Consider the following 72,089-nt stretch of genomic DNA (forward strand, 5'->3'; position numbering starts at 1 on the left):
TTCAAATCTACCAGGTGCTCCTTGGAAACCATATGGGGCAGTTCTACTCTGTCCTATAGGATCTCTATGAGTTGGAATAGACTCGACAGCAATGGGTTTGGTTTGTGTGTGTGTGTGTGTGTGTGTGTGTGGCGTAGTGGTTAACAAGTACTTGGCTACTAACTGAAAAGTTGGCCTAACTGGAAGGTTGCCAGTTCGAACCCACCGGCTGCTCCATGATGTGGCAGTCTGCTTCTATACAGATTTACAACCTTGAGGCTGTTCTCTGTCCTATAGGGTCGCTGAGTCGGAATCGATTTGACAGCACTGGGCTTGTTTGGTTTATATGGGATCAGTTTGACAACAGCAACTCGAAAGATTAGAGAGGAAATGTAGGGGCAGCAAGTTTGTTAATGAGGGACGAACAACTCAGAAAAGGAGGGCAAGAATGGTTGCAAAACTCAAAGAATGTAATCAGTGTCACTGAATTGCACCTGTAGAAATTGTTGAATTGGTGAATGTTTTGCTGCGCATATTCTTGACGACAACAACAACAACAACAAAATAAAATTATTTAGAAAAGAGAAAGGCGGGAAGAAAACCCAATGGATTATAACAGTAAGAGATCACGGGGATAGCACAGAGCTAGGCAGCGTCTCATTCTGTTGTACATGGGGGTCGCTATGAGTCGGGGACCAACTCACAGGCAGCTAACACCAACCGCCACCACAGACACACAGGAAGAAACGAGGAAGGATGAAGAAAAGAGAATGACTTTGTTTTATCAGAAAAACAGGGAAAAGTGAGCAGAAGTGAGACTTTCTTGTGAGTTGAATAGCTCCTATGGTTTCCTAATCATCCCCAACTTCCTCCTCTTCAGAGGGAACGCCCCTTGGTAAGTGGGGCAGGAGGCAACTGGAGGGTGAGAAAGCACTATTTCAGCAGAAAGACTTGCCTCTCTCATTCTTACAACCTCAGGCAGCAGGGAGCAAGCCCCAGCCTCTTCTCCTTTCTGCCTGCAAATGATCAGATGGTGGGTATGTTGGGATCCCCACTAGTTCTACGTATAACCAACCTCCTAGTCCCCCGATCTTCTCCTTCAGGGCCCATGCTCTGAACCCTGGTCAGGGATGGCAGAATGTGTCCTCCACCGCCTGGTCACCTACTTAGAGGAACTTGAGGCTGTGGACCTGAAGAAGTTCAAGTTACACCTGGGGACCGCGGCACAGCTGGGGGAGGACAAGATACCCTGGGGACGGATGGAGACCGCTGGCCCCCTGGAAATGGCCCAGCTGCTTGTGGCCCATCACGGGTCAGGGGAGGCCTGGCTGCTGGCTCTTAGCGTCTTTGAGCGGATCAACAGGAAGGACCTATGGGAGCGAGGGCAGAAAGAGGACCTGGTGAGGGGTAAGGACGGAGGAGGGATGGTCGAGGCTGGAGCCCGTTTCCCTTCTTTCTTGATAATCCCTGCACCCAGGAGACCTGGGATTCTAATATCATGCTTTTGGTCTTTGTTTATGCTGTGTCTTCTGCTTGAAATACCCTTCTACCAACTTTCATTTCTCCTCCTCTTGACTCCATTCTTAGAGAATATTTGGAGGTGGCTGGGGCTAAATAGGAGTATGTAAAATTGGGTCACATTTTTTAAATATTTTATTTTGCTGATGTTCAGAATATACACAGCAGAATATACACCAATTCAACAGTTTCTATGTCTATGTGATGGTTAAGGTTATGTGTCAACTCGGCTAGATCATGATTCTCGGTGGTTTGGCAGATACTATGTAATCATCCTCCATTTTGTGATCTGATGTGAGCAATCAGTTGAAAGAGAATTTTCCTTGGTGGTGTGGACTGCATCCAATATATATGGATGTTCTGGCAAAACTCTCTGTCTTGATTCTGCATCCAACTCATCATCCTCTGATCTCTGGTTCTTGGGATCTGAGCCAGGAGCCTCACCTGCAGGTTTTTGATTTGTCAGCTCCCACAGTCCCATGAACTAGCAGCCTACCATCTGACCAGCTGATTTAGGTTTCGTCAGCCTCTGCAACCAGATGAGTCAGGAGAAGCCTCCAGCCTGGTACCTGCTCCATGAATTTGGAACTTGCCAACAACTGCGTGAACCATTTCTTTGAAATAAATCTCTCTATATTTATTTATATGTATAAGCTTTACTGGTTTTGCACCTCTAGAGAACCCAGTCTAAGACAATGGATAATTTGGTGACATTGATTACATTCTTCAAGTGGTGCAATCATTCTCACCCTCCTTTTCTGAATTGTTTCTCCTGCATGAACATAAATTCACTGCCCCTCGGTGCGAGGGATCACTTTTATATGGCCTTTCTCATCATGGTCTTGTAACTTTCACCAGTTGATTGGGTGGAATATGCAAATAAGGTGTTTTTGGCCCACCAAGGAAATTGGACAGCTTGCTAACAAAGCAAATAAGATGCATAGAAAACTTTCAGGGGTGGGACCATGCAAATAAGGTGTATGGAACCCGAATGAGTGGATTGGTCAGTTCTGCCATCCCGATAGGCTCTTAAAATGAGCCATCCCAGAGGTGGAAAGGGTGGGAGGGCCACACTACCACCAAGAAAGAAGAACCGGGAGTGGTTCATGTCCTTTGGGGTCCCTGCACTGAGAACCTCCCAGACTCAGGAGATAGAGAGAGAGCTGTAACATGAGAGATGATGCAAGACTATGAGAGGCAGCAGCACAGAAATGGTGGCAACAGAACCAGGAGACTGCCACAGCTCAGTGGGCTTCCCAGTGGTTACAGTGGGCATGCTGACCCACAAAGGGAGAGGGCTGAGCTCCTTTAGGCAAGGGGCTTCCTGGCAGAGTGGGTGCCTCCAGGCACTTACTGGTGGAGCTAAAGAGCTTTGGAACACTTGCCCAGGCAGGGCAGAGGCCAGGCTGAGGGGCTGAGGCGCCAAGGGCCAGAGAGAGGCCTGCTTGCAGGCAAAGCTGAGAAATAGTGGTCCAGACCAAAGAACTGTGTCCTGAGTCATTCCTGATCCCAAGTTGTACCCTGTTACTTCCCTAATAACCAAAAAGAAAAAAACCAAACCCAGTGCCGTCGAGTCGATTCAGACTCATAGCGACCCTACAGGACAGAGTAGAACTGCCCCATAGAGTTTCCAAGGAGTGCCTGGCAGATTTGAACTGCTGTCCCTTTGGTTAGCAGCCATAGCACTTGATCAGTATGCCACCAGGGTTTCCTACTTCCTTAATAAGCCCCATAATCATGAGTATTGTCTGGGAGTTCTATGTGGCCATTGCAGAGAAGTACAGAGTGCCATGGAAGGGATGGCTGGTGTCAGAATTGATTTAAAAAGTTGGAGAGAGGAGGTATGTCTGAATTCCTGCTTCATAAGAATCATCCTTGGGCTGTTGATTTTGATTCCCCTTCCCTCTTGTGAACTTAGAGGAGGTCAGATGCCCATGCCATGGCATTTTTAGATTCCTCTAAGGTTCCTGTCTAATCTTTTGAGTTCTTCAGACTTTCTGGAGCCACTGAGGTTGGATGAACGCCCAAAACTATTGCCCTGGGATAATCTTTAAACCTGAAACTAAAAATATTCCCTGGAGTCTTCTTAAAACCAAACAATAGTTTAGCTTAATTAATAAAGAAAGACTGCCTTGAGCACTGTGCTCTTTTAAGATCTATCTATATGGGATCAAATTGACAACAGCAACTGGAATGATTAGATAGGAACCTTAGGGGGCAATGAGTTTATGTTAATGGGGAGGAACAACTCTGAGAAGGAGGGTGAGAACGGATGCATAACTCGAAGAATGTGATTGATGTCATTGAATTATACATATAGAAACCATTGAATTAGTGTATGTTCTGGTGTGTATATTCTCAACAACAAAATTTTTATTTAATTTTAAAAAAGGAAAAAAAAAATGCTTCTGCTCACATAGCTGGTTCCTGCCATTCAGCCCTCAGATTAAATGTCTCATCCTCAAAAAAGCCTTTCCCAGCTGCCCCCAAAAAATATTCCTTCCAGTCACTCTCTGTCATATAATCTTGTTTAATGTTAGGCACTACATCCATCATTATCTGAACTTATATTAAGTGTTTATTTCTTTATCATTATAAATATAAGCTCCTTAGAGCAGGGACCCATTTTTTTTTATTGCTATGTATTCAGTCCTACAGGGTCGCTATGAGTCGGAATCAACTCAAAGGCACTGGGTTTGGTGGGTTATTCAGTGCCTAGAACAATGCCTGGGTAAAATTGGTGCCCAGTATATGTATATTTGTTGGATGGTTGGATGGATAAGACGGTTGAGGGAATGAAGGCAAGAGGGAGGGATCAAAGCTAACTCAGAACTTCCTAGTTGAGGGGTTTCAGTGGATGGATGGAGGTGCCAATTACCATGATAATCAAGCCAAATCCTTTGCTGTCAAGTCGATTTCAACTCATAGCAACCCTGTAGTACAGAGTAGAACTGCCCCATAGGGTTTTCTAGGTTGTACTTGTAGTGGCCCTATATGACAGAGGAAAACTTCCCCATAGGATTCCCAAGGCTAAATCTTTATGGAAGCTGACTACCACATCTTTCTCCTGTGGAGCGACTGGTAGGTTTGAACCACTAACCTTTCGGTTAGCAGCTGAGCAATTAACCACTGTACCACCAGGGTTCCTAGTTACCATGACAGGAAGCCAGGAACCGAAGGAGGGCAGGTTATGGGGAACAGGTAATGAACTCCATTTTTAACATAGCAAATGTGAGGTAAATACAGAACAACCTGGAGTGGGGGTGGGCAGGGAGTTATCACGTAGCCATTTGGATGAAATATTAGATGGTATTATTGGGTTTCTGCCAGATATGAAAAGAAGCCCTGGTGGCGCAGCGGGGAAGTACTCAGCTGCTAACCGAAAGGTTGGCGGTTTGAACCTACCAGTCGTTCCACAGGAGAAAGATGTGGCAGTCAGCTTCCATAAAGACTACAGCCTTGGGAACCTTACAGGGAAGTTCTACTCTGTTATATAGGGCCACTATGAGTAGGAATCGACTCCAAGGCAAAGGGTCTTAACAGGTATGTGGTAGCTGATTTCTCAAAACTTCTGTTCCAGATGCTCCGCCTGGCGCTCCGCCTGGCGCCCCGCCCTCACTAGAGAGACAGTCAGGACGTCCTGTGGAAGCCTTTCTTAGTACAAGAAAAGGTGAGTCATGAGGCGTGTATCCATTAGAGTGCATTAGACTGCAAGTAACAGAATATCCAACTGTTGGTAGATTAAGCACAAAGGACACTTGTTTAATGTCCATAACAAGAAGTCTTGGGGTGGGTGGTTGAAGAATTAATGTAGTAACAATACCATCAAATCCCCAAGTTCGTCCTGTGCTTCAACTCTGCCAACCTCCACATGTTAGCATTTTGTCCTAAGATTTATGACCTCATGATTGCAAGATGGCTGCTAAGCCGTCTCACGCAAATGAATTACAAGCAGGGACAAAAAGTAGAGGAAGGGACTTTCTTCCGCAAGAGTCTGTGTCATTTTATCCAGGAATAAAATCCTTCCAATAAGCTTCTTTTCCCTTAGCAGTCACATTGCTTTTATTAGGTGCCGTTGAGTCGGTTCCGATTGTGTCCAACAGAATGAAATACTGCCCTGTCCTGCGCTACCCTCACAATCTTCGTTATGTTTGAACCCACTGTTGCAGCCACTGTGTTAATCAATCTTGTCAAGGGTCTCCCTCTTCTTCACTGACCCTCTCCTTTACCATGCACGATGTCTTTCTTCAGGGACTGGTCCCTCCTGATGACATGTGCAAAGTATGTGAGACATCTCACCATCCTCGCTTCCAAGGAGCACTTTCTTCCAAGACAGACTTGTTCATTCTTCTGGCAGTCCATGGTATATTCAATATTCTTCATCAACACCATATTTCAAAGGCATCACTTCTTCTTTCGTCTTCCTTATCCATTGTCCAGCTTTCACATGCATATGAGGAGATTGAAAATACCATGGCTTGGATTCAAGTGCACCTTAGTCTTCAAAGTGACATCTTTGCTTTTTAAGACTTGAATGAGGTCTTTTACAGATTTGCCCAATGCAACGCATCATTTGATTTCTTGACAGCTGCTTCATGAGTGTTGATTGTGGATCCATGTAAAATGAAATCCTTGGCAACATCAATCTTATCTCCATTTATCATGATGTTGCTTATTGATCCAGTTGTGAGGATTTTTGTTTTCTTGATGTTGAGGTGTAATCCATACTGAAGGCTGTAATGTTTGATCTTCATCAGTAAGCGCTTCAAGTCCTCTTCACTTTTAGCAAGGAAGGTTGTGTCATCTGCATATCACTGGTTGTTAATGAGTCTTCCTCCAATCCTGATGCCACATTCTTCTTCACGTAGTCCAGCTTTTCCAATTATTTGCTCAGCATACAGACTGAGTAAGTATGGTGAAAGGATGCAACCCTGACGCACACCTTTCTTGATTTTAAACCGTTCAAATGACTGCCTCTTGGTCTATACACAGGTTCCTCACGAGCACAATTAAGTATTCTAGAATTCCCATCTTTTGCATTGTTATCCATAATTTGTTATGATCCACACAGTTGAATGACTTTGCATAGTCAATAAAACACAGGTAAACATCTTTCTGTATTCTCTGCTTTCAGTCAAGATCCATCTGACATCAGCAATGATAACCCTGGTTCCACGTCCTCTTAATTCAGCTTGAATTTCTGGCAGTTCCCTGTCAATGTAGTGCTGCAACCCCTTTTGAATGATCTTCAGCAAAATTTTACTTGGTGTGATATTAATGATGTTGTTCAATCATTTTCACATTCTGTTTGATCACCTTTCTTTAGAATGGGCACAAATACGAATCTCTTCCCGTTGGTTGGCCAGGTAGTTGTCTTCCAAATTTCTTGGCATAAACGAGTGAGCACTGCCAGTGCTGCATCTGTTTGTTGAAACATCTCAATTGGTAGACCGTCAGTTCCTGGAGTCTTGTTTTTTGCCAATGCCTCCTGGCATAGTAGGCCATATGATTGACTGATTCAAAATGGCCAATACCAATCCATTTCAGCTCGCTAATGCCTAGGATATCGATCTTTATACCTCCCATTTCATTTTTGAACAACTCCTAATTTTCCTAGATTCATATTTCGTACATTCCAAGTCCCGATTATTAATGGATGTTTGCAGCTGTTTCTTCTCATTTTGAGTTGAGCCACATCAGCAAATGAAGGTCCCGAAAGCTTGACTCCATCCACATCATTAAGGTTGACTCCACTTTGAGGAGTCAGCTCTTCCCCAGTCGTATTTTCAGTGCCTTCCAACCTGAGGGGCTCATCTTCTGGCACTATATCAGACAATGTTCCACTGTTATTCATAAGGTTGTCACTGGCCAATTTTTTCAGAAGTAGACCACCGGCTCCTTCTTCGTAGTCTGTCTTAGTCTGGAAACTTCGCTGAAACCTGTCCACCATGGGTGACTATGCTGGTGTTTGAAGTACCAGTGGCAAGGCTTCCAGCATCACAGCAACACGCAAGCCACCACAGTATGACAAACTCACAGAAGTGTGGTGGGTGAGAATGGTTGCACCCTATAGCAAACATTTATACAGCAGAATGAAATGCTGCCTGGTCCTGTGCCATCCTCATAATCGTTGCTATGTTTGAGTCCATTGTCGCAGCCACTGTGTCCATCTTGTTGAGGGTCTTCCTCTTTTTCATTGACCCTCTACTTTACCAAGCATGTTGTCCTTCGTCCAGGGACTGGTCCCTCCAGACAACATGTCCAAAGTAAGTAAGACCAAGTCTCTCCATTCTCACTTCTAAGGAGCATTCTGGCTGTACTTCTTCTGAAACAGATTTGTTCATTCTTCTGGAATTCCATGGTTTATATTCAAATTTTTTCACCAACTCTATAATTCAAATGCATCAGTTTTTCCTTGGTCCAGCTTTTGCATGCATATGAGGTGTTTGAAAATACCATGGCCTGGATATTAGCAGTCATACCCACTGGCAAAGGGTAATAAGATTACCCATGACTGGTTTTAAAAAGCCATAATTTATCCACTGGGGATTTTGAGGAGGCAATATTCCCTGGAATTGAGGGATAAACACCCTGGGGCAGATATTGTGGGTCTCTGATGACATCCAATACAAAGGGTTAGGTCCCTGTGTGGTACAAATGGTTTGTGCTATCTGCTAACCTGAAGGTTGGCAGGTAAACCCACCCAGTGGAAACATGGAAGTAAGGCCTGGCGATCAAGATAATTACCTCCATGAACAACTGCCGCCTTTTCCATGAGACCGGAAGAACTGGATGGTGCCCGGTTACCATTACTGAACATTTTGATCAAAGATCTCTTGAATAATCCTGATTGGGGGGGGGGGGGGAATGCAGAACAGAATTTTAAATTCCCATGAACTCCAGACTTTCCAGAGCCATGTAGTCTGGATGAACCCCCGAAGCTATTGCCCTGGGATAATCTTTAATCCTTAAACCAAAAATATCCCCTGAAGTCTTCTTCAAACCAAACAATAATTTAGCTTAATTAGTAAAGAATGTCTGCCTTGAGCATTATACTCTTTTAAGATCTATCTGTCTGGGATCAAATGGACAAGAGCAACTGAAAAGATTAGGTAGAAAACTTAGGCGGCAGTGAATTTATATTAACAGAGGACAAACAACTCAGAGAAGGAGGGTGAGAACGGTTGCACAACTGGAAGGATGTAATCAATGTCACTGAATTGCACATGCAGAAACCATTGAATTGGTGCATGTTTTGCTGTGTATAGTCTCAAAAAAAAAAAAAAAAAGAGAGCAATTACAGCCAATGAGGTGGCGGGGGGGAAGGATACAATTTGCTTTAGTTCAGGGTTTCTCATCCTCAGCACCGTTGATATTTTGGGCCACCTCATTCTTTGTTGCAGGGGCTGTCCCGTGCATTATAAAATGTTTAGCAGCATCCACCTCTACCCACTAGATGCCAGTACCACCCTCCAGTTGAGACAACTAAACATATCTCCAAGCATTGCCAAATGTTCCCTAGGGGGCACAATTGCCTCCTTTTGAGAACCACTACACTAGTTGACATTGACCGGATTCCAACTCGGGGTCACCCCATGTTTTGTCAGAGTAGAACTGTGCTCCATAGGGTTTTCAAGGCTGTGACCTTTTGGAAGCAGGTCACCAGGCCTTTCTTCTGAGGCTCCTCTGGGTGGGTTCTATCTGCCAACCTTTTGGGTAGTAGCCAAGGACTTAATGGTTTGCCCAATCCAGAGGTTCCTTGAGAGCCAGTACTCTAGATTCTTTGTAGACATCGATAGCAAGCAGGCTTTTCCAAACAGACTTTAACAAAGGGCCTATAACCCACGTAGGTTTCTCCTTCAGGGCCTATATGCATCTACCTTTTTTCAAAAAACTTTTTTCAGATAACTTTAGACCATTGCTTCTCAGACTTTAATGTGTCTGCAAATCACACAGGAACACAGCAGGTCTGGAGTGGGGTCAAGATTTCCCATTCGTAACCGCCTCCCTGACGATTCTGACCACACTCTGAGTAGTCAGAACGGAGAACTAAACCAGCTGCTGTCCAGTTGACTCCAAGTGGTGGTGCCCCACGTGTATCACAGTAGAACTGTGCTCCATAGGGTTTTCTCTCTCTCTCTTTTAAATATAATTGATTTATTTTTGTTGTTGTTTTTGAGAAATTCACAGCAGAACATACACAAATTCAACAGTTTCTACATGTACAATTCAGTGACATCGATTACATTCTTCAAGTCGTGCAACCTTTTTTACCCTCCTTTTTCAAATTTTTCCTCTCACATTAACATACTCATTGCCCCATAAGGTTCCCTTGTAATCTTTTGAGTTGTTCTTGTCAATTTGATCCCATATAGATAGATCTTAAAAGAGCACAATGCTCAAGGAAGACATTCTTTACCTGTTAAGCTAAATTATTGTTTGGTTTTAAGAAGACTTCAGGGAATATTTTTGGTTTAAGTTTTAAAGATTATCTCAGGGCAATAGTTTTGGAGGTTCATCCAGCCTCCATGGCTCTAGAAAGTCTAGATTCCATCCATAGGGTTTTCAATGGCTGATTTTTCTGAAGTAAATAGCCAGGCCTTTCTTCCAAGGTGCCTCTGGTAGACTTGAATCTCCAGCTTTTTGGTCAGCAGCTGACTGTGTTAACCGTTTGCACCACCCAGGGATTCTATGCATGAGAACAGTTCCATATTAAGGCCTCTGCTTCCCGTGAGGAGGAAACATCTTTACACGGAAGTCCGTGGGTAATGCAAATGGTTTGCACACACCCACCCAGCAGCTCCATAGAAGAAAGACCTGACGATGCTCTGCTTACAGCCAAGAAACCCTATGGGGCAGTTCTACTCTGCCACATGAGGTCACCATGAGTCGGAATCAACTTTACAGCACTCAACAACAACAAGAACACCAATAACTAACTTAAAGGCTCACTTGCTAACCTAAAGTTTGGTAGTTCAAACCCACCCAGTGGTATAGTGGAAGAAAGGCCTGGCGACCTGCTTTCATAAAGGTTACAGCCAAGAAAACCCTACGGAGCACAGTTCTACCCTGTAACACACGGGGTCTCCATGAGTTGGAATTGACTAGATGGCAACAGCTTTCTCATTTTTTGTTTTTTACCAAGGCTTTTGGGTTCCATCTAGAAAATTGTTCCAAGGGTATTGCAGAACAAGTAAACACTAGACTATGATTTCCTTTCACTAGTGAATTCGTTAAAGCTTCCTGATAAATCTTCCATGGATCCTTCATTCCTCTTCATTAGATCCCTGGGAAACCTACCGCAACTATGTCCGGAGGAAATTCCTGCTGATGGAAGACCGCAATGCACGCCTGAGAGAATGTGTCAGCCTCAGCCACAGATACACCCGGCTTCTCCTGGTGAAGGAACACTCAAATCCCATGCGGACCCAGGAGAAGCTTCTGGCCACGGGTCGAAGACACTCAAGAACCGTGGACCACCAGGCCAGCCCCATCTGGGTAGGGAACCTCTTCGAGCCTGACGAGAAGCGGCCTGAGCCACCCCAGACTGTGGTCCTGCAAGGGGCAGCAGGGATGGGCAAGTCCATGCTCGCTCACAAGATGATGCTTGACTGGGCTGAAGGGAGTCTCTTCCAGGGCAGATTTGATTTCCTCTTCTACATCAACTGCAGGGAGATGAACCAGAAGGCTGAGTGGAGCCTGCAAGACCTTATCTCCAGCTGTTGGCCAGAGCAGAACGTGCCTCTCCTGGAGCTTGCCCCGATTCCCGAACGCCTCCTTTTCATCATTGATGGCTTTGACGAGCTCAAGCCTTCTTTCCACAACCCCCAGAGCCCCAGGTGCTTCTGCTGGCAGGAGAAACAGCCCACAGAACTCCTTCTTAGCAGCCTGATTCGGAAGAAACTGCTCCCTGAGTTGTCTCTGCTCATCACCACCCGACCCATGGCTTTGGAGAAGCTCCACCGCTTGCTGGAGCATCCCCGGCATGTGGAGATCCTGGGTTTCTCTGAGGCTGAGAGGAAGGAGTATGTCTACAAGTATTTCCACAGCGTGGAGCAGGCTGGCCAAGTCTTCAACTTCGTGAGAGACAACGAGCCCCTCTTCACCATGTGCTTTGTTCCCATGGTGTGTTGGGTGGTTTGCACCTGTCTCAAGCAGCAGCTAGAGGGTGGAGGGCTTGTAAGACAGATGTCCAGGACCACCACAGCAGTGTACGTGCTCTACCTTCTGAGTCTGATGCAACCCAAGCCAGGGACCCCAACCCACCAGACCCCACCCAACCAGAAAGGCCTGTGCTCCTTGGCAGCTGATGGCCTCTGGAACCAGAAGGTCCTATTCGAGGAGCAGGACCTCCGGAAACATGGGCTGGATGGGGCAGATGTCTCAGCCTTCCTCAACATGAACATCTTCCAGAAGGACATCAACTGTGAGAAGTTCTACAGCTTCATCCACTTGAGTTTCCAGGAATTCTTTGCCGCCATGTACTATATCCTGGGTGGTGGAGAGACTGGGTTGGGTCCAGACAACAACTTGAGCAGATTGTTGGCTGAGTATGGGTCATCGGACAGGAGCTTTTTGGCACCCACTGTCCGCTTTGTGTTTGGACTCCTGAATAAAGAGATGAGAAGCTACCTGGAGAAGAATCTTTGCTGGAAGGTCTCACCTCACATCAGGATGGAACTGCTGAAGCGGATTCAGAGTAAAGCTCAGAGTGAGGGGTCTACACTGCAGCAGGGCTCCTTGGAGTTCTTAAGCTGTTTGTATGAGATACAGGAGGAGGAATTTATCCAACAGGCCTTGAGCCACTTCCAGGTGGTCACGGTCAGCCACATGGCCACCAAGATGGAGCACATGATCTCCTCATTTTGTGTAAAGAACTGCAGGAGTGTCCTCGTGGTGCATTTGTATGGGGCGGCCTTCAGTGCAGATGAAGACGATGGAGCAAAATGGGCTTTGGGGTCCCAGGCGCCACTGGCACAGTCGTAAGTACTTGCTGGGGTTCAAGTTCACACTCTTAAGTGGTGGTTCTCAATCGTGGCTGATTTTGCCCTGCCGAGGATGTTGACAATGTCTGGAGATATTTTTGGTTGTCACAACTTGGGGAGAGAGCGCTACTGGCATTTAGTGGACAGTAGCCAGGGATGCCACTCAGCGTCCTACAGGGCACAGGACAGTTCTCCGTAACAAAGAGGATCTGGCCCCCAAATGTCAATACTGCTGCCATTGAAAGTTGAGAGCCCTGCTCTTGACAATACTCCTTGGGAATAAATATGTACCCGTTTCAGGGGGAATTTATTCAATTTATATGTATGGTGAATCCCTGATGGTGCGGTTGATGCACTGGTGTGCTAACTAAAAGGTAGGAAATTGGAGTCCACTCAGAGGTGACTCAAAAGAAAGTCCCGGCAATCCCCCTCTGAAAAATCAGCCACTGAAGACCCTGTGGAACACAGCTCTACTCCGACACATGTGGGGCTGCCATGTGTCGCATTCGACTTTACAGCAATGGGCGTGGTTTTCTGGGTTTTTTTTTAAGTATGGATGGACCAGAGTCCCTGGGTAGAGCAAACAGTGAACCCACTTGGCTGCTAACAGAAAGACTGGAAGCTGGAGTCCACCTACAGACACCTTGGAAAAGCCTGGTGATCTACTTCCAAAAAATCAGCCATTGAAAACCCTACGGGGCACAATTCTACTCTGACACACATGGGGTGCCATGAGTCACAGCTGACTTGAGAGCAAATTTTGGGGGTTTTTTTGTTTGTTTTTGGTTTTTGTGTACGGATCAGGTTCTCTCCTGTGGGCTTAAGACAGTAGGAATAAACCAGCCAATGTCCTTGCTAGAACAAACATCCGAATGAGAAGGGGGTTAGATAATAAAGAAATGAATAAGCAAGCAAGAAAGTGAACAAACAAATCAATGAATAAGGTAATTTCAGATAAATATAGATGAGGTAGCTAAAACAGATTAAAGTCATAGACAGTGACTTGGAGAGATAAGGGCAACGTTAAATGGGGTGGTCAAGGAAGAAAGCTCTGAGCAAGTGACATTTGACCTAAGGCTTTGTTTTGGTTTAGGTTCCCCAAAAAGTAATCTTAGAAACAAGGATTTGAATGTTAGTAGTTGATCTGGGAGATGTCCCCAGGAAATGTGAGTAAGAAAGTGGAGAAGACAAGTTTCTTAGTTATCTAGTGCTGCTATAACGGAAATACCAAAAGTGGATGGCTTTAACAAACAGAAATTTATTCTTTCACAGTCTAGGAGACTAGAAGCCCAAATTCAGGGCGCCAGCTCCAGGGGAAGGCTTTCTTTCTCTGTCTGCTCTGGAGGAACGTTCTTGTCACCAATCTTCCCCTGATTGAGGAGCTTCTCGGGGCAGGGACCCCGGGTCCAAAGGACACACTATGCTTCCAGTGCTTCTTCCTTGGTGGAAGGAGGTCCCCATGTCTCTCTGCTCACTTCTCTCTTTATATCTTAACAGAGTTTGATTTAAGACACAACCTAACCTTGTAGATTGAGTCCTGCCTCATTAACATAACTGCCGCTAATCCCACCTCATTAACATCACAGAGGTAGGATTTATAACACTTAGGAAAATCATATCAAATAACAAAATGGTGGGAACACAATACTGGGAATCATGGATTAGTCAAGTTTACAGATATTTTGGGGGGGACACAATTAAATCCATAACAACAGGGAAGAGAAGACAGCTAACAAAGGGAGCAAAAAAGCCAATTACTAATGGGCAACCAGAGCGTAGGCCCACCAGGAACTCAGTGGTGTCCCTCCGTCCCTAACCCGGGGCAAGGGGGCTGGAGTATTTATGCACCAACCCCACATCAGTCATTGAACAAATCTTTGCTGAGACTGGAACACTTAATTCTCAGCTCTGGTGCAAATAGTTAACACGCTCAGCGGCTATCTGAAAGGTTGGAGTTTCGAGTCCACCCAGAGGCACCTCAGAAGAAGGCCTGGAGATCTACTTCCAAAGAAAAAAAATTATCCTTTGAAAGCCTCGTGGAGCACAGTTCTACTTTGACACATGTGGGGTCACCATAAATTGGAGTTGACTCCATGTCATTTGGTTTTCTAGTCAGCTAGGTGACTGCTTTAGATTTCAGTGATGAGATGGAGGCAACTGTATATATGAAAATGGTTTATTTTATAAATAGGTATGTGTAATATATATTATGTATGTAGAATGGTTTGTATCATGGTTATGGTTTATTACTGTGAAGGGATACATGTTAAATCAGCACAGGGAAAAGCGGCTGTATAACATTATGGAAAGGGCACTGGCGCGGGGTAGGAGAGTGTCCTCTAGCTCCGTGCTACCTGATCCAGGTCCATGAAGCAGCAACATCAGCATCACCTGCAGAAGCCTGGGTTCCACCCCACACCTACTGAATCAGAATCTGCATTTTTAAGAAGGTTCCCAAGTGATTACACCATGCAAAAGCGGAGAAGTACTGGCCTACCAAGGATGGCAAGTCCCCAGGGCACATGCTGACATTTCTTCCTCCTGAGCCTGTGGCGGATATCGCTAATTGGGTCCAACCTTTGTTCCTGATGAGCCCAGATGTGGCCTCCATCGAACCCATTGGAGTGCATCTGTGAGATGAAATCAATTTTCCATCCCTCAACCAAGGGTTTAAGTCTAGTTTCTACTACTTACTAGCTGTGTGACCTTGGGCGAGTGTATCCATTTCCTAGGGTAACAAAGAACCACAAACTAGGTGGCTTAAAACAACAGAATCTTGTCATCTCACAGTTCTAGAGGCTGGAAGTCTGAGGTTAGGTTGTCCGCCATGTTGATTCCTTCTGAGGCCCTGAAGGAGAATCTGTCCCATGCCTCTCTTAGCTACTGGTGACGGCCAGCGATCCTTGGCATTCTTTGGCTTGTAGATGCCTGCATCCAATCTCCACCTCTGTCTTCATGTGGCCATCTTCCCTCTGTTTCTCTGTCTCTTCTCGTCTTTCACAAGGACACCACTCATATTGAATTAGGACCCACCCTACTCCAGTATGACCTCATGTTAACTGCTAACATCTTCGAAGACCTTATTTCCAAACCAGGTCACATTTCAACATATCCTTTTTGGGGACACTGTTTAATCCATAATAGCAAGTCATTCTGAAGATAAATTAAAGATGATAAAATGCTTCATAGATGATGAAGTGACATGTTGTAGGTATTGTTAGTCGCCAATGGGTCACTTCCGACTCATGGCGATCCCACGTATGCAGAGTAAAACTACTCCATAGGATTTTTAAGGCTGTTACCTTTATGAAGCAGATTGCCAGGACATTTGCTCTACCCAGGGACTTCATGAAGTGACATACAAGTGTTAAACATAATAATTGTAAAACCAAATACCAAAACCAAACCTGTTACATCGTGTCAATTCCGACTCATGGTGACCCCCTGTGTTACATTGTAGAACTGCTCCACAGGGTTTGCTTGATTGTAATAATAACAAAAGCAGATCAAGAGACCATTTTTCCGAAGCGCCAGTGGGTGGGTTTGAACTGCCAACCTTTACATGAGTAATTTAAAGCAAAAACCATTTGTGCCACCTAGCTACCAGTAAAACTAGACTTTGGCCTGTTTTTGTTTCATGCAGACCCGAGAGGAACATCCTACCCAATGCCTACAGTGACGATCTTGCTGCTGCTCTATGTACCAACCCTAATCTGATAGAGCTGGTTTTGTACCGAAATGCCCTGGGAAGCCAGGGAGTGAAGCTGTTGTGCCAAGGACTCAGACACCCCAACTGCAAACTCCAGAACCTGCGGTGAGTCCAGGTGGTCTCTTTTGGGGCCCCCTACCACCACCTCTCATGGGACTCAGACAGAAAGGACACAGCATGGGATCTATAGGAGAAATCCAGACATCATTATCTCTCGCTCTTATTATTTTTATCTGCTCCTTAGCAGTCTTCCTGTCTCCTGTCTCCTGTCTCCGGTCTCCAGTCTAGTCTCCTCCAAACTGACCATAAAATGCCAAAAACCTGTTTTGCTGTTGAGTCAATTCTGACTCACAGTGACCCTGTAGGACAGAATAGAACGGTCCCATTGTGTTTCCAAGGCTGTAAATCTTTATAGAGACAGACTGCCATATGTTTCTCCTGCAGAGTCGCTGGTGGGTTCAAACCACTGAAGTTTTGGTTAGCGGCCAAGGGCTTTAACCACCGCTCCACCAGAGCTTAAAAATATTAAAGTTCATTCAGGATCTTCTCTGTCCTTTCTTTAAACCCTTGCTAAAGTGTCATTTTCAGAAAGTTAAAACATGATTCAAGTCCTGATCAAAAGGGGGAAAATGCAGAATGGAATTTAAAATTCTCATAGACTCCAGACTTTCTGGAGCCATGGAGGCTGGATGAACTCCTGAAAGTATTTCCCTGAGATACTCTTTAATCCTTAAACCAAAAATATCCCCCTGAAGCCTTCTTCCAACCATAGTTTAGCTTAACTAGTAAAGAATGTCTGCCTTGAGCATTATGCTGTTCTAAGATCTATCTATCTGGGATCAAATTGACAAGAGCAACTCAAAAGATTAGAAAGGAAACTTATAGGCAATGAGCTTATATTAACAGGGGAGGAACAACTCAGAGAAGGAGGGTGAGAATGGTTGCACAACTCGAAGAATGTAATCAATGTCACTGAATTGTACACATAGAAACTCCTGAGTTGGTGTATGCTCTGTGGTGTATATCCTCAACAACAACAACAAACATGATTCAAGTCAAGGGAGCCACCCCAAAACAGGCAGCATCTCTGAATACCCAGAAACCAGCAAATACTAGACATACTCTGGATGTTCACAAGCTGACAATTTCTGAGCGACTGCTATGTACCTTTGTTGTTAGGTGCCATTGAGTCAGCTCTGACTCATGACATCCCAGTGCACAGCAGGACAAGACGTTGCCTGGTCTTGTACCATCTTCACAATTGTTGGTATGCTTGAGTCCATTGTTGTGGCCACTGTGTATTCTGAGTGACTTCCAACTTAGGGAGCTCATCTTCTTGCACTGCATCAGACAATATTCTGTTGTGATTCATAGGGTTTTCATTGGCTCATTGCCAGAAGTAGATCACCAGGCCTGTTTTCCTAGTCTGTCTCAGTCTGTAAGCTTCACTAAAACCTGTCCACCATGGGTGACCATGCTGGTATTTGAAACACTGGAGCATAGCTTCCAGCATCATAGCAACAAGCAAGCCACCAGAGTACAACAAGCAGACAGACAGATGGTGGGTAATATACTGTTGTTGTTGTTATTGTTAGTTACCATCAAGTCCACTCTGACTGATGGCGACCCCATGTGTGCAACAGTAGAACTGCTCAATAGGGTTTTCAAGGCTGTGATCTTTCAGAAGCAAATCTCCAGGCCTGTCTTTCAAGGTGGGTCCGAACCATCAACCTTTTGGCTAGTAGTCAAGCACTTAAATCTTCTGTAGTGTATTATACCAGATCTTCTTCACCACACCTCAGTGGGGAAAAATCCAACTCCATGAAAGAATAAAGTGGATGAACACCTGTGAGTATGCTTACTGGGAATCGGTAACTCTAAACCAGGGTTTCTCAACCTCAGCACAATTGACATTCTTGGCTGGGTGATTCTTTGTTATGGGCGTGTTCTATGCACTGTGGAAACCCTGGTGGTGTAGTGGTTAAGTGCTATGGCTGCTGACCAAAAGGTCAGCAGTTGGAATCCACCAGGTGCTCCTTGGAAACCCTATGGGGCAGTTCTACTCTGTCCTAAACTGAAACTGTCTCTTATGAGTGGGAATTGACTCAACAGGCAACGGGGTCTATGCGTTGTGGGATGTGTAGCAGCATCTCTGATTTCTGTCCACTAGAGAACAGTAGCTCCTCCCAGTTGTGATCACTGAAAATGTCTCCAATACCAGGTTGCCTTGGAGTGGACAACACTCATGGCAGCCCGTGTATCAGAGTAGAACTGAGCTCCACAGGGTTTTCTTCTATTAAAAAAAAAATATATGTATATATAATTGTGATAAAAGGTATACATGAAAACATTCACCAATATAACAACTTCCTCAATTACAATTCAATAACATTGATTACATTTTTCATGTTGTGCCACCGTTATCACTACCCTTTTCCAAAATATTCCATCAGCATTAACGTAAACTCGATGCCCCCCCAAAAAAACTCCCTCCACAGAGTTTTCAATAGCTAAGTTTTCAGAAGTACATTGCCAGGTCTTTCTTCCTAAGGCACTTCTAGGTGGACTCGAACCAACAACTATTTGGATAACAGGCAAGGGTGGTAAGTTTGAGACTTACCACCACCACCCAGAGACTCCCAAATAAGTCTTCAGATACTACTATATGTCTCCTGGGAGGCAACCCCTACCTCTCTCTCCTTCCCACCCACCATGAGAACGACTGCTCTAAACCCAGTCACCCCAGCACAATAATGTTACTGGGCAGACAACATTAAGACCAGATATTGTAGGACCACCCTGGGGCTACTGCCCCTCCATACCCCAGTCCCAGCCCCACGAGGCCATGACCAGCAGCTAGATGATCTTCCTTTCTGATACTTCCTGCCCAATGATTCTCAAACTTTAGCATACATCAGAATCCCCTGGAGAGTTTTTTGTGTGTTGTGTGTGTGTGTATGTGTGTGTGTTTAATCATTTTACTTTGGTAAAAGCTCTGGAGGGTTTTTAAAACAGGTTGTTCGGATCTGAGGTGAGGCCTAAAAATTTGCATTTCTAACTGGCTCTCTGGTGTTGTGAGGGACCACACTTTGAGAACCATTTCTCTAGCCCATTTTAATTTCACCAGCCCCTACATGTAGGAAGACCCCAGAATTCCTTCCTGTCTCTACATCTCAGTTTCTTCAATATGTTGTAGGGTGCCTTCAGCTCAGTCCCAACTCATAAGGACCCCCTGTGACAGAGTAGAACAGCTCCATAGGCTTTTTTAGGCTATAATCTTTATGACAGCCAATCACCAGGTCTTTGTCCTTCAGAGCCATTGGGTGGATTTGAACTATGAACCTATAGGTTAGTGTTGTTAGTTGCTACTGAGTCAATTCTGACTCATAGGGACCCCATGTGACAGAGAAGAACTGCCCCATGGGGTTTCCTAGGCTATAATCCTTATGGGAGCAGATCAGCAGGTCTTTCTCCTGTGGAGCTGCTGGGTGGGTTCTGCCAGCCTTTTGGTTACCAGCCAAGTGCTTAACCATTGCACCACCAGGGCTCCTTTCTTCAGTATATGTATGTGAAGTCTAAGATCTAAGACTACATACCTTATTAATTTTTTCATTGGCTCATAAAATAAAGAATAGCACCCATGAGTAATGAGCTCCTTAAAAAACCATCTGTATGAGACCAAATGGTCAAAAATTACTCTAAAGCAAAGATGAGAAGGTAAGGGGGCAGGGAAATGAACCCATTGCCAATGAGTTGATGCCAACTCATAGTGACCTATAGGACACAGTAGAACTGCTCCATAGGGTTTCCAAGGCTGTAACATTTACAGAAGCAGATTGCCACGTCTCTGTTCCACACAGCAGCAGCTGGTGGGCTTGGCCTGCCAACCTTTCGATTAGCAGCTGAGTGCTTAACTACTGTACCACTAGGGCAGGGAAACTTGTTGTTGTTGTTGTTAGGTACCTTGAGTCAGTTCCAGACTCATAGCAACCCTGTGTACAACAGAATGAAACACTGCCCAGTCCTGCGCCATCCTCACAATTATTGTTATGCTTGAGCCCATTGTTGCAGCCACTGTGTCAGTCCATCTCATCCAGGGTCTTCCTCTTTTTCACTTACCCTCTACTTTACCAAGTATGCCCTTCTCCAGGGACTGATCCATGATAACATGTCCAAATTATGTGAGACGAAGTCTCACCATCCTTGCGTCTAAGGAGCATTCTGGCTATACTTCTTCAAAGACAGACTTGTTCGTTCTTTTGGCAGTCCATGGTATATTCAATATTCTTCGTCAACACCAAAATTCAAAGGCATTAGTTCTTCTTCAGTCTTCCTTATTCATTGTCCGGCTTTAGCAGGCATATGAGGCAACTGAAAAATATCATGGCTTGGATCAGGCGCACCTTAGTCCTCAAGGTGACATCTTTGCTTTTTAACACTTTAAAGAGGTCTTTTGCAGCAGATTTGCCCAATGCAATACATCGTTTGGGAAAGGTACAACCAGAACAGAATGAATGAGAATAATGACACATTGTGAGATACGTAACCAGTATCAGTGAATAATTTATCTAGAAATTATTCAGTGGGAACCTAGTTTGCTGTTTAAACTTTCACCTTAAACGCAATGAAATGTTATTTAAAAAAAAAAAAATGACAATTAAAAAGCCAGAACAAACAAAAACTACACCAAAGGAAATATGACCTGGGGCTTCTCTCTTCCTTCCCTTCCCAGGCTGAAGAGGTGCCGAGTCTCCAGTTCAGCCTGTCAGGACCTCGCTGCAGCCCTGACGGTTAACAGGAACCTTCTGAGGGTGGACTTGAGCAGCAACCGTCTTGGGCTGACAGGTGTGAAACTGCTCTGTGAGGGACTCCGGCACCCCAAATGCCGACTACAGATGTTCCAGTGAGTAGCCCTGGACACAAGTTTTTTTTGTTTGTTTTAATTTTATCTTTGGTGAAAATATACACAGCAGATCATACACCTATTCAACAATTTCTACATGTATAGTTCAGTGGGGGAGCCCTGGTGGCGCAGTGATTAAGGGCTTGGCTGCTAACTGGTAGGTTAGCAGTTCGATCCCACCAGTGGCTCCGAGGGAGAGAAGACCTGGTGATCTGCTCTGGTAAAGATTACAGCCTGGGAAACCCTATGGGACAGTTCTACTCTGTCACATGGGGTCTCTGAGTTGGCATTGACTGGATGGCATTCAACAATAACAACAGCTTAGACTCACTACCCTCTAAGAGTCTCATCTATGCTTTAGAGTTACTGTTGTCAGTTTGATCTCATATAGATAATTCTTTAAAAGCATGCAATGCTCAAGGTAAACATTTTTCACTAATTTCGATAAACTATTGTTTGGTTTAGAGCCCTGGCGGCTCTCGTCAGTAGCTGAACGCAAACTGTTCGTACCACCCAGGAGCTCCTGGTGAATGCTCACATTTATTGAGCGCTCCCTGTGTGCCAGGCCCTGTTCTACATGCTTTGTCTTTCCTAAATTATATTTAATCCTCACAACACCTTATGAGGTAGGTCGTATTATTATTTTTATTTTATAGGTAGTGAAACTGAGACATGGTAGCCCATGGAAGACAAAACTGAGACAAGTTAAAAGCTCACCTGAGATTGCACAGTTCATGGATAACGGAGATGGATTCAAACTCAGGTGGTTGGGTTCCAGAAACCTTGCTCTTTTAAAAAAAAATTTTATTGTAAAATATATACAACCAAAAAAAGTTTCCATTTTAACCATTTTTAAGTGTTCAGTTCAGTGTCATTGATTACATTCACCATGTTGTATAACCATCACCCGCTGCCTTCAAGTTGATTCCCATTTGTACTGACCCTATAGGACAGAATAGAACTGCCCCATAGGGTTTCCAAGGCTGTAAACCTTTATGGAAGCCGACTGCTTCCAGAGTGGCTTTCTCCCCCAGAGCGGCTGGTGGCTTGGAACTGTTGACCTACCGGTTAGCAGCTGAGCCCTTAACCACTGCTCCACCACGGCTCCTTGTGTAACTATCACCACTGCGCATTTCCAAAAGTTTTTCCTCACCCCCAAGAGAAACTCAGTACTCCTTAAGCAGACCCCCAATTCCTGTCTCCCGTCAATGGTGGTGACCACTAATAAACTTTGGTTTCTATGCAATGGCCTAATCTAAATATTTTATGGAAGTGGAATGATGCAATATTTGTCCCTTTGTAGGTGCCCTGGTGGTGCAGTGGTTAAGAGTTCAGCTGCTAACCAAAAGGTTGGCAGTTCAAATCAGCCGCTCCTTGGAAACCTTATCGGGCAGTTGAAATTGACTTGATGGCAAGGGTTTTTTTTTTTTTTTTTGGTCTGACTTATTTCACTCAGCATAATGATTTCAAGGTTCAGCCATGACATAGCATGCATCAGAACTTCATTTCTTTTTATGGCAGAATAATATTCCATTCTATGGATAGACCACATTTTGTGTATCCATTCATCCGTTGATGGACATTTGGGTTGTTTCCACTTTTTGGCTACTGTGAATAGTTCTGCAATGAACATTGATGTATGTACAAGTATCTGAGTCCCTGCTCTCAAGTCTTTTGGGTATATACCTAGGAATGGAATTGCTGAGTTATATGGTAGTTTTATTGTTACCTTTTTTGAGGAATTACCAGTATTTTCTGAGACTCCACTCTTAACTATTGTTCTATATTACCTCAGTGGTACTGCCTACCCTAAATAATTGCCCATCTGTTTGTCTTATGATGGGAAGCTCCTTGCTGGAAATGACTAAGTTTTGTTCATTTCTGTAGCTTTATGACATGTATGAGTATGTTGGGTGAATAAATGGGCCAGGGGATGAGCCATCAGGATACAGAAAGCCAAGATGGTGCCCTCTTTAACATCTCTTCCTTCCCGAGGTTGAGGAAGTGTCAACTGGAGGCTGGGGCTTGTCAGGAGATCTCATCTGTGCTCAGCAACAACCAACATCTGATGGAGTTAGACCTGACAGGCAACGCACTGGAGGATTTGGGGTTGAGGCTGTTGTGCCAAGGCTTGAAGCACCCAACGTGCCATCTACAGACCTTGTGGTGAGTTGTTAGTGGGGCCAACATCAGTGGCAAATCTCATGTTGAGTGAGTGGTGGTATAAAAGTGCACCCACAAAAACTCCTGTGGCTGTCAGTGTTAGACACCCGTCTCAAAGTAGTTGAAGATAAAACTGATAACTGAAAAGGATAACTGAAAAGTCCAGAGGCAACACGGGCTTCAAGCACAGCTGACAAATCCATGGACTCACTCTCATTCAGCTGCCATAACAAAGTACCACAAGCTGAGTGGTTTAAAATATCAGAAATTTATTGTCTCAGTTCTGGAGGCTGAAAGTCCCCAATCAGGATTTTGGCGATGCTGATTCCTTCTGAGGAAGAATCTGACCCATGACTTGCTCCTAGCTGCTGCTGATGTCTGGTGACCCCTGGCTGCCTTCTCTTTGAATCTGTCTCTGTGTCTCTTCTCTTCTTTTTTAAGGACACCAGTTGTATTGGATTAAGCCCACCCTTCTTCAGTATGACCTTATGTTAACTGTTATCGTCTTCAAAGACTCTATTTCTAAACAAGATCACATTGACAGGTACCAGGGTTTCGGATGTCAGCATTTCTTTTGGGGGTACATATTCAATCCATAACACTTCCTTTATGTATATAGAAAGATACCCTGCAGAATGTCAGCAGAGGCCACCTCTGGATAGTGAGATTATGGGTGAGAGTTATTTTCTGCTTTGTCCTTGTAACAGTTAAGATGCTTTTAACTGCATGTAACTGAGACTTTGAACTGGCTGAGACAATAAGGAACTTTATAGGCTCAAATAACTGGAAAACACAGGTAAGGAAGACTTCAAGAAAGATTCTTTGTCTTCCTGTGTCCTCAAAGTCTGTCCTCAGGCTCCTTTCACTTGTAACCACAAGGTGTCGATCAAGGTTAAATCAAAGCAAACCACTTGCCTTGAGTCACTTCTGACTCATGGTGACCCCATGTGTGTCAGAGTAGAACTGTGCTCCAGAGTCTCCAGTGGGTGATTTTTCAGAAGTAGCTCACCAGCCTTTCTTCTGAGGAGCCTCTGGATGGACTGAAACCTTCTACTGATTTCTCTATGAGGGCTGGTTTTGGTTAACTGAGTCAGGACTTTTAACTGTCAAACTGATATAAACCAGGCTATTGAGTCCCAGCTAGTGCTTTTCGAAGTTTGTGGGTATGTTATCTCTTGAGAGAGGCTTGACCTTACCCAGGACACCTGGCATAAATTTTGTGCAGCTTTGAAAAATGTTGTTGTTAGCTGCCATTGAATCGGCACCCAATACATGGCAACCTCATGCACAATGGAATTGAACCCTTGTGCTCCATAGGGTATTCACTGGCTGATTTTCAGAAGTAGATTGCCAGACCTTTGTTCCTTGTCTTAGTCTGAAAGTGCCGCTAAAACCAATTCAGCTTCACAGCAACACGCAAGCCTCCACTGACAGACAAGTGGTGGCTGTACATGACGTGCATTGGCTGGGAATTGAACCAATGTCTCCGAAAAATAACCCTGGAAATGCCCAAGGTCACTGTGAAATTAGTCAAATTGTATGGCTTGAGTTTGCACATGTAACAATACTGTGAAGAAAACAACCCATAATACGTGTTGCACTGGATTCCGTGCAGGTTGAAGATTTGCCACCTCACTGCTGTGGCCTGTGAAGACATGGCTTCCACCCTTAGTGTGAACCAGAGCCTGAGGGAGCTGGACCTGAGCCTGAATGACCTGGGGGACCCTGGGGTGCTGCTTCTGTGTGAAGGTCTCAGCCACCCCAAGTGCAAACTTCAGACCCTCCGGTGAGTCCCACTTTGTTCACCAGCAGTACAAGTTCAGATCTACAATCCTTCCTCTCCTCTCTGGGCTCCCTGGGACTATGTTCCACCTCCCCTTCTCCTGGACTCTAGCCACATCAGCCTCCTTTCAAAGATTTTTCTGCCTCAGGACCTTTGGACAGGCATATCCTTTTTCCTGGAATTCCCTTCTGCTGAGCTGCCCTATTTTTGTGTGTGGTGAAAATATACCAGGGCTTCAAACTGATTCTGCCCAGTTCAGTCATAGCTGACGAAGTGAAACACAAATGGACATGAATTTTTAAAATGTGGGTGAACCACAGACTGAGTCCAGTACAACTAGATGGTGTCTGGCTACCACCACGGACTGCTCTGACAGGGACCACAATAGAGGGTCCCGGACAGAGCTGGAGAAAAATATAGAACAAAATTCTAACTCACAAAAAAAGACCAGGCTTACTGGCCTGACAGAGACTGGAGAAATCCCGAGAGTGTGGCCCCTGAACACCCTTTTAGCTCAGTAATGAAGTCACTCCCGAGGTTCACCCTTCAGCTGAAGATTAAACAGGCCTATAAAACAAAACAAAATGAGACTAAAGGGGTACAGCAGCCCAGGGGCAAGGACTAGAGGGCAGAAGGGGACAGGAAAGCTGGTAATAGGGAACTCAAGGTAGACAAGGGAGAGTGCTGATGTGTCATGGAGTTGTTAACCAATGTCATAAAACAGTATGTGTACTAACTGTTTAATGAGAAACTCGTTTGTTCCGTAAACCTTCATCTAAAGGACAATAAAAAATAAATAAAATGAATAAATAAAAATGTGAGTGAATCGGAACAGGAAAAATTATGGGTTGAAGCCCTGCTAGAAACTTAATCTCCTTCTTATAAAACAAGGGCAGCATGCATGTTGCCCAGCAACCAAATCCCTTGACCCGCAGAGTCAGAGACAGAGTTGGCCTGTTCAAAGGTGGTGGCCGACCACGTAGCTTTGACTGTGTGTCACTCTCTACATTCCTGACAATAATTCAATGTCCTGAATCAGGCTCCCGTAAGGGCTCACTACACCTCTTCAGAGTCTCCCATTCTAGAGTTTTAACCTGTAATTCTTCCTCTCCTGATTATTGTTCCACTTCACCCACATTTTAAAAATTTGTATCTGTCCCAATTTCACTTCATTGGCCATGACTGAACCTGTTCGAACTGGTTTGAAGCCCTGAAATATACACACCAAAACATTCTGCAATACATACAGAAAATTCTACTTTTAGAATTCAGTGACATTAATTACATTTTTCATGTTGTGTGACCATCTCTCTATCCTTTTCCAAACTATTCTGCCACCATTAATATAACCCAATGCCCCCCAAACAAAAGGCACCCTTTTTCCTTGCCCCCACTCCCAGTAGCCACTAATAATCTTTGGTTTCTATATATTTGCTTACTTCATAGAAGTGAGATGATACAATATCTGTCCTTTTGTGACTAACTTTATTTCACTGGGCATGATGTTGTGGCATGTATCAGGACCTCATTTCTCTTCATGGCTGAGTAGTATTCCACTGTGTGTATGTATCACATTTTGTTTATCCATTCATCTGCTGATGGGCATTTCGGTTGTTTCCACATTTTGGCTATCGTGAAAAGTGCTACAGTGAACACGGGTGTGCGTGCAGGTTTCTTCTTGTGTTCCTGCCTTCACTTCTTCCGGGTGGGGATTGATGGGTCATATGGTAGCTCTATGTTCCTATTTTCTCAGGAACCACCAAACAGTTTTCTACTGTGGCTGTAAGAGTTCTATTTTTATATATTTGTTGTTGTCAGCTGCCACCAAGTCGGCCCCGACTTATGGAGACTCCATGCACAATGGGATCAGACCTTTGTGATCCATAGAGTTTTCATTGGTTGGTTTTTGGAAGTAGATTGCTAGGCCTTTCTTCCTACCCCTTCTTAGTCTGGAAGCTTTGCTGAAACATGTTTGGCATCATAACAACTCAAAAGTCTCCACTGACAGACAGGTAGTCGTCGTGCATGAGATGCACTGGCCAGGAATCGACCGTGGGTCGCCCACACAGAAAGCGAGAATTCTACCACAGAACCACAAGTGCCCTCTGTTTTTATATATGTTCTGGCCACTGTTCCGTCTCTCAACACCACTCAGCACAGAGACTGGCACATAAACCCTCCCAGGAGGTATCTGCATAAGGAAGGAATCAAACTCTGCTCTGGGGGTCCTGTCTTTCCAGGTTGGGCATTTGCCGGCTTGGCTCTGCAGCCTGCGAGGGTCTCTCTGCCGTGCTGCAGACCAACCACCACCTCCGAGAGCTGGACCTGAGTTTCAATGACCTGGGAGACTGGGGCATGAGGCTGCTGTGTGAGGGGCTGCGCCATCCCACCTGCCGACTCCAGAAACTGTGGTGAGGGGCTGGGGGTCAGGACTGGCGGCTAGGGTGGCTGTTGGGATGGGTTTCCTCATTCTTCTTTTTCTATTTAAGGTTTATCCTTTCATCATTTTGGAAGACATAAGCAAACCAGTTGCTGTCGAGTTGATGCGGACTCGGGGCGACCCTGTGCATGTCAGAGTAGAACTGTGCTACATAAGGTTTTCAACGGCTGGTTCTTCAGAAGTAGATTGCCAGGCCTTTTTTCTGAGGCACTTCTGGGTGGACTTGAGCCTTCAGTCTGTCAGTTAGCAGTTGAGCACGTTAACTGTTTGCACCACCCAGGGTCTTGTAAGACATAAGGAGAGAGAATAAAAGTGGAAAGAGAAGAAATACTGTGCAAGAAATCACATGCTGACTTGTACTCTGTGGGAATACGAACACCAATTGCTTAATTTTTCCTTCCATCATTGCTTCTAAAACATTTTTTTGGTCAAATCTCCCTTGTCCCTTGACATTGACTTGGGGAGATCCATAGCTTTTCAGCAGCTTTTAAATAATGAGTCCCCAGACAGACACCCTTCTAAATCAGAAATGAAACCATTCCTGAAGCTCACCTTTCAGCCAAAGAGTAGATAGGCCTATGAAACAAAGACTAACACAGGTGAGGAACGTGGTTCCTGTTCAACCAAATATACGAGACCAACGGGTAACTCCTGCCCCAAAGCAAGATGAGAAGGCAGGAAGGGATGGAAAACAGGACGAAATGGACATGGGAAATGGGGTGGAAAGGGGGTCACACAAACAATTTTTGAATGAGAAACTAATTTGCTCTGTAAAATTTCACCTAAAGTACAATGAAATTTAAAATAAAAATAATAAAGAGTCCCTGGGTGGTACAAATGGTTAATGTGCTCAGCTGCTAATCAAAAGGTTGGTGGTTGAAGTCCACCCAGAGGCACCTTGAAAGAAAGGCCCGGCAATCTCCTTCCACAGAATCAGCCATGGACAACCCTAAGGAAGACAGTTCTACTCTGACACACATGGAGTCTCTGTGGGTTGGAGTCAACTCTAGGGCAACTATTTGTTGTTGTTCTTTAAAATGATAAATGCTGGTCAAAGAAAAAATTGCACCTGACAATGTTAAAATTCTAAAGGAAGCTGTAGGAGAAGGGGAAGGACTAAGGGAAAGGAAGGAAGGAGCATAGCAGTTGGGGAAGGGAGCCACTATAGTGAGGAGAGAGGGAGACTAGGCTTGTGTCTGAACACTCCTTGGAGGCAGAAAATCAACCCAAACCAATTGCCGTAGAGTTGAACCCAACTCATGGTGACCCCATGTATGTCACAGTAGAACTGAGCTCCATAGGGTTTTCTTTCAAAAGCAGATTGCCAGGCCTGTCTTCCGAGGTACCTCTGGATGGGTTCTAATCCAACCTTTTGGTCAGCAGCCGAGTGAACACATTAACTGTTTGTACCACCCAGGGTTAGGACTAGTTTGCTAGAAATGTTTTCTTTTGTTATGACAAGGCCAGAAGGATAAGGAGTTGAGGAAGGAGAGGGGGTGATAAAGAAGGTCAAACAAAAGTTATTTAAACAGAGTAAATTATTAAGTCATGGTCAGTTCCTTATTGAAAGTCCTCCTCCCTGTTCTCCAAAACATACCAAAAAAAAAACCCAAACCCATTGAGGTCAAGTGGACTCTGACTCCTTACCCGTAGGGACCCTACAGGGCAGAGTAGAACTGTCCCATAGGGTTTCCTAGACTGTAACCTTTATGGAAGCAGGTTACCCCATTTTTTCCCCACAGATCAGCTGGCACGTTGGAACTGTTAACCTTTTAGTTAGCAGCTGAGTACTTAGCCACTGTGCCACCAGGGCTCTTTTCCTAGAACATAACAACAAATTCCTTGCATAAGATAAACCCTGAGCTAGTTTATGGTTAACAGATGTCTTTGTCACAAAGAGGAATCTGCCCAACTTCATGGTCACTATGTCTCCACATTATTTCTCTTTATCTATTTTTGGGTACATTCAACAAAAGTCAGTGACCTTTGTGAATTTTCTGTGCACTCAGAGTAATCTGTCGATTTGGGTCTCAATTTCTCTCTTTAACAGTTCGGATCTATTGTTGCAGCCACTGTATTTTGAGTGCCTTCCAACCTAGGGGGCTCATCTTCCAGCTCTAGATCGGACTGTATTCTGCTGTGATCCATAGGGCTTTTATTGGCTAATTTTCAGTGTAGTTGGCCAGGCCTTCCTTCCTAGTAAGGGAGCCCTGGTGGCAGAATGGTTAAAGTGCTCAGTTGCTAACTGAAAGGTTGGCAGTTGGAATCTACCAGCAGCTCTGCTGGAGAAAGATGTGGTAGTCTGCTTCTGTAAAAATTTACAACTTTGGAAAGTCTATGGGGCAGTTCTACTCTGTCCTACAGGGTCGCTAGGAGTCGGCATCAACTCAACAGCAGTGGGTTTTTTGGTTTCTTCGTAGTCTGTCTTAGTCTGGAAGCTCCACTGAAACCTGTGGACTGTGGGTGATCCTGCTGGTATTTGAAATACCGGTGGCATAGCTTCCAGCATCCTAACAACACACAAGCCACCGCAGTACGACAGACTGACAGACGGGTGGTGGAGAATGGGATGAAACATCATCTATCGTTTTTATCCTTTTCCACTTCTGGGTCTTGGGTAACTGGGAGTTAAGACGGGCCAACATCTTTCCCTAAATGGTGCTCCGGGGACAAAGCAGTGTTTCGTTCTGTTGTATGTAGGGTCGCTATGAGTCAGAACCAACTCAGCAGCACCTAAGAACAACAACAGGGTCCCTCTTGGCTGTCAGTAACCCCCATCAGTTCATTTTTGATGGAGCTGTAAATTCTGGGATGCATCTTTAAATACCTTTTTTTTTTTATTGTTGTTGTAAAAATATACACCACACAACATTTGCCAGTTCATTTTTCAAGTATACAAGTTAGGGATATCAGTTACTTAAATGCTTTTCTCAAATCACCACTTTGGCCTTCATCTGGACTGGTTCTAGAATGTTCTGCTTCCTCTTAAACGGAGGTATGGATTGAATTGTGTCTGCCAAAAGTATGTGTTGTAAATCCTAATTCCTATACTGGTGGTTATACTCTCATTTGAGAATGGGCTTTCTTATGCTAATGAGACAGTATTAGTGTAGGGTGTCTCTTGGGTCAATCTCTTTTCAGATATAGAAGGAGCAGGTTAAGCATGGGAGCAGAGGGTGGGGGGGAGAGAGATGCCAAGCCACATGAAGAGCACCCAGGAGCAGAAGCTCAAAAGAGACTGCAGCTGACAGAGAGGGAAAGCCTTCCCCCAGAGCCAGTGCCCTGAATTGTTCAAAATCAAATTTCTGTTCGTTAAAGACACCCACTTGTGGTATTTCTGTTATAGCAGCACTACAGAGCTGAGACAAATGGGTACCCTGATTCTCTCTGAGGGGGAGGCTTTCCCAAATGAGCTCCTGATGGCGCTTCAACCACTCCTCATCTTCAACAGGCTGGATAGCTGTGGCCTCACAGCCAAAGCGTGTGAGGATCTTTCTTCCATGCTGGCAGTCAACCAGACCCTGACTGAGCTCTACTTGACCAACAACACCCTGAAGGACACCGGTGTCCGGCTGCTGTGCAAGAGACTGGGTCATCCTAGCTGCAAACTTCGAGTCCTCTGGTGAGAGAAGCTTCCTGGTTCTCCCTGGAGGAGGCAGGGCATGGGGCTTGGAGGTGAGAGACCCAAAACCTACTGCTGTTGTGTTGATTCCGAGTCCCAGTGACCCTCTAGGACAGAGTAGAGCAGACCCATAGGGTTTCCAAGGCTGTAACCTTTACGGAAGCAGACTGCCACATCTTTGTCCCGGAGTGCGGCTGGTGGGTTTGAACTGCTGACCTTTTGGTTAGCAGCTGAACACTTTAACCACTGTGCCACCAGGACTATAGTTAAACATGAACAAACTCAGGAAAGACAAAGGTTAAAGAGAGAGACACTCACCTCTTCTGTGGCTGGTGAAAAGTGGGAAATTTCCAGACAAAGTTAATGGGGGCCAGCAGAAGGAAGGGTTAAGGGTGCAGAAGAGGCTGAGAGCTGGGTACAGATGGAGGCAATGGGAGACTGAACTTCAGGTTGGGGGCTCCAAGTGGGGCACTATCACAGCCCAGAGCTGTGGGAACAGTTGGAAAGTGCAAAGCTGGGTTTACATCCTTCCCTGGTAAACCGTTAAGCCCTCTTATCCTTGATTTCCTCAGCTAATATTCATAAAAGCCCCTGCCGTCGAGTCTATTCCGACTCATAGCGACCCTATAGGACAGAGTAGAACTGCCCCTTAGGGTTTCCAAGGCTGTAATCTTTATGGAAGCGGACTGCCGCATCTTTCTCCCACAGAGCAGCTGGTGGGTTCAAATGATCCACCTTTCAGTTAACAGCTGAGCACTTAACCACTGTGCCACCAGGGCCCCGGAGGTGGAAGAGTGGGGATACTTGAGGCTCATACTTGTATGAACAGAAATCAGCATGAAAAATTTATAAATCAATATTTCATTCATATATTTGTGTCTGCTTATGTGTGGAATACAGATGAGGCCTTGCCTTACCTGTTGGGGATCTAGGAATAAACGCCTTGCAGACATTTTTACTGTCTACTGGCTCTTTGACCTTGGATGATTTACTGAGTGACAATTTTCTAATGTGTCAAATGAGGTCATTGTGGCTGACTAAGAGTCTGGAATCACTCTCCCGGTTAAATTTGAATTCCATTCTTATCAGCAAATGATTTGTGCTAAACTACTAGCCTAAAGGTTGAAAGTTCGAACCCACCCAGTGGTATCCCAGAAGAAAGGCCTGGAGGTCTGTTTTCTATAAAGATTACAGCCAAGAAAACCATATAGAGCACAGTTCTACCGTGTAACACACGTGGTCGCCATGAGTCAGGATTGGCTCGACAGTAATGAGTTTAGTTGTTTTGTTTTTGGTATCAGCAAACAAAACTAAGCCTGTTGCCAAGGAATTCATTCCAACTGACGGTGCGATTCCATGCATGCAGAGTAGAACTGCTCCTTAGGGTTTCAAGGCTCTGACCCTTTCAGAAGCAGATCGCCAGGCTTTTCTTCCTAGGTGCCTCTGAGTGGAATCAATTCGCCAACCTTTCAGTTTGTAGTCTAAGAGTGCTTAAGCTTTTGAAGTACCCAGGGACTCCACTTATGGGCAGTATGACATGTTTCTGTAAGTGTTCCTGTGTGGAAAATGAATAGCGGCTTCCCCATAAGGTGGTCACAAATTAACTGAATTAACACAGGTTGAAACCACCTGCCATCGAGTCAGTTCTGATTCGTGGCATATGTGTCAGAGCTGAACTGCCTTCCATAGGGTTTTCGTTGCCTGACTTTTTGGAAGTAGAGCACCAGGCCTTTCTTCTGAGGCACTGTGTGGGCTCGAATTTCCAGACTTTGGGTTAGTAGCCAAATACTTAACCATTTGTGCCACCCAGGGACTCTGACCTAAATTCCTCCCCCAAAAACCAAACCAGTTGCCATCCAGTTGGCTCCAACTCATGGTGACCCGATGTGTGTCAGAGTAGAACTGTGCTCCATAGGGTTTTCAATGGCTGATTTTTCAGAAGTAGATCACCAGGCCCTTTCTTCTGGGGCACCTCTGGGTAGACTTGAGCCTCCAACCTTCCAATTAGCAGCCAAGCGAGTTAACCATTTGTACCACCCAAGGACTCCTAACACAGATTAAGGACTTAAAGTTGTGTGCACTTAGAATGAGCCATCAATATATATAATTACTTCCCAGTAGGTTTGGGCCTCAAATGCCAGGTGCATAAGAGATACTTAAGTGTTTGATGCATGAATAAATTGAATGGTGCAAAACTGGACTGTACTAGTATTTCCCGTGCTGTGTCCGTAGGTTATTTGGGATGGACCTGGATAAAATGACCCACAGAGCATTGGCGGCACTTCGCGTGAAGAAGTCTTACTTAGACATCGGCTGCTGAGTGACCATACCTGCTGGTACCTTACTTGAAGCCAGGACAAAGAAAGATGGGAGTTGGGTGTGCCCATCACCCCAGGAATCATTATTATGAGCCATAATGACTCACCAGTTGTCATCAAATCGACCCCGACTGTGACTGCCTCGTGTGTCTCAGAGTACAACTGGGCTCCACAGGAGTTTCAAAGGCTGATTTGTCGGAAGGAGATCACCAGGCATTTCTTCCAAGGTGCCTCTGGATGTACTCAAATTGTCAACCTTTCAAATAGCAAGCTGAGCAGATTAACCTTTTGCATCACCCAGAGAATCTGACTCATGATAAAAAGCAAAAAAACCAAACCTGGAGCTGTTGAGTCGATTCCAACTCATAACGGCTCTACAGGACAGATTGGAACTGCCCCCATAGTGTTTCCAAGGCTGTGATCTTTACGGAAGCAGACTGCCACATCTTTTTCCTGTGGGGCAAACCCCAACCTTTGGGTTAGCAGCCAAACCCTTAACCACCGCACTACCAGGGCTCCTCATCCACAATGACAAAGCTCTTTATTTCCTTAAAAGAGACAAATCATATGCAAATTGAGAAAAAAAAAAAAAAGTTTCTGCTTGGGGTCTAAGCAAGCCATGTGTGATTAATGGAGCCTTAATTACAGCAATGCTGGTGCCATGGAGAGAACTTAAGACAAAGTGTGAGTGACTACAAGAGAGGTTTGAAGGCTGCTTACTGAACCAGTCCAGTTGCCATCGAGTTGATGCTGACTCACAGTGACCCCATGTGTATCAGAGTAGAACTGTGTTCCATATGGTTTTCAATGACTGACTTGTTGAAAGTAGATTGCCAGGCTTTTCTTCCAAGGCACCTCTGGGTGGACTCAAACCTCCAGTGTTTGGTTAGATGAGCACATTAACCATTTGGACCACCCTGCAACTGTGGATGTAAAAGCCCAGATGATTCTAGAACAGTGGTTCTCAACTAAGGATGATTTTGCAGCCCTGGGGACACTTGGCACTGACTGGAGATGCTAGTGGCATCTAGTGGATAAAACTAAAGATGCGGCTAAACATCCTACAATGCATAGGATAGCCCCCAACATAGAGTTAATATTGTTGTCCTTGAGTCAGCCCCCTGACTCGTTGTGACCCCACGCACAATGGAATAAAACACCGCCAGGTCCTGCGCTGTCTCCATGATCGTTTGTGAGTCAGACTGTTGTGATCCACAGGGTTTTCACTGGCTGATTTTTGGGAGTACAGTGCTCGGCATTTCTTCCCAGTGCACCTTAGTCTGGAAGCTCTACTGAAACCTGTTCAGCATCATGGCAACACGCAAGCCTCCACCGAGGAACAGGCGGTGGCTGTGTATGGGTACATTGGCTGGGAATCCCACATGGAAGGTGAGAATTTTACCTCTGATCCGCCACTGCCCTCAGAACCTGACAGTGACGACTGTGCTGAGGCTGAGAATCCATGTCCTACAGACAGGGGGATTAATGTAACAAGGAAAAGTCAAATGTAAAATGAGGGTACCAGGTAGTTGAGAAGAGGCTGGTGTACTAGACAAGCCCACTCTTAGAATCCTGGCTACACCAACACCCTACAACAAGCCTTGCTCAAGGGTATGATGCAATCTTTTCCTGTGCCATGATTCTGCGCCTGCCCCCACACTGGGGTTGATTGGACCAAGGCTGGACACCCGCCTGAGACCAGCCAATTTGCAGGCTGGCCATCAACCTACGTCAAGCTTTGGATGAAAATATGAAACCGATCTGATTTTCACTGCTGGGAATTTGAACTAGAAAACTTGAGACCAAGCCAGTGATTGGTGGGAAATGAGGTTTTCAGAAACGCCATGAGGTAGAGCTTAAATCACAGCACGATGAATGGGGATATGTGGAATGACAGAATTTACAAGCGAAGGAAATTTGTGAAAAGGATGGAGACAGATGAGACAAGAGTGATCTTGTAACCCCTGAAAGAGGGAGAAAGTAGTTGGTATTTAATACCTAAGACAATTAAAAAAAAACCAGAATAGATTCTGACTCAGCGACCCTATAGGACAGAGAACAGCCCCATAGGGGTTCCAAGAAGCTGCTGGTGGATCTGAACTGCCAACCTTTTGCTTGGCAGTCAAGCTCTTATCCACTGTAGAGGGAGAGGGTCAGTGAAAGAGAACCTCAAGGAAATAGCGGTTGCACACAATGTGCTCAAATATATCAATTTGTGAGAATGGCACAGGACCAGGCTTCTTAATGTCATTAAGGTTGCCAGGAGATGGAACCGACTCCAGGACACCTAACAAGATTCATAAGACTTTTATTGCTCTTGCATCCATAAATGTCCCACCAATAAACATTTAAGAAAATTGACTGTCCCTTGAAATCCAAAGTGCTTTAATAACTGAGCCCCTCAGGGATTTGATGTTACCTAGTTTGCAAAATGCTTTTCAAAGAGTTTCCAAAGCTAGCTGCCCTCCTTACAGTGCTCATTGAACATGATTTAGCAACTGAGGATCAGTTAGTCTAATTCAAATGCAAATACTGCAGACAGCCCTTCCACTGACCATAACCACAGGGGTCTAGGAGAAGCCAACTTCAAGGGCAGTTCCCCAGACTTCTAGGTCTGGAACTGCGAGAAAGAAAAACAAGGGTCCCATATCACCCTCAGTTCTCATCTACTATCCTGGGGTTCAGAACACCCCTTCAGGATACTAGGTGTACCAGACTCCCTTGGATTCCAATGCAGTAGGTCTGCTTTCCAAAAAAAAAAAAAAGGTGCTGTCCCAGTTTTCAACCAGGAGGCCAAAGGAACTTAGGTGTGGGGTCTCAGTATGTACTCAGGATAGAATAAAAGTCCCCTCCCCACACCTGATCCAGTTTTAAGTTATCTCAGGAACCAAGGGCAAAGACCATTTCTTTGAAAAACACTTGTTTTTTAAAAATTCACCTGAGACAAAGGTCAACATGATAAAAAAAAGTGCTCCATACAGACTTTGGTGACATAAAACAAGTTTATTTAAGACTTATTTAAAAATGAATTCTTTATGGTTTTTTTCTTTTTATTGGTAATATTGGTTTTGAGTTTTTGGGGTATTGCAGAGAATAAACTTATTGGTGGAGATGATTCCACTATTAATTCAGAATTTGTGGGGTTCTAGTTATTCAGGGAGAGTGGACGGCAGGGTTAGCCCCAAAGACTTGAAATGCTGGCAACTCAACCATGACATAGTCACCCTCACGGGAAGTTACACAGCACATGAGATATTGAAAACTAGAATTCCAGTTTATTCCCAAAAGACAATTGAAATAACTGAACCAAAACAGTAACTTGTACACTCCTAGCAGCAAAACCAGCATAAATGCGGCTGTTCGTAATGGGATTATTGGTCATCAAAAGTCATGGAGGTACTGATAGATGCTACAAGTGGGTGAAGATCTTAACATTTAAGGTTTGAGTCAGACCCAGAAAAGGAACATAAACAAGATTAGTGGTTTCTGGGTGATGGGAGAGGGATCAGATATTTCCTTTAGAGGATTGACATAAAAGGTAATTCATCTAAAAAACATTTTGGTTATTTCAGGAATACCCCTTCTGATGTCTCTCTCAAACAGTGAGGCTCGAAACGGAAGCACTTTCCTGGTGAGAATACGGGCAAGGGCTCCCATTCCAAGGGTCACAATCTGAGCTGCGCTGCTCCATGGTTGAAAGGGAAGTCTTGTACCAGGCACCATTTGTGAAAGATTACTTGGCTACTCAGGATGGGATTCCCAGGACTGAATACCTGCATCACACCAAGACACATGGAGAGAACAATGGAAGAGGCCAGCAGAAATGCAAATTATGAAATGCAAGGTTAAGAAGGACATCAGGGAAAGATGACCTTAAAGCTGCTACCTAAACCACAACAGACACAGCTGGAGAGTTAAATACAGGCAAATCCTCAGACTTGGTTCCTATTAAATAAATTCAACCTGGATGATCAGATCCAAAATCTGTACAGTACGTTAGAGCTGCTTCTTACAGTAAAGATTTACCAAGGAAGCCTCAGTGCTTCAAATTTTCTGCAATTGAATATAAAAAATCTTCACACCAAAATCTAGGTTACAAATTTTTACTGTAGGGCGGCAGTTTGAACACCACTCCACAGGACGAAGACGTGGCAGTCAGCTTCCGTAATGATTTACAGCCACGGAAACACTGTGGGGTAGGTTATACAGGGTCGCTATGAGTTGGTTATCAACTCAGGCCCAATGGGTTTGGTATAAAAGTTTTCTAATCATGGAGCACATTAATTGGTCTTGGTTCTGCCTGGGTGTCAGCCATTTGACCTACTGGAATTTCCCATTGTCTACGGTTTTTTTACTGATGTGTATTAAGCCCGTGCTCCATCCTATAGGGTCGCTGAGTCGGAATCGACTCGAGGGCACTGGGTTTTGGGTTAGTGACCCTATAGGTCTGGTGACACAGTGTTTAAGCTCTGGGCTGTTTGATGTAGCAGTTTGATTTCCATATTTACAGCCTACAGGTACACTGAGCCAGAACCAGCTCGATGGCAGTGGATAAAGGACGGAGCTTCTTTGTCCCATAGGGTTTCATAGGCTATAATTTTTACTGAGGCAAATCTCCAGCTCTTTCTCCTGCACAAGGGCTCCTTGTGTACTATCGATGTTTGGTAAATCTGTATGACCCACAGCCAGTGCGGTAACCTCAGTTCATTGGAGAATCGTCCTTAAAGAAACCAACCTTAGAATAGTAAATATGTCTCCCCTTGAAGGTAGTGCCCACCGTTATCACTCCAATACGGAAGCACTTTCTCATGTACAACAGAAGAGTGCTTCCACATTGAGTACCACTGGCTGAGCAGTTCAAAACCTCTGCCCGGAGGTAAGCTGGAGAGAAAAAAAAATAACCACGTCTAATCCCTGAAGACAGGCTTGGCCGATTCTCCAGGTCTCCAGCGACAATCTACCATTTACACTAGCAAACAGAAGGTATACTTGCCATATTGTCATTAGGTGTTCGTTGAATGTTCCTCACCCGGTAACACTCAAAAAGTAGCAGCACTTTCGTACATGGGAGAAAGTGCCCCCACAGTTTGAGTGCCACAGGTTGGGATTTTTCTGAAAGGAATTTCCAGGCATTACCATCTTCAACAATGAAGCCTGCTGAGTTATCCTTAAAAGAAAAAGATATGAAAATTAAATGAGGAAACTTGTTTGTGGAGACCCAAGATGATCTCCGCGATTCCAGCATTACAAGTATAGATATAACACACTTTCTGCAAAACTAAAGGCGTAGCAAAGATGCCCGAAAAACTAAGCTTTGTAAGACAGAAATGGGACGCTAGTTTTTAAAAATACAAGTTGCGGCATAGCGCTGAGTTATCAGGGCTCTAAAAATCTACAACCAATGCAGGCAAACCTAAGACCTCATTCACCATCGCAGACCACATGAAAAGAATTCAAATACTACTTGGCCCTAAGGAACAGAGGCAGGACAACAGAGCGGACTGAATGTATTCCAAACCCATATACTTGGAAACTTCTTAATGGTAGCATGAAGTATGAAAGCAACCTAGAAAAACTTTAGGCTGAAGCTGGAGAGGGAGGAAACGATTACAGAGAAGGGAATTTCAGATTCGATAACAAACAAACGAATGGGGTCAAAATGAGATTACTCAGGACCAAATACTTGTTGGGTCTAGTCAATCCGACTCCTTGAAATCCTATAGGACATAGTAGAATTGCCCCACAGGATTTATTAGACTGGAATCTTTATGGGAGCAGTTCGCCAGAAATTTCTCCACCAGGGGAGCTGTAGAATTTGAACCATTGACCATTTGGTTAGGAGCAGATCTCGCAACCGTGCCACCATTGACCAAACCAAATCCTTATTTAAAAAAAAAAAAAAAAAAAGCCACCTGTGCCCTCTAGTGGATTCCAACTTACAGCGACCCCATTGGACAGGTAGAAATGACCCATAGGGATTCCACAGAGCGGCTGGTGGATTTGAGCTGTGGACCTTTTGGTTAGCAGCTAAGCTCTTCACCACCACGCCCCCAGAACTCCACCAAATACTAAGGGGTAAGTACTTACTGAGAAGGAGAACTCCACAGAACTGCTTCACTCCCAGGAAAGGAATAGGCGAAATTCCTGGGCTCTTATATAGGCAGCGGGGGCTGAGGGGATTAGCGATCACTCCCCGCCCACCTCGGCCTTCGCTTGGCCTCCAGGTTTCCGCCCGAGGCCCTTCCTGCCCCATGGAGGCACTCCCATATATTTAAAATGTTTGCTTCTTTACGGCTTATTGGACCCAAACAAACTAATTGTAAACAGCTTGGAAAATTATGAAAACTAACCAGAAGAAAGTAATTCTACTACCGGGAGAGTCAATCATTCCTTCATCAAATATTTGCATATAACTTATTTATAATATTTACTCATTTAAAGTATTTAATATATTAATTGAGTGAATAAGAGAGAGTGGACACTTTGCTAGTCCCTGGGCATGTTGTTCTCATGGGCAAGTCGATTCAGACCCATAGTGACCCTGTATGAAAGTGTAGAAATAAGGCGGTCATCTTTACGGAAGCAGGCCGGCATATCTTTCCCCCATGGAGTGGCTGATGGGTTGGAATCACCCACCTTTCTGTTAGCAGCTTAACGCTTAACCAGTTAGCCACCAGGGCTCCTTTATACACAGGACAGTCCCCCACAACAAAGAATTATCGGTCCCAAAAGATCACTAATGCTGAGGTTTAGAAACCTAGATCTAGCAAGAAGATGGCGGGCAGGAAAAAATTAAAACAAACTAGCGAGAAGATGGCGGGCAGGAAAAAAGTACAAGCATGCAAATTTTGGGAATGGTATATTATTGGCTATGTATATGTCCCTCAAAATAAAAAAATAAAATAAAACAAAACAACAACTGAGAAATAAATATAAGCATGCAAACATCCAATTGTGGTTAATAGTTTTATTTAATCTTTTTATGCATATTCAGTTAAATATTTATATTGCATACACAGGTCTGTCAATATGTCTTATAAAAAGTATTTAAAATGTGTGCTTTTTTTTATTGTGGTAAATATTTAGGTAACAAAACAGTTGCCGTTTCCACCATTGTCCAGAGAACGGAAGACTTCGTCCCACTTACTTTGGACGTGTTATCAGGAAGGACCAGCCCCAGGAGACGGACATCATGTTTTATAAAGTGGAGGGTCGGGAAAGAGGAAGACCTTCAACTAGATAGATTCACATAGTGGCTGCAACAATAGGGTCAAGCATAACAGCGATTGTGAGGATGGTGCAGGACCAGGCAGTTTCTCCTTCTGTGGTTCATAGGGTCTCTATGAGTTAGAACCAACCTGAGAGCACCTAGCAACACAGCAACCATCTTTACGTGCACACTTCAGCGACATTAATTACTTTTGTCATGTTGTTCGACCATCACCATTCACGTTTCCTGAATTTTTCAAACAACCTTGTTGTAGGGGAAAAAACATCTCCAAGTTCAGTAAAGCAGAAAGCAAGTTTTATTCGGCATATATTCAAAAGTTGAAAAGCGGACAAACATGTTGCCAGAGGTGTATCTGCCCGAGTCCAAGGAAATACCACAGAGTAAAAAAAACAAAAAAAATTTTTTTTTGTTTTTTTTTAAGCAAGAATGGGAAAACAGACAAGCATGGTACCATAGCCATGTCTGCGAGTCCAAGGAAGGTCACAGAGCCATCTGTATATATTAACATTACAAATGGGCAAAACCATTGAAAGCTTCACCTTCTCACAGATTGGCTAGAAACTGTCATCCTACATTTTGAATTGCCTTTCTTAACAATCATTGGTACAGGTTTCAGTAACTGACAGTCAGGAGGGTCTTCATTGGCCCAACAAATTTCTATTCACTGAATGTTAATAGAAAAAGATAAGAGTGGAAAGTCTTTTGTGTTCTAGTTTATGTGGAAGCTTCCCTAAAAGGCATTTTCCAAGGTTATTCTATCTATTGTCTTTATACCTTAAGGCCCAGTTGATGTGTCCTTGTGAGTCCTTGTGAGCCCAGCTCCAGCTGGGTCTCATTCTCTATGCTCAAGGACAGGGAATAATGACCCCAATATTATTTCCTAAATCAACCTTAACACAAGCTGTGTCCCCCTAAACATTGTGTCTTCCTCCCCCCTCCTTAAAGCTTGTTTTGATGGCTGAACAGCTGTCTGGAATAGGCTTCTACCATAATTTAATTAATCCCTATAACAGATAAGGAAACCCTGGTGGCGTAGTGGTTAAGTGCTATGGCTGCTAACCAAAAGGTCTGCAGTTTGAATCCGCCAGGTGCTCCTTGGAAACTAGGGGGCAGTTATACTCTGTCCTATAGGGTCGCTATGAGTTGGAATCGACTCGATGGTACTGGGTTTGGTTTTTTAGTTTTATAACAGATAGAGTTTTTGCATGTTTTCAGTATTTATCAATTAGAATAATTTCTTAATGCTGCAATGATCGTTTGGAAGAGCAATTTTGATAACAAGATAAAAGAGAGAAGATGTTTATAAACCCCTTAGCCTTTTAGATGTAATCTCACAAAGTCTCTTGAGTTTATCCTTGACCTTGAGGTTAGAGGGACTCAAGGGGAAGGCACAGCAGAGATTTAAACATGGAAGTGCCCAGCATAATGAATGACTTGAGGGAAAGGACTCGGAGCTTCAGAGATCTGGATTCCACTCACATGGGTAATCCCAACTAGCTGCTTGACTTTTACTTTAACCTTGCTGGTCAAAACTTTAGCTCCCCCACCAGTGGGATGGAAACAAACGACACTTATTGCAAAGGATTATGAAGGACAGAGCACAACTGCACCATAGGGTTCCAAGGCTGTAAATCTTTACAGAAGCAGACTGCCACGTCTTTCTCCTGCAGAGCAGCCGGTGGGTTTGAACCTCAGATCTGTCAGCAGCTGAGTTTTCAACCACTGCAGCCCCAGGGCTTCCCAAGAAGGTCAGAGACCAGCAATAATAACGATAATGATGATGTAATCATAGTAACAGCAGCTGGAGTCTATGAATAGGTATCCCACAATCAGGAGTCCCTGGGTGGTGCAAATGTTTAATGGCTAGCTCAGTACTAACCAAAAGGTTGGAGGTTCAAGTCTACACAGAGGCGCCTTGGAACTAAAAATCAGCCATTGAAAACTCCATGAAGCACAGTTCTACTCTGACACACATGGGGTCTCCGTGAGTTGGAGTTGACTGGAAGGCAACTGGTAATCTGGCAATCACTTCCAAATTGCTCCCCAGTACTTACCCTCTGAGGAGCCCTGGTTGGACAATGGTTAAGCATCTGGCTGTTAACTGAAATAAAAGTGTGGTTTGAACCACAAGCCACTCCACAGGATAATCATGTGGTAGTCAGCTTCCGCAAAGATTACAGCCTTAAAATCCCAGTAGGGGGTTTTCTACTCTGTAATACAGGGTCCATGTAAGCCAGAATCAACTCCAGGGCAACTGATTTTCTACTCACCCCCCTAGTCCATTCCACATGTAGCAGCCAAAGTGAAGCATAACACAAATAAGATTTCATCCCTTACACAGGTTCCCATAGTATTTAGAATGATCCCACAAAATCTAACGGATCTAGTTCCAACTTTTGTCTTTACCACTCCATTCCTTGCTCACTGACCTTCCTTTTCCAGGAAAATCCCAAGCTTTTGGCAGGAGGAAGGTTCTCTCCGACTGTCCCTCTTCCTCCTCCCAGTCTCAGCTCAGTTCGTCACCTCCTCGAAGACTCCTTTACTGCACGCCCTGGCTAACGCAGAACCAGCAATTTGCTATCTCATTACTGTTTTGTTTATAATTGTAAATATCTAGGTAACAAAATATTTGCCATTTCTACAGTCTTCCCGTATAAAGTTCAGTGACTTTAACTGCATTCATCCTGTTGTTCAACTATCGCTATGGACAACTATCCCAAATTTTTCCATCACCCTTATCAGAAACTCAGTGTCCCCTAAGTGTTGTGCCTTTTATTCTCCCTCCTCCCTCCCATCCCTGTTGTTGTTGCTGTTGTGTGCCATTGAGCCATGGTGACCTTATAGTGACCCTGTAGGACAGAGTAGAACTGCCCCATAGAGTTTCCTAGGCTGTAATCTTTACAAGGAAACCCTGGTGATATAGTGTTTGACAGGTACAGCTGCTATCCAAAGGGTTGGCAGTTCAAATCTACCAGGTGCTCCTTGGAAACCCTGTGGGGCAGTTCTACTCTGTCCTGTAGGGTCACTATGAGTTGGAATAGACTCATCGGCCAAAGGTTGTTTGTTGGTTGTAATCTTTACAACTCCTCCCTCTTGTTGTCTCCCACTCCTGGCAACCTTTAGTTTCTGTATATTTGCTTGTTTCACATCACTGAGAACACACAGTATTTGTCCTTTTGTGACTGACTTATTTTGCTCAGCATGGTGATTTCAAGGTTCATCCCTGTTGTGGCATGCACCAGGACCTCATTGGTTATATGGCTGAGGGTGGTGGTTGTGTTTCTGTTGAGTTGATTCCAGCTCATAGCGACCCCATGTGACAGAGCAGAACTGCCTCATAGGGTTTTCTAGGCTGTAATATTTAGGGAAGCTGATTGTCAGGTCTTTTCTCCCACAGAGCCGCTGGTGGATTCTAACCACTGGCCGTTTGGTTAGCAGCTGAGCACTTAAACATTGCACCACCAGGGCTCCTTTCCCACCCTTAGTAACCACCAATAAACTTCGACCTCTATAAACTTGCCTACTCTGGATACTTCTTATAAGTGTTTTGTCTTAATTTTACTTTCGTAGCACACATCAGCATCTGAAGTGATTTTGTTTCTCAGCTCGTGTATTTACCGTCTGTCCCACTGAACTGAACGCTGTCTGGGAGCAGGGACCTGTGTCTAGTGAGCTCTCTACCCCAGTGCCCCGCAGTGCCTGAGACAGAGCAAGAGCTAAACGATGTTGAGTGAGTAGACTCTTGCATGGTCTCTGCTAACCACGCTGAGACCGAGGGCCATGTCTGCCTTGCTTTCTGCTCATCCCCAGTACCGTTCCAGGCCCATAGTAAGTGCTGAATAAATATGGTTTATCATGGGAATGAATGGGCCATTTTGTGCCCCCCGTTATGTTGGTGTCTACTTTCCCAGCTCTTTACCAGTTGCCATTGGGTCAACCCCAACCCAAGGTGACTCCATGTGTGTGAGTCAGACTAGAACTGTGCTCCATAGGGTTTTCAGTGGCTGATGTTTTCAAAGTAAATTGCCAGGCCTTTCTTCTGAGGCACCTATGACTGGACTCAAACCTCCAAACTTTCTGTTAGCAGCCCAGGACGTTAACCATTTACACCCCCAGGGACTCCCCACTAGGGATGAATAACTCTCCCGCCCACCCACCCCCAAAAATGTGCCTGGGTCCATTACTCTTCCTCTTTGTGAATTGCCTATTGGTCCCCTTTGCCCAACTTTCTAATGGGTTGGTTCTATAAGTTATTTCTATTTTCTTAATGTATGTGGCTAAAGAATTGAGATGAAGTGATTTCTCCAAAGGAACATGGCCAGAAATGAGTAGAATCAAATTCAGAACCAGCCCAGGTCTGGAGACCAGGTTCCAAATGCTTGGTTTAAAAAAAATCCATTGCTATCGAGTCAATTCCGACTGTCCCATACAGTTTCCAAGGAGCACCTGGTGGATTCAAACTGCTGACCTTTTGGTTAGCAGGCATAGCACTTAACCACTACACCACCAGGGTTTCCAATGCTTGGTTTAGTCCTTGTTATGGTCGCTGGTGGTCAGCACACATGAGCTGTGCCTAACCAGCCATCTAGATTCATATCTAACCTACCTCCTACTATCCTGCCACACTTTGGACACCTGGAACATCCCGTATTTTTCAAGAATTCTGCAAGCTCTTTGCAATTGTCTCAGCCACTTTCTCTTCTCACCCTCCACCCCTATCCAGCATCCTGATCACTGACTCCTACACATCTTTCCTCTCTCATCCCTAAAGGCACCTTCTCCTGGAAGCTCACCCAGGTCCTCTGATGGTGTCCAGTATTCCTTTCTGATGGCACACTTCACAGTTGCACTTAGCAGTTCTCTTATTTTCTGTCTAAATCCCTGAGTGGTACAAATGGTTAACTGCTGGACTAGTAACTGAAAAGTTGGCAGTTTAAAACCACCCAGAGGTGCTTTGGAAGAAAGGCCTGGCAACCTGCTCCTGAAAGGTCACAGCCTTGAAAACTCTATGGAGCACAGTTGTACTCTGACACGTGGAGTGCACTCTGCACACCTGGACCCTGAGGGAACCAAAAACAGCAGTAGCCTCTCCAGCCCCTGAGCTTCTTGTGCACCTTTGTCTCCTCAGAGCCCAGACCTGGCCTGATCCTGAAAGGCCCTCAAGAAGCATTTGTGGGAATCAGGATGGAAGGAATTAGATTCACATCTACAAATTTAAGAAAGGAGATTCTATACCCTAAGGTGGCCTAGGGAGAATGGGGGGGAGGTAGAAGAAGCTTGGCCTAAGGGGGAATTTTTCCATTAAGAGGGGAAGATCGTCATTTGCAAGTGAATAGACTCCACTGTGATTATAATCAGCCTGGACTTTCCACCCTTCCACCCGAATTCTGAAGGTTATCTGGGTGGTGACAGATGCTCATTATAAGAGTTTCTTTTGTGAAGACCCCAACCCTTTTTGAAATCGTTTTATATACACTTCGCTGCTAAACTCATCTTTCTGTCAGCCTTTATCAGTGGCCTGGGGTGAGTGGGCAGTAATCTCGTTTGCCATTTTATCCGAATTCTTCGCAGGAAGCAAGGCGACCCCATGTGTGTCAGAGTACAACTGTACTCTATAGGTTTTTCATGACTGTGACCTTTCAGAAGCAGATTGCCAGGCTTTTCTTCCTAGTCTATCTTAGTCTGGAAAAAGCTCTGCTAAAATCTGTTCAGCATCATAGCAACATGCAAGCTGCCACAGACAGACAGGTGGTGGCTGGCTGCCTGTGAGGTGAATTGGACGGGAATAGAACACGTTTCTCCCCCATGGAAGGCGAGAATTCTACCACTGAACCAACACCAGTGTTTTACGTTATGAACTTACTGGCTTATTTCTTGTCTGTCTGCATTACTGAGTATGAACTTGGTGAGGGAAGGATGTTTCTGTTTTCTTCAGGGCTGCATCCCCAGTGCCTTGAACAGCATCTAGCATAGCAGAGACTCTCAAAAATATTCACTGAAAAAATGGGTGACCCTGTCAACTGGAATAAAGCAAATAGGGGGAGGGGAAGAATAGATGGAGCACAGGGCATTTCAAGGGCAGTGAAATTATTCTGCATGATACTGTAATGGTGGGCGCTTGACATTATCTATTTGTCCAAACCGTCGACAAGACTGTACAGTATGAAGAGTGAACCCTGAGGTTCTAAGGGCTTTAGTTCATAATTACGCACTAATACTGGTTCACCAATTCTAACATTTCTACCACCCGAACGCAAGATATTAAGAGTAGGACAATTTGCCCAGGGAGGAAGGAGCTATGTGCGAGCTCTGTATCTTCCCCCCAGATTTTTCTGCAAATCTATAAGTGCTTGAAGGAAATAAAATCTACTAAAATAAAGAAACAGAAACTCAGTGAATTCTCAAGTCTGGGGGGACTCTTTAGAAACCGTAGGAATCCAAGGGAAGGTGCTTTCCTTGTTGTGATAATTCCACGTTTGAAAAACAAAACCAACCGTCTACTTTTTGTAATGCCAGGTGAGACCCTGGGAGAAAACTTTGCATGATGCTTCAGTCCGGGAGCATAATAACAGAGACAGCTCAAGAGTGCTTAAGGTAAACTAGCAACTGAGGAGTGAAACAGCAGGAGGCTGGAATATTTTCTTAGACTTCCTTATATGCTCTGTCCTGGTTTTCATCTTGATATCCTGGATTTCCTTCAACAGCCTGCATATTGTGTGGGTAAGAACTCTGGTAAAAAATATATATATGTATATTTTTTATGTATATATATATATATATATGGTTTTTTTTGGATTATATATATGTAAGTTTCTATATTCTGTACGTTTTCTGTCAGCTTCAAAGTGCTCTGAAAAATAAAACCCACTGCCGTCGAGTCGATTAGGACATTTTTTAAAATATGAATTTCTGTCTCAAGTTCACCCCAGAAATGATGAAAAGCTGAAGGGAATACATTCAGCCCGTTTGCTGCTTCCTTTTAGAGATTTACAGCCCTGGGAACGCTATGGGGTCTCTAAGAGTTGGAGCCGACTCGATGGCAGTGGGTATTTTGGTTTGCAATGTCAAGTCTACATGAGTTACACTGCTTACACCTAAATTCCATACCCAAGATGAAAACAAAGACCAGGAGACCAGTAACCAGACCAGTCGCCCTCAAGTGGATTCTGACTCATGGCGACCCTCACGTGTGTCAGCATAAAACTGTGCTCCGTAGGGTTTTCAATTGCATGCTTTTTTTGGAAGTAGATTGCCAGGCCTTTCTTTCTAGTCTGTCTTAATCTGGAAGCTCCACTGAAACCTGCCCACCATGTGAGACCTTGCAGGTACCTGAGATATTGGTGACATAGCTTCCAGCATCATAGCAACACACAAGCGTCCACAGAATGACACTGACAAATGGGTGGTGAATCTCAGCCCTAGCTGCTGAGAGTAAAACAGTGATTAACCAAAGACAAACAGAAAATCCCTGCTGTAATAGAGTTTACATTGTAGAGGAATAGGAGATTACAATAAACATAATAAAATATGTAGTCTGCTAGCCCAGTTGCCACGTAGTTGACTCCAACCCCTGGTGACCCCACGTGTCTCAGGGTAGAACTGCACTCCACAGAGTTTTCAGTGGCTGATTTCTCAGAAGTAGATCCCTAGGCCTTTCTTCTGAAATGCCTCTGAGTAGACTTGAAGTAACAGCCTTTCCTTTAGCGACAAAATCGGTAGGTGTTATCACCACTCCAAGACAAAGGTCACCAGAGTTAAAAAAAAAAAAAATTTCAAAAAGCAAAAAGACAGAAAGCTTTATTAAGCCTATTAACTTTCTAGGCACAGGAGTAGATGCCAACGAAGGTTTTCACCAAGTGGTTTCCTTAGAGAGGGAGAGTCCAGGTACTCGGTGCTAGAATGGGGGAGTTCTTTGTGGTTCTGCTAAATAAAAAACTGCCCTCTGCAAACATATAGAGACCAAAGGTTATTACTGGTTACCTTGAGTGGTAGGGAGGGGCAGAGGAGGAGTCTTAGCTTTGGGGGCTGATTGAGGAAATAATATTGGAGTCATTATTCCCTGTCCTTAGACATAGGGAATATGACCCAGCTGGAGCTGGACTCAACGAGGACACATCAACTGGGCCCTGAAGTATAAAGACAATAGATAGAATAATCTTGGAAAATATCTTTTAGGGAACCTTTCACATAAACTAGAACACGAAAGACTTTCCACTCTTATCTTTTCCTATTAAGATTTGGTGAATAGAAATTTGTCGGACCAGTGAAGACCCTCCTGACTGTCAGTTACTGAAACCTGTGCCAATGATTAAGAAAGGCAATTCAAAATGTAGGATGACAGTTTCTAGCCAATCTGTGAAAAGGTGAAGCTTTCAATGGTTTTTCCCATTTGTAATGTTAATATATACTGATGGCTCTGTAACCTTCCTTGGATTCACAGACATGGCTGTGGCAGCATGCTTGTCCGTTTTCCCATTCTTGTTTATTCTGTAATAGTCACTGGACTCGGGCAGACATGGCTGTGGTACCATCTTGTCCGTTTTCCCACTCTTGCTTACTCTGCAATATTTCCTTGGACTTGGGCAGACATTAACTCTGGCAACATGCTTGTCCCTTCTCAACTTTTGTCTTTTTGAATACATGTGGAATAAAACTTTCTTTTTGTTTTATTAAACTTTGTGATTTTTTTCCCCTACAACAGGGCACAGAGTTCCTGTAAAGGGTAATGGGAAAATTCAAAAACAGTGATAATGGTTGTACAACAGTTGAACTTAACCAGGCACTGAATTATACCTGTAAAAAAAAAAAAAATTGAATTGGCAAATGTTTTGTTTTATATATTCTTGGCACAATTTTTTAAAAAAGGTTCTTTGGATGGGAGGACCGTGTTTGGTAAAACAAGTCTCTTTGGTCAAAAAGTGTCTTTAGTTCAAGGCCAGCAGGGGTCTGGTATCTGGTTTCCAAGGTCACTGGAAAGTCTTAGATCTTTATCAGGTTCAGCTGGAAAAAGCCTGTGGTGATAGCAGTCAGCTATCAGTGTTTTTTTTTTAATTGTGCTAAAATCTGTATAAAACATTTGCCATTTTATCCTTTTTTATGAGTACAGTTCAGTGACATGGCTCGCGTTCATCACATGCCACCATCACCACTATCATTGCCAAAGTTTTCCATCACCCTGAACAGAAGCTCAGTGTACCCTGAGTAATGACTCCCCCTTATCCCCTTCCATCTGCCCCTGGTAACCGAGAATAACCTTTGGTCTCTAGACATTTGCCACTTCAAGATACAATGATACAACACTGGGGGATGATACAATATTTGTCTGTTTGTGTCTGAACTTATTTCACTCAGCATACTGTTCTCAAGAATCATCCACTGTATAGCACGGATCAGGGCCCCACTTCTCCACCGCGTGGATTCCATTCTATAACCGCACTACATTTTGTTTATCTCTTCATCTACTGATGGCCACTTGGGTTGTTTCTACCTTTTTGCTATTGTGAAAAGTGACTCAGTAAACACTGGACAACTTCGCAATCAGTTTTTATATCTTCTGAGCACCAGCTGATGTAAATAGAAACTTTGCTGTATGTATTTTGCCTGAGCCGTCTTCTCTTTGCTGGCTTTTCTGTAAGGGCAAATACCCGTTGCCTTCGAGTTAATTTCTCGACTCCTAGAGACCCTATAGGACAGAGTAGAACTGCCCCATAGGGTTTCCAAGGCTGTAACATTTACAGAGGCAGACTGCCACATCTTTCTCCCGAGAAGCTGCTGGTGGGTTCCAATCACAGACCTTTCGGTTGGCATCTGTGCACTTAACCACTGCCCCACCGGGGCTCCTTAAGGACAAATACAATTTAAAAATAAGAGGTTAATTCTCCCTGTTGAAAATCAGGGAAAAGACCTCTGCCTCCCTTTCCTTTCTGCATTTACCTTAGAAAATTTGTAGCTGGAAATTTTTTCTGTCTCATCTCCTTCAAATATAATCTCAAGGAAGATATCACCCTTATCTCCCAGTTTCCTGGGAGGAGATGGGTGTCGCTTTAGGTGGCTCCAAATTGCAAACCAACCTCAGGCAGTAAAGAAAGGAGAAGTTAGTAACTGCTTATCTTGAGAACACATTGGTAATGGTTTGTGGCTGTATCCTCTTAACTACATAAAGGGCAGTCTTTTTGTCTTTGAAAACTCTTCTTAGCAGATTGCCTGTGATGCTTAATGCTTATTCAATAATAAAACTGTTTTCTTTCCTGAGTACCTTTGCGGAGAGGTTTTTTTGGGTTGGGAGTACATTTTGCTTTTATTTCCCCAGAGATCCGAAATGTTTCCGCCCCAATGGCCTTGCACCCTCAGATTTTGCAAACGTCCTCCAAAACATTGCTTACTGAAGAAAGCTTCCACACCCCCCGAGGGTGCAAACAATAAATGTGCTGGGCTACTCTCCAAAAGGTTGGTGCTTGAGTTCCCCCGGGTACCTCAGAAGAAAGGTCTGGCAATCTACTTCTGAAAAATCATCCATTGAAAGCTCTATGGGGCACGGTTCTACTCTGACACACATGGGGTCACCGTGAGTTGGAATCAACTCCGTGGCAACCGGTTGGTTTATTCCCTCATGACCACAAGATTAATAAATAGCACATTTCCCACCTCACCATCTCCTTCCAAAAATACCCATCGCCAACAAGTCAATGCTGACTCATAGGGACCCTGTAGGACAGAGTAGAACTGCCCCACAGGGCATCTAAGGCTGTAAACCTTTATGGAAGTGAATGGCCACATCTTTCTCCTGCGGAGCAGCTGGAGGGTTCAAACCGCCGACCTTCTGGGGAGCTTAACCACTGTGCCGTGAGGGTCCTCTCACCATGCCCTTAAAAACCCTTACAGGGCTATATTTTTCCTTACAAACCCTCATCATCTGATACACTAAATCTTTTACTGTAATTCTGACAATGTTGGACTTCACCTGAGCCCAGACAACAGGTATGGTGAAGAAATCCAACCTGCCCTTCTGTGTTTCGGGAAAGAGTTTACTGCAAGGAAACACCCTTCTCCAAATGACCTAGATAAGACTTACTGTCCACATTCTCAGGAATCTTATAGAGGGCTGATGGCTCCCTTGTTCACCTGTGACAAAGCTGTTACAGGTGAATTTTACCTGAACCCAGTGATATTGGAAAATAGGGATGGCTAAGGAAATCCCTCTTACCCTTTGTCTTCAGGAAAATGGCTTACATACTGCGGCAAAGAACCACCCTTCTCACAGGACTTAGATAAGACTCACGATGCCCCCTTGTTTCACTATGATAAGCCCAGACACAGATCCTCCAAATTCCTATTCCTGGCCTCATCAATGAGTAACTGATCAATCAGAAACAAAGTGCTTGTTCACCAAACTGTGGTTAAGCTTCTCTCCTTCCCCAAGTCCCTGAACTTTGGCCCACCCTCAGCCTGAGCCAACATACTGTTGTTAGTTGCCATTGCATTGGCTCCGACTCATGGCAACCCCACGTACAACAAAATGTAACATTACCCAGTCCTATGCCATCTTCACCATTGTTCGTAAGCTTGAGTCCGTTTTTGCAGCCACTGTGTATCTTGAGTGCCTTCCAACTCATCTTCCAGCACTATTTGGACAATATTCTGTATAACCCATAGGGTTTTCATTGGCTGGTATTTGGAAGTAGATTTCCAGGGCTTTTCCCCTAATCTTAGTCCGGAAGCTCCACTGACACGTGTCCACCATTGGTGATCCCGCTCCTATTTGAAATATTGGTGGCTAGAAGCTTCCAACATTGTGGCAACATGTTAGCTACCACAGTTGCTAACATACTACCCCTCGTTAAGGGCCCTTCTGGGAGAATAGGCTGACCTCAGAGTAAAACATTGGGTTTTACCATCCAATGATACCCCCTTTTCATCCCACTTCCCCACACCTGGGTTTTTTGTTTGTTTGTTTGTTTGTTTATCCTTGTCTACTCTGTCTCTATAAAAGAAAATGCTTTTCTCCAAATTCTTTGACACACTCGCAAATCATACGGTTGGAGCATTGTATCTTCCCTTTCCCACTCCCACAATAGTCTCTTATCCTTTCCTCTTCCTCATTCTGAAAAACCATACCAAACCCGTTGCCATGGAGTTGATTCCAAGTCATAGTGACCCTACAGGACAGAGCAGAACTGCCCCATAGGGCATAGGGTTTCCAAGGAGCAGCTGGTGGACTCGAACTACCGACCTTTTAATTAGTAATCATAGCTCTTAACCACTGCACCACTAAGGCTTCTTTCTGAATAAAGCTTCTCCCTACCCAAACCAGGAATTTTTTTTTTTTTTTTGACAAGGCCAAACACTGACCTTTTGCCTTTTGCCTGAACCTGCTGACAAGCCAAGACACAGACCCTCCAAATCCCCATTCCTTGTCTCATGAATGATTAGCTGAGATTAGAACACTGAAACTAGGTAGACACCGAGATAAGCGTCTTCTGTTTAATTGACTGGCTGAGGCTTCCTCTGATTACAAAATACATCCCAGCTGTTAATCATGCCACCTAAAACTTGTCTACTCTTTCCTAAAACAGTCTAAGACAAAACCATCTTGCTGACATACTCTGATCTTTGGATCTGGGGTGATCTCCTTATTGCAATTAAAAAAAAAAAAAAAAAGTTGCCATCCAGTGACTCTGACTCCTGAGGACCCCATGTGTTTCAAAGTAGAACTGTGCTCCATAGGGGTTTCAGTGGCTGATTTTTTGGAAGTAGATCGTCAGGACTCTCACCCTCCAACCTTTCAGTGAGCAGCCTAGCATGTGAACACTTTGCATCACCCAGGGTTTCCTCTCTGTTGCAAAAGCCAGAATACTTGTTGGGTTTTTGTCTCTGGCAATTTGTTGACTTTTTTACTGCCAACAACAATAACAAAATAGAAAACTAAATAAGAGTAAGGGTTATTCTGTTTGCTCTGGGTCCTCAGCACCTAGTAGTTTACGTTATTTTCTATTTGGTAAATGAATGAATGAACCAACATAAGGCGGAAGTTTCTAAGAGAGGGCCTGGGGCTTGGGTGGGTCTTAAACCCTCTGGGAGAAGGGTGCTTGAGAGATAGCATAAATAAGGCAATAGGGATAGGGATAGGCAAAGGCAAGCTGAGGTAATGTTGTTAGGTGTCATCCAGTGGGTTCCGACTCAAAGCAACCCTATAAAGAACAGAAGGAAACACTGTCCATTCCTGCACCATCCTCACAATCATTATGTTTGAGCCCATTTGCTGCAGCCACTGTGTCAATCCATGTCATGGAGGGAGTTTGAATTCATCAGCCGCTCCCTGGAAACCCTATGGGGCAGTTCTACTCTGTCCTATAGGGTCGCTAGGAGTCAGAATCAACTGGACAGCAACCGGTTTGGGTTATTGATTTTTATCTACAAACAAATGTAAGTCCTGCAGGTAACCACGTAGTGCCTTGAGGAATAGGACTTCCCAATTTCTATCTTTTAAAAATTATTTTGAAATTTTGCAACCAACTGAACTTAATCAAATGCATTCATCCACTTATTTACTAAAAAGTAGAACTAAAAAAAAAAAAAAACTTTGGGAAAGGCTGTATCCCACATTCTCCCTCTTGGAAATTCACACAGTTGCACCTTAGCATCCTGAAGAGTCCAGGGAGGGGAAAAAAAAAAAAAAAAAAACCTGTGTGACTGCATTCTTTCTCCAAACTCATTTTATGAACACTTTTGTTTTTGACTTCCTCATAGGCCATTCCACGTTCTACAGAAAGTTTGAGGAGAGGGGGTTACACAGGAAGCAAGTAGCAAAGGCCATCTAGTCAAACTGGAAGCCACGGGGCTGTTTTAAGTTGATGATGGTTAGGACAACAAACTATTATTATTTATAAATATTGTAAAAAGGCCGAATTTTGTAAACGGGGAAAATGACACATAAACATAGCTACTAAGGGCAGGGGTCGCCATGAGTAGGAATCTATTCAAAGACTTTTTTTTTTTTTTTGGTGTGTTCCTAGCAATTGGCGGCGTCGGTTTTTGAACCCACGAGTTCGGCGGTAGCGTTCTCAGTCACACCGTACGCTCTTCACAGCCTCGTTTTTGCTCGCCTGTCCCCCTAGTGGCCAGTACAAGGAAACGTTCGTTGGGAGAGTCTCAGCTTTGCCCTAAAGGACCTAGCTCATGGCGCCTCCTAGTGGCCGAGTTGAGAATCCACGTCTTGTTAATCACTCCAACTAAGTTGCCTGCAGCGCTTGAGGGTGAAGCTAATTTAAGGTCAGCTCAAATTTGGGTTATTGATCAGCATCCATTAGACTTTTTGAATATACATCCACACCACTGGACCCCTCTCCTCTACCATCCCGTGTCTGTTTAAACTCCGTTCTCATGATTCCACCTCCCAAAATATCCAGTCCAAACACAGGTTGACCCAACTGCCTCCTTGGCTTTGGTGGATACGGGACATCACATCTCGCCTGAATAACAGGTTAACATCAAATGTGCTCATCCTGCCTCCACTCCAGCCTCTCTGCCATATATTCTGGTGCAAGACTTGAGAGTTCTTTTCAAAACACAAATATTTATCCATGAAGAGGACCATAGAGGCTCTCCTTGGAAACCTTATGGGGCAGTTCTACGCAGCTTCCATTCCCGGCCACCGTACCAGATGAGCGGCCATCAGTCTGTCAGTGGAAGCTTGTGTTCTGATGCTGAACAGGCTTCAGGGGAGCTTCCAGATGAAGATGGACTGAGAAAAGGCCTGTTTATTACAATGCCAACCCATCATAGGATGGCACAGGACCAGGATAGAGATGAAGAGGTTAAAACACATTGCAAGACGTTTTTTTCCAGGGACAGCATTAAGCACGGGTGCCCGAGACTGCACTTCGTAAGGAAACCAGGGACTCCTAGGAGACTACAGAACACAAAACCGTGGTTGCTCTGGAGGGAGGGGGTTCATGATACCCATTGGAGGCATGGGGGCTCAGAGGTGGCTGGAATAGTTCTAATTTTCTATCTGGGTGTTGGATACAAGGATACTTAGCATGTAGTGACTTAACAATTGGCTTTGTGTGGTTTCCGAATCCGTGTCATGTTTTCCAATATCCCAACTGAGGCCATGGGCTGTTTCAGTCATGATCATGACAAAATACTTGCTGAGCATTTGCTCTTTGCTATGAACTCAGCATGGGTTACCTCCTGTGGTTCAGAGGTGGACACACGAGTCCCATTTTATGACAGAGGACCAAGTCATGGATATTAATTTGCCCAAGACATTGGAGGTGAGTTCTGAATGACCTGAAGAAAAGCTATTAGATGTAGCAAGTTCAAGGGAGGTCATGCTGAACAAGCTATTGAGACCAACCCATTCGTAGGCTGCATGGTGGGGTTGCTTTGACACTGTAAAAAATGTAACCAACGTCACTGAACAACTTCTGTAGAATTGTTGAATGGGAACCTAAACTGCCGTGTAAATCTTCGCCCAAAACACAAAACATTAAAGATTAAAAATGACTCGGCTGCATTGCAAAAAACATTTTATTTAACTTACTGAAGGGATGAGTCAGCATGGTTCAGCAGGAACCACTGATAGGCTGGATAGGAAATCCCACGGAGGAATGTTACAATATTGCCAAGGTTAGATATAAAATTGCCACGTTACGAAATACTATTTGCATCTCCATGGCACAAGTACGCATATCGCTGGGTGCTGCAAAGCCCATTTCTTAAATGGTTAAGAGATTGACCGTGTCACTGAAAGGTTGTCACATTTTCTGCCCTAATGAAGCACCTTCTAGTAAGGCAGGGAGGGCCATCAGAGGGCTTAGCAGCTCAGAAGCTGAGTTCCCAGGTAGAATTCCAGGACCAATTAAGATTTAAGCCTGGTTGTTCCATGCAATGTGGCAGGAGGTGGCCTTGGCCTTCGGGAAGTTCTCCCAGATTGCATGTCCCAAGTGGACCCAATTTTGTGCCCCTGGAGCCAAGGCGCAGAAGAGTAGGCATCCATTGTCCCCTCTTATCCCGGTAGGGTCCCTGTGAGGCCGGCACTACAGCACAGTGGCAGAAGAGCCAGGAAGCCCTGAAAACCGTGGAATCCCAACACTGTCCGTTAGGACAGATTCTCAAGTATGGAAGCACTTTTCTCTGCCTGTCACAAAAATATCCCAGTACTTTTGCTGGGCTGAGCAATTGAATTAAAACCGTGAGTGCTGGGACACACACACACAAAAAAAGTGGTCTAATAAACAGGATGTGCCCTGCCACACATTCAGTTAAATATTTGGATTGAGATTCACTTTGTCCAAAAAACACCCAGTCATTTGAGCTTCTGTTAAACGTGACAGATAAGTTTAGAAATGGATAGTGATGGTTACTCAACAGAATGTATGATTCATGTCATTGAACTATACATAGAAAATAGAAAAAAGTCAAATTGACCAGTGTATATAATTTTACCAAGATAAAAAAAAAATTACTCAGCCCCTGAGATCTTCACCTGTCATATTCACTATAGGCTACATTGGATATCTACTAAGTTCCTGTAAGTCCCAGTTTCAGGTGCTGCCTTTCTGATCATTTGAGTACTCCATGAGTAGACCGTCATGCTCGCCTGTAGAAATGAGAAATGGAGGAACAGCGTGGTGATCAAGCAGTCAAAACCACCACCCAGCAAAGGTGCTGTCAGGGTAGAAGTGTAGATGGACTTGATAATAAAACTACTTCAACCTTTGTGCAAAGACTAGCTTAGCTCCAAGATACAGTTGAAAGGAAACTCAATGACAAGGCATAGAAAGTATACAATTTCAGCCAAGACCATTTTTAGATAAGGTTGTCTATTCCTAAACTTTTCATGTAACAGTATCAGACACGTGAATACTGGGAGTCGCCAGGGAGATGTTCTTCGACGGTTTGTCTCCAATTGTGAAGTTCAAGCAATGGGAGTCCTTTCCTTTCTTAAACACAGAAAGCACCCCCAGCTTGAAACCACAGCTGGAGTTTTGTCCCTCAGAGGATTGCCAGAGGAAACCACATACCATCGTCCCAAAAGCTAGACTTCTGGCTCTTTCTCGCACAACTTCAGATCCTATGGGTCATCAGAGGTTACATCTAAGAAGAAACGTAGTGCATGAGATGACTAAATATTCATTCAATAACTGAGAGAATGAGGCAGAACACCAACAAAGAGAAGACATGTATAGCACTGCAACCCAGATAGGAAAAACAGACTTCTTACAGAACAACCAATAGCAGGACATTCAGCCGCAATTGAGGTGTTCTCCAAGGTCGTGCATAAAGCCAAAGGTTAATTTTCAAGGGTAGAAATACAAAGGGCTTTCTCTGATGTCAGTGGACGTTGGAAAACAGACATTTACTAAAATAAAATATGGAAAGTTATACAATCCAAAGTAACCCAACAGGATTGAGAAAAGAAGAAATTAGGAAATGCTTTAGAATGTAACGGAAATTAAAACAGTGATTATGGGATGCACTAAACACTGCTTAAAGGGAAACGTGTCGGTTAATATGGTATATTCCCAAAAAGCACTATTAGGCTGTAAAAATGAAGTGCTGATACATGCTACAGTGTGGATGAAACTTGAAAACCATGTTAAGTCCAAGAAGCCAGTCACAAAAGACCATATTACTACTCTAAAGAAATACCTAAAACATGCAATCTATTAGTTGCTTTGGTTTTTTTCAGGGGGGCTGAGGGGGATGGACGGGTAAGGAAGGGTGAACGGATGATAGCTAAACGTTGTGCCATTCAGGCGATTCCAACTCCTAGCAACCCCTAGTGGTGCAGCGGTTAAGAGCTATGGCTGCTAACCAAAAGGTTGACAGTTTGATTCCACCAGCTGCTCCTTAGAAACCCTATGGGGCACTTCTACTGTCCCTTAGGGTTGCTGAGTCAAAATCAGCAACAGCCCCAGGTATGTCAGTTTGTTGAACTATGGTTGCTTGTGTGCTGCTAGGATGCTGTAAGCTATGACTCTCATATTATTCAAACACCAGCAGGGTCAGCAATGGAGGGCGGGTTTCAGTGGAGCTTCCACAACAAGACTATGAAGGACCTAAGAAGAATGTAGAACAGAATTCAAATTCATATAGAAGACAAGACTTACTTGACAGACTGCAGGAACCCCCCCCCAAAACACTCTGCTAACCCAGAATTGAAATCATTACTGAAACCCACTTTTCAGACAAATATTAGACAGGCCTATTAAACCAAAAATAATGTGAGGAACGTACTTCTTAGTTCAGTTGAATATACTAGAACAAAAGCAGGAAGGGATACGAAGTGGGCCAATGGACACAGGGAATTGGGAGTGGGGATTGCAACCAATGTCTCAAAATATATGTACACATTTTTGAATGAGAAAGAAATTAACTTGAGCTATAAACCTAAATCACAATTAAACAATCCTCTCATGAATAGCAGAATATTGTCTGATATGGTGCCAGAGGATGAGCCCCTCAGGTTGGAGGGCATTCAAAATACTCAAAAGTAGAGTCGACCTTAATGATGTTGGTGGAGTCAAGCTTCATTGGCTGATGTGACAAGAGCAAAACCCAAGCAATGTTTAGAGAAGCAATGAGGTAGGCTGACTCAGGTAATTTCTCAAATCAGTTATCTCCCTGCTTGAGTCTGGTCCAGATGTTTTTCTCAAAACAGATTCCCAAAAGTGGGAGCACTTTCCTACCAGACAAAGGAGAGTGCCCCAGTTTTGAGAAATCCAGGCTGAGTATTCTCTTCCAACTTCTTCAAAATGACTTAAGATTTGGATTTACTATCTTCCATATTCCGACCTTGGGGAAAAAAAAACCTGATAACCTCAAACATAATCGTATCACTGTACCTGGTAAAACGGTCTACACTTTTTGTATAATGAAATCAATGAATTATCCAGAACCCATTGCAAGGTTAGGGCATAAATAAGCCCCAGAGTTATTGTACATTTGTTTTTCACAGTTCTCATCTACTATGAATTCCATTTCTTTAAGAACAAATGTGGTATCTGGTTATTGTTAGGTGCAGACAAGTCGTTCCAACTCATGGCAACTCTGTGTGCAACATAATACCAGATCCTACACCACCCTCACAATTGTTGCTATTTGAGTCTATTGTTGCAGCCACTGTGTCAATCCATCTTAACAAGGATCTTTCTCTTTTTCCACTGACCCTCTACTTTACTAAACATGATGTTCTTCTGCAGGGACTAGTCCCTGCTAATAACATGTCCAAAGTGAGACAAAATGTTGCCATCTTTGTTTCTAAGGAGCTAACTTCTTAACGATGGAGAAATTTGTGAATGACTAAGAGTGATGGTTAAACATGAAGAACATGAATCAATGTCACTCAATTGCACAGGAGGAATGATGAAATGGCATAAAATGTTGTTATGTGTTTGACACAGTGGAGATAGCATATTTTGGAAAGGCAGATCCAAACTGAGTGTACTTAGCTGCAGCCAGGAGCCCTGGTGGACAAATGGTTTAATGCTTGGCTGCTGACTGGAAGCTTGGTGGTTCGAACCCACCAGCTTCTCTGCTAAAGAATGGCAGTCTGCTTCCATAAAGATTACAGCCTTGGAAAGCCCATGGGGCAGTCCTACTATCCTATAGGGTCTCTATTTGTTAATTGACTCAATGGCAATGGGTTACCTGCCACCTAGATGCTTGCTCCTAATCTAAGGCCTAACTTTGCATATTCTCCCCACTGTTCTCTTGACCCTACTCTTCAGCCATCACACACTTCAATGTACATTTGCTGCCAAGTCAGAGCTCCTATGGCCAATGGCATAACCTAGACATGGTAACTGTCAACCTAAATCAATCCCAATAAGGGCCTAATAGGGACACTTCTGTCCCAGCCACATCTGAATGATGGGACCCCCAGAGTAGTTTTTCTTAGCTTCTGAAACATAGCCCCATATTGCATGTCAGAGCTGGGCCGTATCACACACCACCTGAACCCCCATGAAGGGCAGCCAAATTGCTCCTCGTAATCCCAGTTGAAAGGAGCCCTAGTCGCACAGTGGTAAGCGCTCAGCTGCTAACTGAAAGGTTCGTGGTCCAAACCCAGTGGCTCTTTGGAAGAAAAATCCCCATGATCCGCTCTAGATTGTAGCCTAGAAAACCCTGTGGGGCATTTCTACAATCACACAGGGTGGCTATGAGAACTGTTTAATGTGTTAAAAAGCAAAGATGTCACTTTGAGGTTAAGGAGCAACTGACGCAAGCCATGCTGTTTTCAATCACCTCGCATGCGTGTGAAAACTGGACAATGAGTAAGACTGAAGGATTGATGTCTCCGAATTATGGTGTTGGCAAATATTGAACATTCCTTGGACTATCAGAAGAACAAGTCTGTCTTGGAAGCACAGCCAGAAATCTCCTTAGAAGTGAGAACGGAGAGACCTGTCTCATGTATCTTGGACATGTTATAAGGAGGGACAAGTCCCTGGAGGACATCATAGTAAAGGATGAGTGAAGAGGAAGACCCTTGAGACTGATCGATACAGTGGCTGTGACAATGGGCTCAAGCATAGCAATGGTGGTGGAGCAGGACTGGGCAGTGTTTGGTTCTGTTGTAAGGTCAGACCAACTCACAAGTATGCCTGACAACACCAGAATCCAATGAGGTGTCCACTAACCCTTATCAAGCAGCCCAGCATTCAAACACCACTTGAGCCACTTGACATGGCAGGATTAAAGGAGAAAAATCTTGAATCCCAACACTGTCTTCTCAGGCATTTTCTTTGCTATGTCAGGATAACCCAGCATTACTTAACACAAATCTCTCAGGATTAATCAGAGGATTAGATAGCATTGAATTCTCAAGGCTTGTCTGCCCACCTGTAGGATGAAATAATTTTGACTCCAAAAGCCATTAGGGCAGAGTAGGAAGTAGGGATGAGAGGAGGGTGGGTCTTTTCAGTTTACCCACATATTAGTGGCCCTCAATTTTAAGCATGCTGAAAAACTTTGCCCACCGATCAAGGTTAAATTGCTTGGCAATTTTCAGGCCTCCAGCCATCATTAGGAAACTGCTACAAAATAACATCCACTTAATTTCTCTCACCAATTAGGTTTTTCTGTGATGAAGCCGGGTCCACCTGGCCTTGTGTACTGGAGTTCACTTTCCACAGCTAGTGGTGTCTGGAGGTTTATACAACAGGCTTCTCACAGGTTGGAGAACTTGGATAGGGTATACACTTCCTTCTCTCCATACTTGGTCAGCTACAATGGGAATTTTTTACTCACATGCAACCTGGGAAGAACTAGGAGCCTTGAAACAAGAAAAAAATAATCCAACTCTTGGGAAGAGACTTCAAAAGCAACATCTTTTCTGAGCCGAGGGGCTAGAGTCATCAAGTGGCTTGTGCCACTAATAGGCTAAATTGTTCAATTTTAACGAATTAAAAACTGATAGTATGTTATGTTGGAAACCTACATGGGATATGAGACTTCTGTCAAATTCAGATTTAAAAACAGACCGCCTCCTTCTCACCAAGGTTTTGCTGTATTGATTACACTGAAACCCTCCTTGGGATATATTGGGCTCAACTATTCAACCTCACTGCTTTCTATTCAGTGAGTGGGCAGTGAGTATAGTAAGTTGTCAGTTTCATAGCTACCACTAAGCCAGGCCTGCTTCATGGTGACCAGTACACAAGCAGATTTCACTGGCCAATTTTAAATAGTCTGCCTGCCAGACCTTTCAAGTCTTACCCCAGAGCTCCGCCAAAAACCTGTTAAGCTTCACACCATAGACTGAAAATTCTACCATCATACCACCACTGCCATCTGTGAGGATTGTTGTTCACTGTTTCTGACTCATAGCAACCCGATATGACAGGGTAGAACTGCCAACAAAGCAGGGGCTTCCACCAGGCATTTCTGTGGTTTGACATCCTAAGCAGAGCCTGGGAAATAACTGCACTGCAGCTCTTCCAAGAATAGAAGCGTGGCCTGGCTTATTACTGAGTACCTAGACTGGATGCCCAGGAAACCTTGGTTATCTACTCAAGAGCTACAGGGATTTCTGTTCCAGTTCAGTTAGGAAAATTACTGCAGCTATTACCTGTAGTGTCACCAGGGGGCGCTCCCGGATGACGATCACCGAAATGGCTTTACTCAGTGATACCCAACTATGACACCAGGAAGTGCCCCCAGGGCTGAGTGTCACAGGACTGAGAATCTTGCTTTGCGTGCCTCAGCCACCAGCCACTCCACGTTGGTGGCCTCCAATTCCTGGAAACTAGAAGCACATTTCAGATACCACCTTGGAGGGAATGAGGAAAAGGTTTAAGACTGCCTTCTCAATAAAGGATGGGTAAAGAATGGCACAGAAAGAGCGCGACTATGCAGTTCTCCTAAATAACGCAAACCTTAATTGAAAGAGTATCTTGATTATGTCCTCACCACCCCCACTCCACACTATACTAAGCCAAACCCACAGGGCTTTCTTCACTGTAATCTTTATGGAAGGACATAGCCAGGTCTTTCTTCCAAGGAGAAGCTGGGTGGGTTCAAATCACCAACTTTTCCTTGGTTAGTCAAGCACTTAACCACTGCTCTTCCCACCACTATACCAGGTTACCTTAATACCTTTGCCTGTTCCCCCACCAGCCTTCGTAAAACCCCATTGTCCTTCCATGTGTGATAATCCCAAGAAAAATTCCTCACTGTAAAAGTGAGCTTAATTTTTTGACACTCATGAATTTAAGGCACAATAATAATGGCTTCTTCCGTTAGATTTTAAATCTTGAGGAAATAAGATGACGGCAGGAACTGGATTACTTTAGCCGTTAAGGAATTAAGAGTGGAAGTCTATGTCATCATGGGAAAACAAATTCCAATTCCCAAAACTAGTGACAAAAATAATTGAAAAAGAACAGATAAAATGCTAAATCCTCTATGCATTGCTCAACATATATGAAGACAATTGTAGCCTCCAACCTCAACTACAATTCTTTAGCAATTACGGTGGACTATTTTTTATCTATACCCCTAATGTGAGCAGAGACTCAAGGCATATGGGACTTATAGCAGTGATCAGTGACCGCCCCACTCACCCATGTTAAAATGATTGTAGATGACGGACTCATGGCGCCCTCCTGTGTCGGGTAGAATTGTTCTCCGTAAAGTTTTCAGTGGCTGATTTTTGACAGATCACCAGACCTTTCCTTCTGAGGAGCTTCTGGGTGGACTTGAGATTCCTTTCTGTTAACAGTTTGGCCCTGACAACCACATAGGGACCCTTTCACACATGTACGTGTCAAAAGGATTGTTGTTACTTAAATGTTATCTCCTAATTAGTCTTAAAGCCTGGCTTAAAGGAGTTCTCTCCAAAGCCAGTATCTGAGTTGGCAAGAAGGAATAGGACTGGCTGCGAACCAAAAGGTTGGCAGTTTGATTCCATTCACCCCTTGGAAACCCTATCCAGCAGTTCTACTCTGTCCTACAAGGTCACTGTGAGTTGGAATCGACTCAATGGCAAGGTTTTTTTTTAGAAGGAATAGGAGCATTAGTGGCGCAATGGTTAAGCTCTTGGCTATAAACTGAAAGTTGTAGGTTTGACCCCACACAGCAGTTCTGTGGGAAAAAGACCTGGTGACTTGCTTCTGCAAAGATTAGAGTCAAGAGATACCTATGGGGCAGTTCTACTGTCACAAGAGGCCGCTATGAGTTGGGATCGACGATGGCACACAATAGGACTTGGAAAGCTCATCTAGGGAGCCCAGATGCTCTTCCCAACACAGATACAAGGAAAATACAGGTGAGTGGCAACAAGAAAGTGAGCCCTGGTGGTGCAGTGCTTAAGGGCTCAGCTGCCAACTTAGAGGTCAGTGATTCAAACCCAACAGCCTGCTCTGCCAGAGAAAGATGAGACAACCTGCTTCCATATACACTTACAGCCTTGGAAACCCTATCTGGCAGTTCTATTCTGTCCTATAGGATCGCTTCGAGTTAGAATTTCTCAACAGCAACAGGTTTTCTATTGTTTAGGGCTCAGAAAAGGTGACCCTGGGTGGCAAATTGTTAACCACTGGGCTACTAACCATTAAGTTTGGAGGTTCAAATCCACCTCAGAGGGGCCTCAAAAGCCTGGTGATCTACTTTTAAAAAATCTCAGCGGATACACATTGGGGTCACCGTGAGTGGGAGCTGATTTGGTTATTTTAAGGATTAGAAAATCCCACTTATATACATGGCAGGTCTTTGATCACTATTTGGCACTGGGCATTCGTAACAAGCTTGGCTTTAAGAGAAACTCAAAATAGTGAATCTAATTTTAACAACAACTACAACCCAAATACATGGCTGTGAGTGGATTCTGACTCATGGCAACCCCATGTGTTAGAGTTAGAACTGCTTCATAGGCCAAACAATGGATAGCCCAATAATATATACAATAACACCCAAGAGAAACATGCTCCTTAAAACAATCAACATTTGCCCAAAAGAAAAGATGAGAAGGCAGGACAGGGTAGAAAATCGGAGGAAAGGAAACGGGGAATCCAGGGCAGAAATGGGGAGGGTGCTACTGACACTTTGTGGGGAATAAAACCAATGTCACAGAACTATCGAACAGGAAATTAATTTGCTTACCAAGCTTTCACCTAAAGCACAATAAAAAAATAAAATAAAAAAACAAACTGCTTTGTAGGGTTTTCTTGGCTGTATTCTCTACAGATGCAGATCACCAGGCCTACCTTCAGCAGGGACACTAAGTGGGTTTGAACAGCCGACTTCCTGGATAGCAGCTGAACACTCAACCAATTCACCGCCAGTCCTCCTCGGTCTTAAGATTAGACTCCTGATAATTGCATGTGGGGAACTGGGCTCCTATACCACCTAGTTGCTGCCAAAAGTGTATACAGACCAGGACAGCCAACCAAGTGTGATGGGGGACACAGGTGGACTCGTGGAGGATAGTTTAAGACTAAGGTCTGAGAAAAGATCGACTTGAGAATCAATGCATAGCGTTCAAGGCCAGAGACAGTGAGAGAACAGTGATTTTAGAATACAAATGGAGAGTGCTAAACCAAGGCCAGAAGTAAAACAGATCAGGATGGAAATGGGGTGAAAAAGGAGCAGATACTTACTTGGAAAAATGTGAACTTGGGATTCTCAGGGAAAGAGGGCGTGTACCTTCACTCCAAGCTCTTTTATACACCCAGGGATCTATCGGCTTTGAAAACTTTGAATGCATTGGCCTCTGGCCACACCTACTCTCTGCTTTCCTGGGGCCTTTTGCCTTCCCTTGCCTCTTCCCGGAACTTGATTTTCTCTTCTATAGGGTTGCTATTAGTAGGAATCTACTTGACGGCAACAGTTTTTGTTTTTTAATGGTAAGTATTTTTTTTTACTGTACTGGAGCCCTGGGGGCACTGTGGTTAAGCACTCAGCTGCTAACCGAAAGGTCAAGAGGTTGGCGGTTTGAACCCACCAGCCACTCCAAGGGAGGAAGATGTGGCAGTCAGCTTCTACAAAGATTTCAGCTTTAGAAATCCTATGGGACAGGTCTACCCTGCCCTACAGAGCCGCTATGGGTTATAATTGACTCCACAGCAACGGGTATGGTAGAGACGCCCTCACTTTTCCTACCTAAATGTTCTCTTACTAATTCGTTGTAATATTGGTTCAAGGGTTCTGTAGAGACTTGGAACATACAGAAGAAACTGCTAATCCCATCACCTGGCTGGGATAAACCTTTTTTTTTTTAATTGTGAAAATACACTCACCAAACATTTACCAATACAACTTCCACATTTACAATTCAGGGACGTCCATGATACTTTTCATGTTGTGTCACCATTATCACTCTCCTTTTCCAAAAGATTCTACCATCATTAACATAAACTCAATGTCCCCCAAACAAAAAGTCCCCATTTCCCTCTCTCTCCCTCCCTCCCGTACACCAAACCAAATCCATTGCCCTCCAACAGGTTCTGACATAGCGACCCTATAGGACAGAGTAGGACTCCCCCATGTGGTTTCCGAGGAGCAGCTTGGTGGATTCCAGCTGCCAACCTTTCAATTAGCAGCTGAGCCACCAGAGCTCCCTCCCCTGGTAACCATTAATAATCTTTGGTTTCTATATATTTGCTTATTTCATGTAAATGAGATCATACAATCTTTGTCCTTTGTGACTGACTTATTGCACTCAGCATAATGTTTTCAAGGTTCATCCATGCATCAGGACTTCATTCCTCTTTGTGGTTGAGTAATATTTCATTGTGTGATAAGAGCATTCATGATAACCTTTTATTTTACAAAGACATTAAGTATTCCTCAGTACTTACCAGGCAAGTTGATAGAAATGAGAGAGTGAGCTAGATCCTCAAATCCCTTATACTATATGAGCATAGAGTCCAAAGGGTAGTTGGGAAGAAAGAAAATAAACATACACACAATTAAATAGTTAAACATAGTTCACATTTTTGCTTTATTTAATTTCTTTCTTGTCTACGAATGTCCATATAAATTGCCACATCGAAAACTTTTGTGCTTTTAAAATATTATGTGTCCTACTAAATAAATTGTTACCATATAGAAAGATGTATGAGTCGGAATGGACTCGATGGCAGTGGGTTTAGAAAGATTGTAATGGCCATTTTATCTGTGATGAAAGTGTGTTATTGACCTAACTGGTTTCCTATCACAAATGGTTAAGCTCTCCACTACTAGCCCAGAGGCTGACAGTTCAAATTCACCCAGAGGTGCCTGGGATCACAGGCCTGATCACCTACTTGTGAAAGGTCACGGCCTTGAAGCCCCTATGGAGCAGCTCTACTCTGCATACATGTGGTGGCCATGAACCAAATTTGACTCAACAGCAAGTAACGACAACAATTGTTAAAGTTTTAAATTTGTTATTATTATCGGTAATAATGCAAAGAACATATGAACGAACAGGTCTGACCTATTTCTAGGAAGATGCCTTCTAATGGGTTTAATTACTCATGATTCAGTCTTCAAAAGACACCCCACAAGGTAATCATTTTTGTCTCTTACAGACAAGGCAACCCCAGAGAGGGGATGTGCTTTTCCCAAACCAGTTAACCATTTCCCAGTTGAATTCAACTCATGGAAACCCCTTGTGTGTCAGAATAGAACTGTGCTCCATAGGGTTTTCCGTGCCTGGTCCTTGCCAGGCCTTTCTTCTGAAGTGCCTCTAGATGGATTTAAGCATCCAAACTTTTGGTTAGCACTCCAGCACTTTAACTGTTGGCACCATAAAAGGTGTGGCCAAACTGGAATTCGAAAATGGCAAAGCTCAATTACTATTTATTGAATTTTGGTGCTGGAGTGGCTGGATTTCATTCACACCTGTGGAACAGTTGCACATTTTGAACTTCCACTTCATCCTGTCCTCATTCTTGTCTCATTCCTCAGTTCTTTGCCTGTAAAATGGGAAGATTCCACTTAGCTCACGGGATTATGTGAGGGTTAAGCGCAATAACACACATCATGTGCTTGGAGAATCACAGGTACCCAGCCTGTACCAGTCCCTAGGCGGTGCAAACTTAACGTGCTCAGCTGCTGACAGGTTGGAGGTTCAAACATGCTCAGAGCTGCCTCAGCTGACAGGCCTGCTTCTGTTAAACGGGCCGCTGAAAACCCTATGGAGTACAGTTCTACCCTGACACACATGGAGGTATGCACGAGTTGGAGCCGGCTGTATGCCAGCTGGTTTAGCTAACATCAGCTTCTTTCCTCATCCCCAATAGTAAATAAGGAAGTTAACATTTACACTCTACCCCCTGCTCCCTTCTAGAACTTTCTATATATTACATAAATGTATCCACCGATTTAGAAGACAATTACCATTGTTAACCACCATTTTACAAATGAAGAAACTGGGGCACAAAAATTCAGCTGTCAAAGAATCTCCCCACCCTCATAGAATGGCAAGGACCTGGGTGGCCTTAATCTTTGTTATAATCCTAGCTTTGGAACAAAGTGGTTTCTCAAAAGTTACTTGTTGAATAACAAAGGATGTTCCTGTCAGGACCTACCCTCTTCTCCCAGAACAGGTTAATCATGTATCACATCTAAACAATTGATGAGCTATGACCTTGACTAAAAGCCCTGTTGCTGAGCTCTGGAGCTGCACCAGCCTCTGGGTTTTACGGAAGGTGCTTAGAGCTTTGCAATAGAAGCATATGCAAGCCGCAAATGCTAGCCACATAAGTCAACTGTAACTTGTCCACTTGTTGTGTGCCATTGACTCGATTTCGACTCATACTGACCCTGTAGGACAGAGTAGAACTGCCCCATAGGGTTTCCAAGGCTGTAAATCTTTACAGAAGCAGATTGCCACATCTTTCTTCCACAGATAGGATGGTGAAGTCCACCTTTCAGTTAGCAGCTGAACATTTTAATCTCTTCGCCAGCAGGGCTCCATATATGACAGAGTAGCCACAACAAAAGAAGCAAAAAGAAGTGGTGGAATGATTTGGGAAAGAATAGGAAGAATGGTTGCACAACTTGCAGAATGTAATCCACGTCACTGAATTGTACAGATAGACATAGTTGAGATGGTATGTTGTGTTATGTATATATTCATTTTCTTAAATGCAGAAAAAAGGGAGCCAAAAGAAATGGGTAAGATGAATTATAATGCTTTATTTTACTTAGCCCGATATACCCAAAATACTATCTATTTCAATGTGTAATCAATATGAGAAATATTCATGAGATATTTTACATTCTTTTTTTGTACTCTTAAGTGGCATGAATGTCATAGTTAACACCACATCTCAAATATATTTTAAGTGCTCAATAGTGTCTTAGGGTAAAATCCCCACAAAATTACAGTAAAACAAAAAAGAAACGTTTTATTCAACATATGTTCAAAGAGGCAAATGTCGGAAAACAGACAAGCATGGCACCAGAGCAGGTCTTCCCAAGTCCGTCTGAGGAAGGTTACAGAATCTTCAGTATATATTAACATTAAAAATAACCACTAAGCAACAGGGTTTCCACATAGGGCTAGTGACTACACTGTTGGACAGGGTCAGCCTAGGAGATTATACATATAAGACAAATAGCCCAGGAGATGGCAAAATAGCAAAGAATGCTTTAAAAATATCAGCTATTAGAATGTTTGGCTGTGTATATTTCCATTACAATAAAAAAATTAATTTCTCCCCAGGAGATGTAGCAGTCAGCTTCCATGACGATTACAGCCTTGGAAACCTTATGGGGCAGTTCTACTCTGTTGCACAGGGTCACTATGAGTCAGAATCAACTAGACAGCAACAAGTATTTGCCCTTACAGAACCAAGGGAGCAAAGAGAAGAAGACTTGGGCAATATTGTTGTTAGGTGCCATCGAGTTGGTTCTGACTCATAGTGACCCTACGTAAAAGAGAATGAAACACTGCTCAGTCTTGCACCATGCTCACAATCCTTGCTCTGAGCCCATTGCTGCAGCCACTGTGTCAGTCCATCTCATTGAGGGTTTTCCTCTTTTTTGCTGACTCTCTACTTTACCAAGCATCATATCCTTCTCCAGGTAATGGTCCCTCCAAATAACATGTCCAAAGTATGAGAAACTGAAGTCTTACCATCCTTGCTTCCAAGAAGCACTACGGCTGTACTTCTTCCAAGACAGACATTATACATACAGCAAAGTTTCCATTTACATCAGCAGTTGCTTAGAAGATATAAAACCCGACAGAGTCGTCCAGTGTTCATTGCAGCACTTTTCACAGAGGCCAAAAGGTGGGAACAAACCAAATGGCCATCAGCAGATGAAGGGATAAATAAGATGTGGTATATTTTCTGGGTTATATTTATACACTGGAATCCATACAGTGCAGAAGTAAGGTCTTGATAGATGCTACAACGTGGACGATCCTTGAGAACAATATGCTGAGTGAAATAAATTCAGACACAAAAAGACAAATATTGTATCATCTGCCTAACATGAAATATCTTCAAAGGGCAAATGTCTAGAGACCGAAGTTTATTCGTGGTTACCAGGGGCAGATGGGAGGGCATGAAAGGGAGTCATTACTCAGGGTACACCGAGCTTCTGTTCAGGGTGATGGAAAACTCTGGCAATGATAGTGGTGATGGTGGCACGTGATGAACGCGAGCCATGTCACTGAACTGTACACACAAAAAAGGTTGAAATGGCAGATGTTTTGTTAAATTATATTTTTAGCAAATTTAAAAAAAAAAACCCGATGGCTGACTGCTATCACCACAGGCTTTTTCCAGCTGAACCTGATAAAGATCTAGAACTTTCCAGTGACCTTGGAAACCAGATACCAGACCCCTGCTGGCCTTGAACTAAAGACACTTTTTGACCAAAGAGACTTGTTTTACCAAACACGGTCCTCCCATCCAAAGAACTTTTTTTTAAATTGTGCTAAAAATATATAAAACAAAACATTTGCCAATTCTTCTTTTTTTTTTTTTTTACAGGTACAATTCGGTGACATTGGTTAAGTTCAACATGTTCCGCAACCATTACCACTATCATTCTCTGCCCCCAAAGCTAGGACCTCTCCTCTGCCCCACCCTACCACTCGAGGTAACCAGTAATAACCTTTGGTCTCTATACATTCGCAGAGGGCAGTTTTTTAATTAGCAGAACCACCAAGAACTCCCCCATTCTAGCACAGAATACCTGGATGTCCCCCTCTAAGGAAACCACTTGGTGAAAACCTTTGTCGGCATCTACTCCCGTGCCTGGAAAGTTAATAGACTTAATAAAGCTTTCTGTCTTTTTGCTTTTTGAAATAATTTTTTAGCTCTGGTGGTCTTTGTCTTGGAGCGGTGATAAAAGTTTATGCTTTTGCTGCTAACAGAAAGGTTGTTACTTCAACTCTACCCAGAGGCGTTTCAGAACAAAGGCCTAGTGATCTCCTTCTGAGAAATCAGCCACTGAAAACTCTGTGGAGCGCAGTTCTACTCCAACACACATGGGGTCGCCACGAGTCAGAATCCACTGGTTTGGTTATTGGTTTTTTTTTAGTCTCTGTATTAATCTTTGATATCGAAGTTGGGGGTAGGTAGTGCACATGGTGTAGATGACATTACAAACAGGGGCTGAATTTATTTCCGTCAGCTTTTCACCATTTCTGGGGTGACGTAGAGGCAGAAACTCATACTTAAAAAATACTTTTAATAGATTTTGTTTTATAGAGCAGTTTTAAGTTGACAGAAACCTTATGCAGAATATAGAAACTGATTTTTTTTTTAACCAATTTCTTTTCCATACACCACAGAATGTTGAAGGAAATCCAAGATACCAAGGTTGAAAACCAGCACAGAATGTACAAGGAAGTCTGAGAAAATATTCCGAACTCCTGTTGTTTCACTCAATTGCTAGTATGCATAGTGTAAGCACTCTCTACTTGTCTCTGTTATTATGCTCTGGGGCTGACATGTCATGCAAAGTTTTCTCCCAGGGTCTCACT

At 43.9% G+C, this 72,089-nt stretch overlaps 1 protein-coding gene across 1 annotated transcript; it reads left to right on the forward strand.

Moving 5' to 3' along the window:
- Positions 1-963: 963 nt before the first annotated feature.
- On the forward strand, positions 964-34,518 carry NLRP12 (NLR family pyrin domain containing 12). The gene is made up of 10 exons (XM_049901588.1): positions 964-1,386; positions 5,078-5,167; positions 10,781-12,479; positions 16,126-16,296; positions 20,924-21,094; positions 23,090-23,260; positions 24,873-25,043; positions 27,281-27,451; positions 30,932-31,102; positions 33,335-34,518. Exons 1-10 carry the CDS (start codon positions 1,110-1,112, stop codon positions 33,420-33,422), a joined length of 3,180 nt encoding a protein of 1,059 aa, XP_049757545.1. The 5' UTR covers positions 964-1,109; the 3' UTR covers positions 33,423-34,518.
- Positions 34,519-72,089: the final 37,571 nt, after the last annotated feature.

The sequence above is a fragment of the Elephas maximus genome, chromosome 11 (genome assembly GCF_024166365.1).
Source record: "Elephas maximus indicus isolate mEleMax1 chromosome 11, mEleMax1 primary haplotype, whole genome shotgun sequence".
In the NCBI taxonomy this organism is placed as follows: domain Eukaryota; kingdom Metazoa; phylum Chordata; class Mammalia; order Proboscidea; family Elephantidae; genus Elephas; species Elephas maximus.

Coding starts and splice junctions, on each gene's coding strand:
- NLRP12 (XM_049901588.1), top strand. CDS start 1,110: ATGGCAGAATGTGTCCTCCACCGCCTGGTCACCTACTTAGAGGAACTT. Junction 23,261..24,872: donor TGCCATCTACAGACCTTGTG/GTGAGTTGTTAG, acceptor GATTCCGTGCAG/GTTGAAGATTTGCCACCTCA. Junction 31,103..33,334: donor TGCAAACTTCGAGTCCTCTG/GTGAGAGAAGCT, acceptor CTGTGTCCGTAG/GTTATTTGGGATGGACCTGG.